General features: G+C 39.0%; 2 protein-coding genes and 1 pseudogene across 2 annotated transcripts; 1 reads left to right on the top strand and 2 right to left on the bottom strand.

The window, feature by feature from the left end:
- LOC121396584 overlaps positions 1-5,877 on the bottom strand; it is a 12,826-nt pseudogene extending 6,949 nt beyond the window's left edge.
- Positions 5,878-29,849: 23,972 nt separating this feature from the next.
- LOC121396055 (uncharacterized transmembrane protein DDB_G0289901-like) lies at positions 29,850-40,936 on the top strand. The gene is made up of 7 exons (XM_041570649.1): positions 29,850-29,929; positions 32,611-32,721; positions 33,624-33,773; positions 35,056-35,196; positions 36,342-36,473; positions 36,605-36,757; positions 38,376-40,936. The coding sequence occupies exons 1-7, from the start codon at positions 29,881-29,883 to the stop codon at positions 40,934-40,936; spliced, it is 3,297 nt and encodes a 1,098-aa protein (XP_041426583.1). The 5' UTR covers positions 29,850-29,880.
- An 11,719-nt stretch (positions 40,937-52,655) lies between these two features.
- On the bottom strand, positions 52,656-64,257 carry LOC121396583 (phospholipase A2 inhibitor subunit gamma B-like). The gene is made up of 6 exons (XM_041571675.1): positions 63,839-64,257; positions 62,755-62,895; positions 60,932-61,048; positions 59,010-59,159; positions 57,504-57,647; positions 52,656-53,434 (listed from the first exon to the last, which is right to left on the bottom strand). Exons 1-6 carry the CDS (start codon positions 63,963-63,965, stop codon positions 53,223-53,225), a joined length of 891 nt encoding a protein of 296 aa, XP_041427609.1. The 5' UTR covers positions 63,966-64,257; the 3' UTR covers positions 52,656-53,222.
- Positions 64,258-72,089: the final 7,832 nt, after the last annotated feature.

Raw genomic sequence — 72,089 nt, 5'->3', positions numbered from 1 at the left:
TTATCAAAAGATAAGATACTGCATCTTCCCACCTGAGTTTTAAGTAATGAACAAGCTATGACGACATTTTCAGCTTCAATCATGAGATGATAATGTCAGGATCAGCCGGGACTCGAACTCTGAACTTGCCATGTGAGCCACTGGAGGCTCTTGGGACTGGTCCTGACCTTGTTATTATTGTTCTCAAATCTGTCTGTTTCCTGTATGTCTCCTCCCTGTTCTCCTTCCACCTCGTTTCCCTCATGTGACTCCCATTCCCCATCACCTTCCTTTATAAACCCTGCCCTGAGCTTTACCTTGTTCCTGATTACCTTTTACCTTGACCCTGAGTGAGTACCTTGAAGTTCCTGTGTTCCCCATTGTTTCCTTACTTCTGTGGATTCCCTGATTACAACCTTGGCCTGACCCTGATTATCGCTTTGCCTGTTCCTGCCTTTTTGTGTCTGTATACTGGTTGACATTAAATATTCTAAATCATGTTTTCGCCTCCGATCATCTATGGGTGCACCCCTGGGCTTCGGCCATACCCACTCCCCATGGAGTGGCCAACTGCAGTTACAGTGGCTACTCGCTGTAAACCTTACAGATAAATGGATTGTGCCATATATAAAAATGCATTGATAGAGAGATCTGAATGCCCATCTATGTTCAAGTAACATACATTACAGAGTAAGTGTTGCCAATATCTCATGCACCCTATTGGTTCATCTCTCTTACCTGCATCTCAACGTAGGTGTGGGGGAGATTGTATTCTGGGGGCAGTTTTCGGTCATTATTGATCAAATGATCCAGTATTGCTGGGCTGAGAATAGGCTGAAAAACAATGCAGAAAATAGTCATGTGTGCCCTACTGCTACCAGGACAGGTACATATACGTCTTTATACGAGACGTTGGTGCAAATACTTGAAGTGGCCACTTATTATTACACATGTCCAAGGAAGCAAAATAAAGACAAAATAGATCCTCTAATGCCCTAGACATGAGTCCACCCTAAAACAAATGTGGCATACCCCTCAAATGGTTGGGAAAAAAATGCTAACACAAAAATCTTTAATAGTTTTGAAGGCAATACCGCTTTAAAATGTGAAAAAACGCCAGTGTTTTTTTTTGAACTTTTATGACATACAGGAGAATGATGTCACTGACAGAGGATTGAGGAGGATGGAGCTTCATCTTATCAGTTCTCCAGGTCTAGTGATAGAGGCAACGTTCTGTAAAATTCACCTGCGTATAGGGCGCAAAACTGTGCTATCAACAATCTCTTTACTGTCCTTTACGCCTGTTAGTAAATTGTCAGTGTCCCTGTGGATAAGATTTCTGGTGAATTTTCGCTAGCCACAGCCACTTCGCCCTTTAGTAAATCTACACCTATGTCTCTATACACAGAGCAACCACAAGCCAACTGTACGCCATCCACACAAGCTTTTAAACCCTAGAAGCCGTATATCAGACAAATTAAATTAACCTGCATAATATTCTCTTTTCACATTTAGGGTCCTCGTACCCCTATTATATTAGCATGTTTACCTGGGTATCAAGGAAGATGATTCTCTCCTGGCTAATGAAGAAGTCAATGCCACTAGTCTGGTTCCCAGCTCTTTCCCTCACCTCCTGGCTCTGCATCCGGAACACGTAAGACCTGGAAATCACAGTTAACGCAGCATCAGAAAGGCACTTGATATATCATATGTTTCATTATTCAGAATGTAAATATATGGAAAAAAAGTTAAGAAATTATTTCTAACAAATAAAAGTGCAGTAAGAGATCAACAATCCCAATGGGCATGTGAGTAACAAGGCAAGTGGTCGGTACCTTTGATCATCATCCGGAGAGTTTGCTGATAACAGGGACATCAAGGTGGACTTTCCTGTGCCTTGTAATCCTAGCACCCCAACTACAAGCACATCCGTCTGGTCCAGGAGGAACTAAAATAGTCATTGGTAAATCACTCCGTTTATACATGGACTAAGATTAAACATAGGCACTGGCATTTCAAGACTGGCCTATAGGTGATTAAATCAGTAGCAAACCTTGCAGATTTGATCAAAGCAATAGGAGTGCGATTATAAGTCTTGCAGAAAGAAACAACATTTTTCTCTCTACAGAGAGTACAGGTATATCTACTAGAATGCTAAGGACCTGAGGTTTTCAAGGTGAGAGGGTTCCTTCAGTACCTCTGAGATGGCCTATGATTAAGTGCTGGGTAAGCATGAAACGCGTTAGGCTCCATGGCGGTTAATGTTGTATTTTAGATGTTTCAATAAATTACATTTTTAATATAGCATGACTATAGAGGATTTTTTTGGACTTTATATGCATTACCTCTGTTTGGTCACTAGAGGTCTCTGCTTTATGCACTTAAGACTGCTTTTTAGTCCCAACTGCCAAAACATTTTTTTCGAGGGTTCCTTCAGTACCATGCTTTAAAATCAGTTTTGGGGGGGGGGGGGGGTTATGAAATAAAAGTTTGCCCAGGACCAGTAACCCAAAGCAACCAATCAGCAAGAAACATTTAATGGCCCCCTGTTTAAAAGCAAACATCTTATTGGTTGCCATTAGTTACTGCTTAGATGTTAAAAAATAGCCTTGGTTTGCCACCACCATTGCAGCATTGATTAGAACGTGAACATGCATGATTTAGGCAATTTAATTGAGGATTTGGCTTCCCTCATTGCCCTGAGTCTCCTTCTCAGAATTTCTATTGGGAGAGCAAATAGCAGACATAATCTGATCAACCCATGTCTTCCTACCTCAATAGCGCTGTCACACCAGTTCATGTATTCATCCACCAGTTTGATGCTGTGTTTCATCTTCTGAGGAGGCAGCAGCTTGGCCTGACCAACAACAGCTGTGATGAGAAAATGGGATCAGCGTGCGACACACTAAAATGCACCCAACAGTCCCGCTTTATTATGGGCAGTTATACTCAAACTTACAGTCAGCTCCTTCATACAGGCAGCAGATATCTATGCTGATCATATAGTTGTGACTGCCCTTAGCTCATAACTATGGGGGAAACTGGGCTTTGCATGGGACTGATCCATAAAGCCTCCTGTGCAACCTCGACTTTAAAATGTTTTGCCCTTTCAATGACATTGGGGTAACCCTGTGCCATGTTTTAATAAATCACAGTTAAGAACTAGGACTTACGATCCACACTGCCACCGGCACTTGCTGCAGCTCCCATGCCCCGGTTCTGTATTTGATACACTGGTTGGGTGGGTCGCTGTCCTTCTTTCTCTACCTTGGCTACTGCAGCAGCAGGGGGAACGGCGGCGCCCTCTGCAGGGGCTGTTGGTTTCCTTCTTCCCTGGCCTTCATCAGGACAATGGGCTTTTCTATAGGAGCCGGTGCCGCAGGGGTTGCTGCCTTTGCCTGAATGAAAGTAAAAAAGCACAGTATTAATTGCTCAGCAGGGGAGATTAGTATGGAAGCACAAGGCTAAACTGAGAGCTTCTTTAATCGCTGTGATGTTATAATCTTCAACTACAATTTAAAGCCACTTATTTGAATAAATGGCAGTTTGTTCACGTACCCTGTCGGAGGCTGGCTTGGCGAGGATAATAGGCGTTTTCTGAATTGTGTAGCCACAGCCTTCATCATTCCCCTCCTGAAATACATTAAAGGGTTTATAACATGTGTAAGGCCAGGGAATGAGTACAGTGCAGAGTAGAGTGCAAGGCCAGAGGAACAAGTAGACTCTAGAGTGTAAGGCCGGGCACAGGTACAGTGTAGAGTAGATTGTAAGGCCAGGGGAACAAGTAGAGTGCAGAGTAGAGTGTAAGGCCAGGGGAACGAGTAGAGTGTAAGGCCAGGGGAACTAGTAGAGTGTACGGCCAGGGGAAAGAGTAGAGTGAAGAGTAGAGTGTAAGGCCAGGGGAAAGAGTAGAGTACAGAGTAGAGTGTAAGGCCAGGGGAACTAGTAGAGTGCAGAGTAGAGTGTAAGGCCAGGGGAATGAGTAAAGTGCAGAGTAGAGTGTAAGGCCTGGGGAACTAGTAGAGTGAAGAGTAGAGTGTAAGGCCAGGGGAATGAGTAGAGTGCAGAGTAGAGTAAGGCCAGGGGAATGAGTAGAGTGCAGAGTAGAGTGTAAGGCCAGGGGAACTAGTAGAGTACAGAGTAGAGTGTAAGGCCAGGGGAACTAGTAGAGTACAGAGTAGAGTGTAACGCCAGGGGAAATAGTAGAGTACAGAGTAGAGTGTAAGGCCAGGGGAACTAGTAGAGTGCAGAGTAGAGTGTAACGCCAGGGGAAATAGTAGAGTACAGAGTAGAGTGTAAGGCCAGGGGAACTAGTAGAGTGCAGAGTAGAGTGTAAGGCCAGGGGAACTAGTAGAGTACAGAGTAGAGTGTAAGGCCAGGGGAACTAGTAGAGTACAGAGTAGAGTGTAAGGCCAGGGGAACTAGTAGAGTACAGAGTAGAGTGTAAGGCCAGGGGAACTAGTAGAGTGCAGAGTAGAGTGTAAGGCCAGGGGAACTAGTAGAGTACAGAGTAGAGTGTAAGGCCAGGGGAACTAGTAGAGTACAGAGTAGAGTGTAAGGCATGGGGAACTAGTAGAGTGCAGAGTAGAGTGTAAGGCCAGGGGAACTAGTAGAGTACAGAGTAGTGTGTAAGGCCAGGGGAACTAGTAGAGTACAGAGTAGAGTGTAAGGCCAGGGGAACTAGTAGAGTACAGAGTAGAGTGTAAGGCCAGGGGAACTAGTAGAGTGCAGAGTAGAGTGTAAGGCCAGGGGAATGAGTAGAGTACAGAGTAGAGTGTAAGGCATGGGGAACTAGTAGAGTGCAGAGTAGAGTGTAAGGCCAGGGGAACTAGTAGAGTACAGAGTAGTGTGTAAGGCCAGGGGAACTAGTAGAGTACAGAGTAGTGTGTAAGGCCAGGGGAACTAGTAGAGTACAGAGTAGAGTGTAAGGCCAGGGGAACGAGTAGAGTGCAGAGTAGAGTGTAAGGCCAGGGGAACGAGTAGAGTGCAGAGTAGAGTGTAAGGCCAGGGGAATGAGTAGAGTGCAGAGTAGAGTGTAAGGCCAGGGGAATGAGTAGAGTACAGAGTAGAGTGTAAGGCCAGGGGAACTAGTAGAGTGCAGAGTAGAGTGTAAGGCCAGGGGAACTAGTAGAGTGCAGAGTAGAGTGTAAGGCCAGGGGAACTAGTAGAGTGCAGAGTAGAGTGTAAGGCCAGGGGAACTAGTAGAGTGCAGAGTAGAGTGTAAGGCCAGGGGACCTAGTAGAGTGCAGAGTAGAGTGTAAGGCCAGGGGAACTAGTAGAGTGCAGAGTAGAGTGTAAGGCCAGGGGAACACAGGACAGTGGGGAGAGTCTATGGTTGAACATAAATCAGGTTTGTGCTGCACTTCATCATTGAGCCAATCACATGCTGGACTTGCCCATCTTTCCTGATCTCTGTCCCGGAGCACTGAGTCTTTCTCTCGTCCCGGCTCTGACAGGTTCAGGTTTCCCGCCGGTCCTTGGTCCATCCAGCGTCGCCTTCGGTTGCGGCCAGGGATAAACACATTGGGCTGACTGTGTCCTGAGTCGGACATGACGCTGCAATACAGGGAATAATGATGGTGGGAAAGATTAATATTGTGACTGCTGAGGAGAGCACGGACTTAACTCTTATTTGTATGGAGCGCTGGATACACCGTAACTCTACAGAATATATTTATATCTGTGTGTGTTGCAAATCCACTTATTATTCAGCAGCAGGAATAAAAGAAATAAGCAGAAGTACCGCTTTTACTGGGACGGACGCAATTTTCTGAACACAGCCCGCAATCCCGTCTCGCTCTTTCACTGTCTAACTCTCTACTTCCGCCGGCCGAGCCAAACGTCACAAATCTCATCTCGCGAGACTCGACGTCACGCAACACCCATACGAGGTTGATGACGTAGCACGTAGCCGGCTTAGCTGAATGGCGAGTAAAGGGGCAATGTGGAAGAGAATTAGCTGCTGGTCATACGGAAATCAGTGCCGCCTGCTCCGGTGTGAGGGTGTATGGTCCCCTCTTTTTTTAAATTAAATATCCCTGTTCCTCATACTTTTGTCAGGAAATCAAATAGATGAGAAACTGGGTTTTTATGGTGGTGTTTCATACCTCCCAACTGTCCCTTTTTCGGAGGGACAGTCCCTCTTTTGACAGCTCAACCCGCAGTCCCTCATTTGTACTGGAAAGTCCCTCTTTTCTCTGCACTGAACAGCCAGAAAAAGAAACAAAGTTTCTCACTTAATTGGCTTTTAGCAGAGAGCCCAGAACAGCTAACAGGTGCAAATAAGATACTTTGTAACAATTTTGAGACACAGAAACACAGTTTAGATAAGGAGAAATATTTTCAAACTTTCATAACCTGCCAAATTTTGTAACACAAACATGGTAATTAGGGGGTGTGGCCACAGAAAAGGGTGTGGTCAAAAAATTGCTGCGCTACGTGCGGAAAAAAAAATTTTGTCCCTCTTTTTACTTCCAAAATGTTGGGAGGTATGATTGGCAGTGGCGGCTTCACAAGGCCCTGGAGTTTTTGTTTAAAGGAACAGTTCAGTGTAAAAATAAAAACTGGGTAAATAAATAGGCTGTGCAGAATAAAAAATTTTCTAATATAGTTAGTTAGCCAAAAATGAAATGTATAAAGGCTGGAGTGACTGGATGTGTAACATAATAGCCAGAACACTACTTCCTGCTTTTCAGCTCTCTGACTGGGGGCAGCTGGGAAACTGACAATATGTCTAGCCCCATGTCAGATTTCAAAATTAAATATAAAAAATCAGTTTGCCTTTTTGAAAAACAGATTTCAGTGCAGAATTCTGCTGGAGCAGCACTATTAACTGACACATTTTGAAAAAAAAACATGTTTTCCCGTGACAGTATCCCTTTAAAGGAGAACTAAAGCTTAACTGAAGAAGTAGCTAGAATAGTTGTACATGATGTTTTGTGCTTCTGTACCAGCCCAAGGCAACCACATCCCTTTAGCAGTAAAGGTCTCCAAAGATGCCCCAGTAGCTCCCCATCTTCTTTTCTGCTGATTCACTGCACATGCTCTGTGCTGCTGCCACTTACTGAGCTTAGGGACCCACTCACAATATACAGTACACATAGAATAGAAATGTCACAATATAAGGCTGATTAGTAATTAATACACATAATTACTACATGGCAGCACAGAAACCAGTGCAATTAGCATCAGAATTGAATAATCAGCAAACCTGTAGCATCAGCTTATATTACAGCCAGGGAAGCTCATTTTCTGCTGGATAATTAGTGACGAGCCCTAAGCTTAGCTTCTCAACAGCCAATCAGAGCCCACTGAGCATGTGAGTGTCACAGACACTTTCCAAGATGGTGACCCCCTGTGACAAGTTTGAAGTCCTGGATCATTGCTGCTATTGACAAGCTCAAACTTTAGCCTCGTGCAATAAGTTCACTATATAAAATATGCCATTTTTAGCTACATTAAATTTTAGGGTTTAGTCCTCCTTTAAGATGTTTTCTTTTTATGTGACAAAGGAGTTTATAACTTTGTATATTACATTTCAAATAATGAAATATTGTAATGGCCAGTCTTCTGTGTTTTTTGAACTAGGGATGCGCTGAATCCACTAATTTGGATTCGCCCGAATCCTTTGTGAAAGATAAGGCCGAATACCAAGCCGAATCCAAACCCTAATTTGCATATGCAAATCAGTGAGGGAAAAATAAATTTTTTTACTTCCTTGTTTTGTGACAAAAAGTCACATGACTTAAAGCAGGCTGAATACCGAATTGAATCCTGGATTCGTTGCATCCCTATTTGGAATAATATTTGGAAGCAGTTGGTTTATACAAGTCTGATACTTTTACATGCTAGTGATGTTTATTTAATGAGCTTTCATATCCCGCACAGAGATAGCATTACTTCCTTGCAGTGCTGGAGTTTTAGGTTAAATTCCCGCAAGGGCCCTATCTGCCAGGTATACAGGTAGTGACCATAGTGAATGTGATAGGGACGTTAGAGTGTAACCTCCACTGGAGCAGAGACTGGGATAAAATACATATCTCTATAAAGTGCAGCAGAATATCTCAGTGCTATAGAAATAAAGGATAATAATAATAAGGCAGTTACTACTGCTCAAGTGAAACTGGATGATTTCCAGCTCTGCCCCAAACCACAGAGGCTCCAAAAAATGAGCGAGGCTGCTGTTGACCTACTTCATTCATGTTTCGGTGGCATGGTACTATGGGAATTTATGAGAATTTCTATTGCACCAAGGTGTTTTATGGCGGTGTAATTGTGATTCATGGCAGCAAGTTACTGGCACACACATTTTTATACTGCGATAAGATGATTACAGGTTAGAACATTACCTTGTTACCAGCCAGACAGTGATCAAGACTGGACCAGGTTCTTCTTAATTAAATCTGTTAAAGAAGAACTAATGCTTAAGAAATAGGCTAGAAATGCTACACCTAAGGTTTATATAGGAGACCAGGGCAGGGCCCTCGAGCAAAGACTGTCTGTGCCTCTGAAGATGCCCCAGTAGCTCCTTGGCTTTTACTGATTCCCAATCAATGTAAAAATCACAATACAAGGTTGATTAGTAATTTATTATTAATAATTTTTTACCAGGGATGCACTGAATCCACTATTTTGGATTCGTCCGAACCCCCGAATCCTTTGGGGAAATACTAGGGATGCACCGAATCCAGGATTCGGATCGGGATTTGGCTTTTTTCAGCAGGATTCGAACCGAATCCTAATTTGCATATGCAAATTAGGGGTGGGGAGGTAAATTGCGTGAATTTTTGACAGAAAACAAAGAAGTATAAAATGTTTTCCCCTTCCCGCCCCTAATTTGCAGCTAATTTGCATATGCAGCAGGATTCAGATTCTGCCGAATCCTTCTGCCCAGCCGAATCCAAATCCTGGCCGAATCCCGAACCGAATCCAGGATTCGGTGCATCCCGATTTTTTTACTTGTTATTTAAAGGGGAAATATCGAGAAAAAATTAACATTTTATATAAACTTCAGCATAACGAAATACGAAACTTTCTAAATACAATCAATTAATCATTCTGTATCGTTTCTGAAATAATCAAGTTTATCTTCACTATTCTTCTCTCAGCATTTGTTTCTCTTCGTTCTGAAATTGGGTGTTAGATAGATCCAATATATGTTATAGGGCGGCTTCTTTTGCCTAGAAGATGTATTAGAGCTCACTATTAAAATCACCAGACATCATGTCTAGTGATGGGTGAATTTGCGCTGTTTTGCGTCCCGAAAAATTTGCGATTTTCCCAAGAAACGGTTTTTGGATGCCGGCGTCCGTTTTTTTGTGCGCCGGTGAATCGTGCAAATTTGCTGCGAATTTGCGCCTGCCGAATAAATTCGCCCATTACTAATCATGTCTCTCTACATGCTGGATTTGTGCAAAAGGCAGTTATTTTGTTTGTAAAGGAATCAGTTATTTGAGTGAGCTCTAATACATCTACTAGGAAAGGAAACCCCCCTATAAGATATATTGGATCTAACTGTCAATAAATATCTGACACACAACTGCTGCATGAAGACAGAATGAAGGGAAACAGATGCTGAGAGAGGAATAGTGAATATAAACTTGATTATTTCAAACAATGCAGAATTTTTAATTGATTGTATTTAGAAAGTTTCTTACTTCCGTATGATGAAGCTTATATGAAATTTTCATTTTTGCAATAGTTCCCCTTTAAATAGGGTACTGAGTACCACCTCTTTTGCTGAAGCTGAGATGTTCTTGTCACGACCGGCACCCAATACCAGAACAAGTGCCAAGCACCCTGGTCTCGGCTCGGCTTCACCAGTAGTGTGACCACCGTTGGGCTTCGGGAGGAGCCCTCGGCTTAATTGGGGGCCACCTGGACTTAACGAGGGGTGCAAGGCGAGATGTTCTGGCTGGCAAAGGGGCATGGCTGTTAGCAGAGTCTTTTGGGCCGAAGGTCACGGTACAAATGGAGCAGGCAAGAGAATCGTCAGACAGGCAGAGTCGAGGCAGGCGGATATCAGAATCGTCAGGCAGGCAAGGGTCAAACCGGGTTGTCAATCAAGGGGTTAAGCAGGAAGAGTTGTCGTAGGCAGGCAAAGGTCAGGATACAGAATTCAGAATAGTCAGGATACAGGCAGGGTCAAACACGGATAAACAGGATACAGAATAACAGGAACAGATGCACAAGGCTCAGAAACCACTTAGAAACAAAGTTCTATCACGGGCACTGGCTGGGAGTATGAATGGGCCTTAAATACTTTCAAATTTCGCGCCAAAACGTGCGCCAATGCGCGCTGGCGTAATCACGCCAGCGCGCCTGTACCTTTAAGAGGTGCGCAGGCGCGCCTCGCGCGCCCTAAGAAACCAAGATGGCGCCGGCGCTGGAGGCAAGAGAAGGAGCGCGGCGGCGTGGCAGCCGTCCACGCCGCCGCACCACTAGACCACCAGATATTTTTATTACAGTTCTTTTCTCAGTGGATGTTTGTCACTCTGTGGGTGTCTTCTTGACATTCTACTAAAATGAACCAGAATATTCCTCTTTCATTTTTTAAGCATTCCTGGTTTTTTTAGGGGCAGTTACAGTAAATAAGTACAGTACCAAGGTTAATCTCTTGACCTGTTTGTAGAACTATTAGCCATTTCTGTTGTCTTTTTTTCTTTTTAAATTAATCTCTGGTCATCACAATTCCCTCTTTCAGTTGGACTGGACCCAACTAATATCCCAGTCTTTGGAATGTATGGAATCAACAAAGCAGGGGTCAATCAATCCTTCTATTAACGTGTATTGTTGAATTTATCCTTCTTGCCTTTCTACCAGGTGATTTATAAGGCTGCCTTTTCTCTCCCTCGGGTATGCTATACATGCTCTGCAATGACTATAATCTTCTTTTAAGAGTATATTATGAATTACAGAGAGCTTTTTTATTGTTAAAGCAAAATGGTGCAACATTGTCTTCTCTAGATACCTATAAAGTGTAGTTGTAACCATTGTGAGGCAGCTTACATGCATTGAAGCTTGCACAGGACAAACTCGAGGCACTCAGCTGACACATGGGGGGTTATTTATTAAAGTCCAAATGCCAAAAACTCGAAAAATTCGTGTTTGTTGACTATAAAAATAAGATTTTTTTTTTTTTATCTGGATTTATAATACCCCCAACGATGGAAAAAGTCAGAATCCGAAAATCCGGTATCTCAGACCTGCCGAGGTTGTGTATAAGCCAATGGGAGAAGTCCTGAAGATATAGTGAATAAAATATCCCCTCTTGTAAATTATAAGGATATTATAAGTTACTGAGGAGTTTCATGACCATATAAAAACACGAGGCTGAAGGGTGAAGGCTGTTTTTATACAGGTCATGGAACTCCGAGGTAACTTCTAAAATCCTTATATTTTGCAACAGGGGCTACTTTATTTATTATAATACACAAGTTTCAGTGAGTCATGTGAAAAAAACGACATCACTACTCACCGTTTATAACTGATGACATCACAACTCACCGTTTATAACTGATGACATCACTACTCACCGTTTATAACTGATGACATCACTACTCACCGTTTATAACTGATGACATCACTACTCACCGTTTATAACTTATGACATCACTACTCACCGTTTATAACTGATGACATCACTACTCACCGTTTATAACTGATGACATCACAACTCACCATTTATAACTGATGACATCACTACTCACCGTTTATAACTGATGACATCACTACTCACCGTTTATAAGGATATAATTTACAAGATACTCATGGCTTTTGTGATTTATATCCTGATCTGCACTGGGTTTCGTGCAAAAATCAGAAGATTTTGTGGTTTTCAGGGCAAAAATAAAAAATAATAAAAAAAATCAAATTTTTTCAGGCGGAAAATCAGAATGATTTTGTGTGATTTTCAAGGTTTTTTTTCCAGAACTGGAGTTTCTTGGGAAAATATATTGATAAATAAGGTGAAATAACCCGTGCGAATTTGGTCGGAGTATATTTCAGAAAATAATGAGATAAATTCGGATTTTGATAAATAAATCCCTTACAGGCACACTTAGGGGCACATTTACTAAGCTCGAGTGAAGGATTAGAATAAAAAATACTTAGAATTTCGAAGTATTTTTTTGGCTACTTCGACCATTGAATTGGCTACTTCGACTTCGAATCGAAGGATTCGAACTAAAAATTGTTCGACTATTTGACCATTCGATAGTCGAAGTACTGTCTCTTTAAAAAAAACTTCGACCACCTACTTCGCCACCTAAAACCTACCGAGCACCAATGTTAGCCTATGGGGAAGGTCCCCATAGGCTTTCCAGGCAATTTGGGATCGAAGGAAAATCCTTCGATCCATGGATTAAAATCCTTCGAATCGTTCGATTTGAAGGATTTAATCGTTCTACGATTTTTCCTTCGATCGTACGAATTGTGGTAAATCCTTCAACTTCGATATTCGAAGTCGAAGGATATAATTCCGATGGTCGAACGGAGGGTTAATTAACCCTCAATATTCGACCCATAGTAAATGTGCCCATTAATCTGGTAGGGCAAAGTTATAATACAAGCAGTATCCTGAACTTTCTAGATTTGCTGTTCTGTCTTTCAGAATATGGTTTTCCCTAAATCATTAGAGGCCGTGTTTCAGTGCAAATTGTTGATGATGATCAAAAGGACTTGATGTTTCTTGATGTTCTTTAATTCCATATTATTTATACAAACTACAGACTCAAGTAATAATTACAAGTAGTTAATTATTGCGGTGTTGAAACTGATGCCATTTAATTACAGAACATGGTATCCTGATTACGTTTTCATTACATCAACCATGACTTGGTGCTGCTTATATTTCTCCAACTTGTTTTGTGTCTTGTGTTGTGATTTAGTGCAGCAAAAATGTTTAATCTGAGGATGGGGAATCACGCTGGTATTGTGTGTGTGTGTACAAAGGGTAATAGCCCTCTTCAGATCTGTCTGACGTAGGTATTATATGTAGGGTTGCCACCTGTCCGGTTTTGACCCGGACAGCCCGGTATTTTGAGGGGCTGCCCGGGTCTATACTTCCTGCCCGGTTTTCCAAATAAGGAAAACCGGGCAGGATTCCCTTCATTGACACGGCGATCGGCCAATCGCTGATCACCGCATCATATCCCCGCCCACTGATGCCACGGGTCCGCCCACTGATGTCACGGGCCCGCCCCCTGCCCGGTCTCAGCCAGACATAAAGGTGGCAACCCTAATTATATGGCAGCACCCTCTGCAAGAGAAAGCTCAGCTGAATTATTACGTATTTGTAAACCTACATAGAATGGGAAGATCATTAGGCAGATAGTCCTGGACCCACCTTTATTAAAGGGGAACTATCGCAAAAATTAAAAGTTAATATAAGCTTCATCATACTGAAATAAGAAGTACAAACAATCAATAATTCTGTACCGTTTCTGAAATAATCAAGTTTATGTTCAATATTCCTCTCTCAGCATTTGTTTCTCCTCATTCTGTCTTCATTCAGGAAGTGGGTGTCAGATAAATGATCCAATATATTATATTATAGGGGGGATCCTTTTGCCTAGAAGATGTATTTCAGCTCACTCTATTAAAATCACCAGACATCATGGGACAGATTCACTAAAGGGCGAAGTGACTAACGCTGGTGAAAATTCGCCAGCGTTACCATTTTCAGGCACTTTGCCAATTTACTAACGGGTGCAGGCGTAACTTCGCTAGCGAAAGAAACAGACGCTAGCGCTTATTCACACTCTATCACCAGGCAAATTTTCACTCTGGCGAATGGACGTTGCTCTGTAAATTCACTAAGATGCGGATTTTACTGATCGTTACCTTTTTCACCAGACTTGCCTTGCCAGCTCAGACCAGACGAAGTACAATGGAGTGTATAGATATTCCTTAATTTTTAGTTGAAAGTTTTTCTAAGTACGAAAAAACGCTGGCGTCTTTTCCTTTTTTCAGAGAGATAGGCTGCAAATGTCTGTAGATTTTTTTTGGGGTAACCGGGTTCCCCCATACATTTTCTAACATATGGGAGATATACAGTGGGCTCATGTGTGGGGCATTATAACAACTCTATTGTCTTTATTAAGGTTCCCTGGACTTGTTTAGTGTAATGTATTTGCTGCAACATATACGTCCATTCAACTTTATAAATTCCCGCCGTATGTAAATTAGCCTGAGTGAAGACCTCTAACGAAGTTGCTGTAGGCATAATTGAACACTAGCACATCTTTGCTTTGATTGACGAAGTAACGCTACCGAAAATTTGCCTGCGTACGGCACACTGGACACAACCGCATTTTAGTAAATTAGCGTTGTCTGAGCGAATTTTCGCCTGGCGATGTGTGCAAAGCCGTCTCTCTAGTCTCTCTACATGATTTGTGCAGGATTTGTGCAAAAGGCAGTTATTTTGTTTGTACTGGAATCAGTTATTTGAGTGAGCTCTAATACATCTGGAAAGGAAGTCCCCCCTATAAGATATATTGGATCATTCATCTGACACCCAACTGCTGCATGAAGACAGAATAAAGGGAAACAGACGCCGAGAGAGGGATAGTGAAGATAAACTTGATTATTTCAGAAACGGTACAGAATATTTAATTGATTGTATTTACAAAGTTTCTTCTTTCAATATGAGAAAGTTTATGTTAAATTTTCATTTTCGCGATAGTTTCCCGTGGAGTAGTAAAGATGATCATTGAATTTAAAGAGTTAACTGTAGATCATATGTTAAAATCCAATTTAGCTGATTTTAGAAAGGCTGGTTGGGTCAAAATGGCCTGCCCAGTTTTCCAAATGAGGAAAACCACGCACCCTCTTTGAAACTGACACAGCGATTGGCCAATTGCAGATCACCACATCATAACTCTGCACTTGTGATGTAACAGACCCTCCCCCCATGGAAAACAGTCCATGGAATCACTGTCTTTCCCTGTGATGTCATCACCCGCCCCCCTACCTGTAGTTAATGTTTGGGAAAGATGGCAACACAACTACCTCTGTTGCTATAAGCTGCAGTGCTGTCTTGGGTTTGAGGTAGGGATCTTTGTCTTAGGGGGCAGATTCATTAAGGTTCAAATTAAAAATTAGAATTAGAATTTTTTATGGTCAAAACTGTCAAATTAGATTAGGGAATTATAACTCGATTCAAGTTTTTAAAAAAATTCTAATTTAATTTGAAATTTATCATACTCTGGCTCTTCAAGAATTCAAATTCGACTGTTCTCTACCTAAAACCTGCGAATTACTGTATAAGTCAATCGGAGAGGTCCAGGGATCAATTCGGAGTTGTTCATAGCCTTCCTGACATTCAAGTTTTTTCGTAGAAAAAATTTAAATCGAGTTTGGTCGAATTCGATTCAAATTCGAGTCAGAAAAATTTGTCTGAGTTTTACATATACAATAATAACTAGCCGAATATTCGAATTTCAAATCAAATTGAATTCACGTGAGTTAAAAAAAACTCACATGAAATCAAAATTCAATCCTTGATAAGTGTGCCTCCCTGTATCCTTTAAAGGAGAACTAAACCCTAAAAATGAATAGGGCTAAAAATGCACCAGCCTAAAGTTTGAGCTTGTCAATAGCAGCAATGATCCAGGACTTTAAACTTGTCACAGGGGGTCACCATCTTGGAAAGTGTCTGTGACACTCACATGCTCAGTGGGCTCTGATTGGCTGTTGAGAAGCTAAGCTTAGGGCTCGTCACTAATTATCCAGCAGAAAATGAGCTTCCCTGGCTGTAATATAAGCTGATGCTACAGGTTTGCTGATTATTAAATTCTGATGCTAATTGCACTGGTTTCTGTGCTGCCATGTAGTAATTATCTGTATTAATTACTAATCAGCCTTATATTGTGACATTTCTATTCTATGTGTACTGTATATTGTGAGTGGCTCCCTAAGCTCAGTAAGTGACAGCAGCACAGAGCATGTGCAGTGAATCAGCAGAAAAGAAGATGGGGAGCTACTGGGGCATCTTTGGAGACACAAATCTTTACTGCTAAATGGCTGTGGTTGTCTTGGCTGGTACAGAAGCACAAAACATCATGTACAACATTTCTAGCTACTTCTTTAGTTTTCCTTGTCCTTTAAATCAAACTCCTTGCCTTTAGAAGAAGGCAAATGTGCTGGGGTTGCTCCCAATAAGCCTTTCCCCTTAACTATCAGCACATACTCCCTTCCAGCATCTCTTAGTAGAATTCTAAACACAATACAAGACCTGTGGTAGGTTGAAAAGGATATGGGAAAGACTAAAAAATGAAGCCACTAATAATTTAAAAAAAACGTGGGAAAACAAACCAAATAGTAACTCAGTATAAATTCAGCTGTTACTATTTCCAATAGGCAAATTCATACAGAGAGGGACAAATCTATTTATATCTGTTTACTGCATATACTCATCTTGAACGTATAGGGCACTGTCCTTGGAACTATGCGCTAATTCCTTAATTATATTGCTGGTTACCATTTCCATCATCAAATGGACATTTGGGTAAATTCCGTCATGCATAAACAATGTGCATACGCTCTTTTCTTTGTCTACAGTTTAAGTGCTGTTATCACAATCAGATTAGAATGTATTACTATAAATAACTTTAATAACTTTCTTGCGTTATGTAATGGAGGGCAGGTTGAATAAGGTTCAGCTATAAACCTGTTAAGAGGAAGAATGTGGCTTTCCATTACTTTTATATGGTCACAGAACAACCCCTCAGTGACTTCTAATATCCTTATCATTTACAGTAGGGGGTACATTATCCCTAATAATACATGAGTGATACTCAGAGATCCCTGTATAACTCAACCTGCAGCCTTGTGCCTTTATATGGTCACAGAACAACCCCTCAGTGACTTCTAATATCCTTATCATTTACAGTAGGGGGTACATTAACCCTTATAATACATGAGTGATACTCAGAGTTCCCTGTATAACTCAGCCTGCAGCCTTGTGTCTTTATATGGTCACAGAACAACCCCTCAGTGACTTCTAATATCCTTATCATTTACAGTAGGGGGTACATTATCCCTTATAATACATGAGTGATACTCAGCGTTCCCTGTATAACTCAGCCTGCAGCCTTGTGCCTTTATATGGTCACAGAACAACCCCTCAGTGACTTCTAATATCCTTATCATTTACAGTAGGGGGTACATTATCCCTTATAATACATGAGTGATACTGAAATGTTTTTTAGAATTTTTCGAGATTTATTATGCCTGAAGCTGCTAAAAGTCCGAATCCAAAAATACTCCATCTAAATCCTGCCTAATTCATGTAAAAGTCAATAGCAGTTCACACATTTTGGGAGTTTTGTGGTGTTTGACATTGGTTTTCCCTCGAAAATACTTCGAATGCAAAAATCACAAAAAATTCTTTATTTTTTTTAATAAAATCAGACTTTTAAAAAATACCACATTTTTTAGAATTTATTAAACCCTGAGGATGGAAAAGTCAGAATCTGAAAATCCGGCATCTCAGACCTGTCGAGGTCGCATATAAGTCAATGGGTGAACTCCACAATGATTTTTTGATGCGCGCTGGATTTCGTGCAATACCCCGAAGTTTTCAGGTGAAAATTCCAAAAAAATCATGAAATTCGTGAAAATTGGATGAGAAAATCTGAAACATTGTAAAAAACCAGATTTTGTCCCGCAAAGCATATTTTTGGGAAAATCTAATAATAAATAAGCGTAAAAAAACCCGAGCTGATTTGATCTGAGTTTGTAGCAGAAAATATTGAGATAAATTCGGACTTTGATAAATAACCCCTTTCTGATCCCCCATGTTTCTGCCATATTTGTGCAGCAGGAGTCCGTTAGCATTAGAAACTCTAAGGGGCCGATTCATCAAGGGTCGAATATCGGGGGTTAAATAACCCTCGATATTCGACTAGGAACTAAAATCCTTCGACTTCAAATATCGAAGTCGAAGGATTTAGCGCAGATAGTACGATCGAACGATTGAAGGATAATTCCTTCGATCGAACGATTAAATCCTTCAAATCAAACGATTCTAAGGATTTAATCGTTCGATTCGAAGGATTTAAATCCAACGATCGAAGGAATATCCTTCGATCAAAAAAACTTAGCCAAGCCTATGGGGACCTTCCCCATAGGCTAACATTGACTTCGGTAGCTTTTAGATGCCGAACTAGGGGGTCGAAGTTTTTTTTAAAGAGACAGTACTTCGACTATCGAATGGTCGAATAGTCAAACGATTTTTCAGTTCGAATCCTTCGATTCCAAGTCGTAGTCGAAGGTCGAAGTAGCCCATTCGATGGTCGAAGTAGCCCAAAAAAAACTTCGAAATTCGAAGTTTTTTTACTTCGAATCCTGCACTCAAGCTTGGTGAATCGGCCCCTAAGTGACAGATTGAGAAGGGCCATCAGGTTGATAAAAAAGTTTTAGAACTTCAAGTAACAATTACTTACAAAAGCAGACCTCTCATTAAAAAAAACTATGAACATGACCTATAGGGGGGACTTTATCAGGGATTGAAATATGTTTGGTTAGTGCAAAAACGTTCACAAAGACCATTCTCAATGCTAGCGACCATGTTTGCGTCCTTTTTGACAGATTACACACCTCAACGACTTTGCAAAGTTTGAGACCAAAAGTCTTTTGTGAACATTTGCAGTGTATGTAATAAAACTAAATTCGGGAGCAGGTGTTAACGCTAACCTTTGCTTAGCAATGTGATATTGGCCAACCAATGAGTTTACATTGTGAGCAGCGCTAATCATTTGCAAAAACGCCATTTTTGCTTGCAATTTTTTTATTGCATTCCCCCTTGAGAGGCTTATATATTAAAGGTTGGATTTTAGTGATTTTAGAGGTTTTTGAAAGTATTACTAAACTCACAAACTCTAAAACCATGACTGTCATTGTCATGTCATTGAATTTATTAAAAGTTCAGAATATAAAAATTAAGCTACCATAAAAAAGCGGCAAAAAAATAAGATTGTGTTTGAGAAGTCATGAAAGTGACAATTCTTTTATTGTCACAAACTCAAATTTTGAGATGTCTGCTCCTTTGGTGCCGATTCACTATGGGTCGAATATCGAGGGTTAATTAACCCTCGATATTCGACTAGGAATTAAAATCCTTCGACTTCGAATATCGAAGTCGAAGGATTTAGTGCAGATAGTTCGATCGAACGATCGAAGGATAATTCCTTCGATCGAACGATTAAATACTTCGAATCGAACGAAGGAATATCCTTCGATCAAGAAAATTTAGCCAAGCCTATGGGGACCTTCCCCATAGGCTAACATTGACTTCTGTAGCTTTTAGATGGCGAACTAGGGGGTCGAAGTTTTTTTTAAAGAGACAGTACTTCGACTATTGAATGGTCGAATAGTCGAACGATTTTTACTTCGAATCCTTCGATTCGAAGTCGTAGTCAAAGGTCGAAGTAGCCCATTCGATGGTCGAAGTAGCCCAAAAAAAACTTCGAAATTCGAAGTTTTTTTAACTTCGAATCCTTCACTCGAAGTTAGTGAATCGGCCCCTTTTTCTTCTCCATACTCACCTCTTCCATGTAATTGTAATGTGCAAAGGAAGGCCAAAAGGATTACCTGGAGCCTTGTAGCTGATAAGTACTGGGAAATACCCACATATGCTGACATAATTTTAGGGGTTCTTTGTGTAAAAAACCTAGGGGTTTCCCCTTCTTCCCTATTTATGGTTCTATTTGACTGGCCATGCCCTGAGTGGCCTAATGGCATACTCATTCTGGTTTACAGTATGTTAATGGAATGTGGTAGAAATAAATAAGAAGTAAAGTAAAGAAATATATATTTTGCTCCTAATATTTCTATTGGATCTGTAAACAAATTGATTTACATGAAAATATCAAGGCCATTTATTTAAATAAGTGCAACAAGGTATGAAGTCAGCACCTATCCCTTCCAATTCGCTTCAATCTGGTGCAAGTTCGTCCTCCAACTTGTTCACCGAATTATGTATCATAGACATCACCATTCGATGACTGATTATAGAGCTATGTATAGGGGAAAACCCACATATGCATAATAGTTTTAAGGTTTTTTTCTGTAAAAAAAAATCTAGGTAGTTTCCCTGCAATGAACTGTGCTATTTATTGGTTCCATGACCCCAGTGGCATTATGGTTTGTTCATTCTGACTACTACTAATGGGAAATGACAAAAAGAAATAAAAACAGAAATAACGTTTACACGAGTTAAATATATACGGTAAATTCACTTCCTAATATTTCTATTAGTACAACCTGAATGAAAGTATAAATAAGTGGGTTTCAAGAAGGTTGAAAGGAGAATGAAACCTCAGGGAAGCTCATTATTCTTTTAAAATTGCATTGGGTGAAATTAAATCAAATGAAAAAATTCACCCGCTAAAAACAAATTTGTTTTTGAGGTTGTTTTTTTTTAAACATTCAAATAAAAAAAAATAAATGAAAACAATTTGATTTTTGTTACCGTCAATATTTTTTCTACAATTTAACATAATTGACATTTTTCTAGTTGCGATGGCATTACAGTAATGGTGGCTAAAGCCTATATAATGACTTGGACGCCTATTAATTAAAACTCAAGATTGTGTTTTTTTTCCATGCTTTGGGAAAATCACGGCAAACAACCCCAACCTTGCATATTATTTCATTTCAGTTTTCCGAAATTAAAATTTTCATGATTTGTCGAATTTGAATGACAATATTCACCAGCAAAAACCTGGCATATAAAATGGGTGTATTTCTAACATTTTGGCTATTTCTTTACATTCTCTGGCTCTAGGCTTTCTATGTTATCTACATGTATGAAACCTATAATTAGCATTATTATTTTTCCTTTGATTTATAGGCTAATGCTCACTGCAATATCATTACAACTATCTGTGCTGCTTTAAATACCACTGTGTGATAAACAAGAGCTGTTAGAAAGGAATGATATGCATATACCTGGGATATTTCTAACAAGCAGATAGAGGTATATTCTGAGATGATATCATCATTGAAACATTTTAATCCATAAAAAATTCATTTGGCTGCTAACTGTTTTTGGGAAATGCAATAAAGGGATGTATTTCTCTATTTAGCATCATATGGTTACACAGGTTAAAATATGCATTAGCGATGAGAGAAGCTGTCCCATTATGCATTGTAGAAAATTTGCAAAATGGATAAAAAATTGCAAAACTTATGAAGTAGATGCCCATTTTTTCACTGCAGTTTTTGGTGCAAAATGCATTGAGGCCAATGGGCGTTTGCAGTATTTTTTTCTGCAAAAAATACGCTCAATGACATCAGCGGGTATTTACGCTTTTTTTTTTTTTACACAAAATACAATTGTCAAAGGTCGAAGTGAAAATTCTAATTTAAAAAATCTGAATTTCAAGCTAATTTTTGTGTACTTTGACTAGGAAATAGTCAAAATTCGATTTGAAAAAAAATCTTTAAAAATTCAACTTTGACCATTTGCAAACTAAAACCTGCCGAATTGTTGTTTTAGCCTATGGGGGACCTCCTAGAACGTGTTTGGAGTCAATTGATGGACTTTTAAAAATGTAAGTTTTTTGGGGGTAAAAACTTTGAATTGTACGATTCGAATGTGCTATTATTTTGATACGTACGATTCGAATTCGATCAAAACTAACCTATTCGATTGAAAACCGACCTATTTGCCCCTAGGTGTCTTTTCTTTTTTCCAGACAAAATGTATTCAAGACAGTGGGTGTTTTTTTATTTGGGGGCTGATCAAAGGTCGGACTAAACTCACAAACTCTAAGTGGGTTATTTACTAAACTCCAAATGCAAAAATCTTTTTACTTTTAAAAAGAACGCAAATTTTTCAGGAATTTATTAAACCCCCGAGGATAAAAAAGTCAGAATCAGAAAATCTTTGCGCTGGGTTTCGTGCAATACCCCAAAGTTTTCAGGTGAAAAATTCAATAAAAACCCTGAAAAATCTTGAAAATCAAATTTTTTCCCCGTAAAGCAAATTTTATAATAAATAAGTGTAAAAAACCCATGAGCGGATTTGATTGGAGTTTGTAGTAGAAAATCCCCTATAACTATCAATGTGAGATTTATTTAAAAATCTGAATAAAAAAGTGCGAACGCATTTAATACAGTATATATATTTGTTCCAAAACTTACATATTTAAGTTTTGCATTACAATTATTAATGTTATTGTGACTTGCACAACAGCAGTATAAAAAAGGATATTGTTCTGAAGTTTTAAATTTCTATCTAATGTTTATTGAGCACCTGTGAGGTTTTAGATCCTGCAAATTCCTGGCTGTACTTCTTATATTATTTTGTTTGGACTTTAACAATGCCTGCCCCAACTCTACTTCACTTTTCTGATTAAGGATCCACCTAATCTCTCATGGCCGACTAGACCTGAGAGCACTACATTTTAAGCTGTAAAGAAATACAAAGAATGACTAGAACTAGTTACAGGCCGGTGTTTTCAAGGAACAACCAAACATTATGTGGGGTTATTTATTGAACTCTATTGAAAAATTAGCACATTTTTCAGAATTTATTAAACCCAGAGGATGGAAAAATCAGAAAATCCGGCATCTCAGGCCTGTTGAGGTTGCATAAAAGTCAATGGGAGAAGTTCCAATGATTTTTTGTTGTGTCCTGGGTTTCGTGCAATACCCCGAAGTTTTCTGAGGTTTCAGGCAAAAACCTGAGTTTTCGGGTGAAAAATCCCGAAAAATCATGGAAATCAGATGAAAAATCCCAAAAAAATCGTGAAAATCAGATGAAAAATCTGAAAAAATCGAATTTTCGAGAAAATGTAATAATAAATAAGCATAAAAAAATCAGAGCGGATTTGATCAGAGTTTTTAGCAGAAAATATTGAGTTCGGACTTTGATAAATAACCCCCTAAAATTCACAAATGGCTGCACAGTAAGAATGCTATGTATACTCTAGGTCAAGCCAAGATTTTATATGGCGATGAATGATTCCTTTTGAAAACAGATTGTTCCAGTAAAATAAAAATACTTTAATATGTATCAATTAAATGCATATATAAATTTTTTGTTTGGAGCCGCGCCTGCATGCCTACTAAAAGATTCCTTATTAAAGCATGCACTACAATAAAGCCAAGGAATAAGTCATGCTAGTAATCAGGGAGAAGTATTCTTTTTTGTGAACAGCAAAGCATTCAGGAGAGGTTAGGCAAATCAATATATCTGTGAAGATATGTCAAATATGCTTATAAGAATTACAGAGGTGTTTGGGAATATAAGCATAGGAAGTAGATTAATGACAATGGAACTAAGTGCTTATAGAGAGTTAGAGGAGGCTAGAAAATGACTTGTAGGGAATGACAGCAACTTTTGACGGTAGATGGGAAATATTGGCAGGAACAATGGCGTGGATGAGAATAAATACTGTAGATAAGGCATTTAATTGTGTCTACACAGAATGCCCCAAAAATAACAAAATTCAATCAAAATACACAGTCCGTCAAATAAGTTGGGTGAACTAGAAATGAGATTGAAGAACAGGACAATATGGTGGGTAGTAGAGAGACATTAATGATTGACACGCATGATGGTTATGAAAGATAGTTCAGTTTTTGGGAATGAACTACAAACTTTGCTCTGATGAAGAAATCATCAGCAGAAAACTGCACCGGCCTGGGGTTACACCAGTGAGCACCGCGGATCGATCCTGTTCCGGCTTCTTCTTTCTTCTCATGGCTGCGCATGCACAGTAGAGCAAAAAGCTGAACTTAAGCTAAAAAGTCACTAGTTCTACTGCGCATGCATCTGCTCTGGGAAATTTGAAGATGATCGTTCCATGGTGCTCACTGGAAGAACCCCGGGTCGGTGCAGTTCTCTGCTGATAGGAACACCAGCCTGGGGTTTCAGGTAAGTAAATATAATGACTTGGGGGTGCCTAACATTCGGAACTCTAAAGTGGAAGTAGACTTTCCTCGTACTTTAAGTGCAAACAACTTGAAAACGTCAGCATTGAAAAGCTAGTGAGTTAATGTAATAGTCAATAAAAGTTGTTTTAACATATTTTAAGATACTTTATAATTTGAGTTTCAATTTGAGTTTCAAGATTAATTTTGGCAGACTTATTGAAAATGATGGGTAGAACGATTCTTCACTGCTTTTTATTGAATATTTAAAATTTGATTTCAATAAATGCGCAAAAAGCCCTTTAAATTCAAACGTAGACTGATTTCATACAATGATCTTTTTTTTTAAACTAAGGTTAGTTAATACAATTACATATTTAAATTTCACAACATTAAGGGGGTTATTTACTAAATTCCGAATGCAAAAAGTCACGAAAAATTCGTGATTTTTTTTTTATAAAATCTGTTTCGGAATTTATTAAACCCTGAGGGTGGAAAAGTCTGAATCTGAAAATCCGGCATCTCAGACCTGTTGAGGTTGCATATAAGTCAATGGGAAAAGTCCCAATGATTTATTTGATATGCGATGTGTTTCGTGCAATACCCCGAAGTTTCTTCCCCTGAAACAATTTTTCAAAGAATTTATCTCAATATTTTCTGCTACAAACTCTGATCAAATCCGCTCAGGTCTTTTTACGCTTATTTATTATTACATTTTCCCAAAAATTTGCTTTGCGGGAAAAAAAATCAGATTTTCGCAGGTTTTTTTTTTTTTTGAATCAAAAAAGAAAAAAGAAAAAACCAAAGCTGATCCCTTAATTTCCATATTCAAATCTGGAAAAAAATTGTATTACATAATGAAACTCGCACACTCAAACTCTTGTCTTGGTTATACATTAGTCAACTATTCTTTAAAAAATATACACCCTCTGAAGGGGGATATTTCTTACCTGACACAACAAGATCTTGTTACAACTGAAAGATATCATGATGTGATGGGTTCTGTACAATAATCCAAAAAATTTGTGGATTCCAGGTGATAATCCAGTTTTTGGGAAAAATTTGGATTTTATCAAGTCTTTTCTGACACCAGATTTTTCCGATTAAATTTAAATACGGTATAAATGTGCATAAGCATTTGGTGGAAGTAGTTTTAAGAAAATAGTGAGAGGTTTTTGGATTTTAGTAAATGACCCCTAAGAGTATGAGTCATGAGAATTTGAAGGTTATAAATTATAAGAATGGCTGAGCTGAATGAATATGTCTCTCGTCTCCAACGTAACAAGGTGTCAAGGAACTCTCAACCCAATTGGCGGCCAATTTTTATTCCTTTTAAACTCAAAGACAAGCTGTCAACCTATATTTCTTTGATTAAAACAACTAGTAATAGTTTATAAATATTATTTAAAGAATCAATACAATGCATGTTATGCCATAACGGAGGTTTAAGATTAACTCTAATCTATCCTAATTAGCTTTAACCATTTTCACCAAGAGGAAAGTAAGGAAAATAATCCCTTCTGAAACATAAACCTCAAAGGGATACAAATGTAAAGCATTTATAATCCCAACCAGATCTCCATTTAATTATTTTATGCAAATATTCTCACCTTCCAAATACTTTTATAGTCAGTTCTTGTATTGAATGTATTGAATACACCACTACAAAGAAATGCTGGAGTTTTAGGAGTGAGGTGCTCCTAAAACAAGAGCTTAATCATATTAACAAGAGCTTAATCATGTGCCATTAATTGTCTCAGGAAGTTTGGAGTCCATAAATGTATGAGAGAAAGGTAGGAAAGAAATTATAGGCTATTTTGAAAAATATTAGAGCACATCTACCTATACTGTATACATGCATTTAATAAAGACTGTATTTTAATTCATGTTAATATTTGCTTTTGTGTTCATAGAATTTCTCTGCTCAGACTATGACCATACATAGAGGAGGAAACAGAGGCAAGCGTTGTAACTTAAAACCTTGGTATATCACCAGACCCAAATCATAAAAGAGAAAAAACAGCTCCCAAATCTGTCAAAATTCTGATTATGACTGGAATTTTTTTGTCTTTGGGAGTAATAACAATAATTTATCAAGTTTTCTGGATAAAGAATTTAGACCAGGGATAACAAAGTAAAAGAAAAATAACTGCACATTCAACTGAAGAATAAATACAAAAGTAAAATGAAATTGGGATAGATTTCCTTTAAGACACTCAAGCGAAACGTGGGTGACTAGTGGCAATTTATTGTGAAGTAGAAGGTGTCTCTATCGGGAGAATGAAACATTGAGGTGTTGTTGTTGTGTTGCACTGTGTTTTGTGTAGACAGGTTCAGGAGTGTTGCACATTTATGTGTAGGAGTAAATTGAGGTACATGTGTCCAAGTGCAATTTCAATTGGAAGAGGCGTGGGAAATATATTCATAAAATCCTTACATATATTTTGCATTTCAGCAGGCCCAAAATCAAATTAATATTGTTATTGGAGACACAGGAATGCGTTTGGTAACAAATGAACAATTGATTTAATGAATCATCGCTACTAGAATGCATATAAAGTGCGTGCATATGTTAAGTCCTTCTTTGTATCCTCACATGTAGTGAGGCCCTGTTAGAGCAGACCCACTTCATACAAAATAAAAGGGTGCGGAAGCAACAGCAGGAAGGAGTAGAAGTTCACATCTCTGGTTTATATAAGATAAATCATAGAACATCTATTGGCTGAAATTTGGCATTGAAAATTAACTAAAAGAGATGATAAATGAGCAATGCATGCTGTTTAACTCTGGTGGCATCTCAGGACCTTGAAATATGTTTTACATACTACTCAGCATAGTCACCAAACCAGAGCCAGAAAATATATACTGTATATACTTTTCAGTATCTGGGACAACTAATATCCAGGAAATATAAGATTTCATATGAGATAGAAACAATAAAAGCACTGAGGGCCTCAAAAGCACATCCCTTATTGATTTGCATGTGGGATCTGGCTGCCCTCTCTGCCTAATACTGGATTGGAAATTTGGCACTAGGTGCAGAGTGCAACTTTGGTGGCCACAAGTCTTGTTCTTACTTTCTTTCATAGGGCAGGTGGTAAATGCAGGGTTCCATCGGGGCCTGCAACTGCCGGTGCTCCATAATACGTGTCTGAAGGATGTGCAGGGTACAGAGACATCAAGCAACCCCATGCTTGAAGATGACAACGATCCTCTCCAGGCATTTCTGACACTTTGGGCCAGATTCAATTCAGTGAGAAAAAGGTTTATCACATGAAAATTCATGGATGAGATTCAGTTTGAGATGCAGTCCAATTCAGAAAAAAAGTATCTCATGGTTTTATCATGTGAAATTTCTATTTGAAGTCTATGGGGAAAGTTGAACTGATTTAGGAGAATGGCTTCTTCAACTCAAATTGAATCTTGTCCATTAGTTTTCACGTGATAAACCATGAAAAATCTGTTTCAAAAAAAGAATTTCTTTTCCAAAACCCTAGGACTAGATCATTATCACCCTCATGACATGGGGTAGGTTAAAGTCCTACCCCAGGTTAAAGTCCCAGAAGTTAGAGGACAGGTAGGGAGGATGGCCGCCATATTTTATGAAGGTTCCATCACTGCCAGTAACCAGAGTCAGGGAAGATACTTTGCTTTCTATTTACCATTTATTATAGCTTCAGGGTCCGGGATAATTCTTTGTATATTATTGGAAATTGAAAATTTACTTTATGCAGTATTATCCCAGACAGCTTCCAGGTTCAACCCAGATAAACTAGTCTCAATTACTAAACTACTAACTAATAAATGTTATTGTCATTGTGCTCAGAGCTATTTAGGCATATTGTATATCATCACCACAATTTCCTGTACAAACAGCTGATCGTTTGCTGCCTGAGGATGGTAAATTCTGAGCTTCAGAATTGTTAAATTTTTTCCCATTTCAGCTGTGCACATACTCAGACTACTCCCACTGGAAATATCATACACCGTATGTATTGGAATGATTCATTTACAGGGTAATCCAACTTAATTCATCCCTTCAAAAACCTGCAACACCTCTAATAAATGCAAGAGGATGGGCTCAGCTGACTGGCAATTTATTGCATATAAATAAGATACAGCCTGCGCAGCAATTCTAGCTGGATTATCTAGAAGTTTCATTGCTATAGTTAAGAGAGACGTGGTGCTCCAGAATAATTTGTAAATGACTCACCAAATAGTAAATGTGGTCCGGGTGCTCCAGCCTCAGACCCCCACCTTTAGGGAGCAGTATAGCACACGATAAGTAGAAGCAGATCCAACCAGCACTCAAACGGATCCACAGAACCAGAGAGGATTAGTTAAAAAAATATTTTTATTTATACAAAGTTAAAAAATATATGTATCATCTCCATCAGCCCTACGCGTTTCGCACCCATGGATCCTGTGGATCCATTCGAGTGCCGGTTGGCTCTGCTTCTACTTATCATATCTAGAAGTTTCCCAGTGTTTTCACATGAAAAACCCTTGAGGGATCAAAGTAGAATTGCATTATTTCATAATTAAGACAAATTTTGGGGGGTGGATATCCTGGAAAGAATTTTGGCTCTAAACATTGAACAAATATTTTCTAGTCTTGCTGACATCAACATTTGGCGGACCATTTATTAAAAGTAACAATTTAGTGGTATTAGTTGTTATATAATAAAATCTGAAAATTTCTCACTATTTTCGTAAAACCACCACCAAACTCCCATCCGCATTTTTACCATAATCGATTAACTTGAAAAAATCTGGTGTGGGAAAAGACTTAGAATCGTGCGATTTTGTTGGATTTGACACCCGAAAACTCCGGATTATTGCTCAAAAACCACAAATTAATTGTATAATTGTACAAAACCCAGCACATATCATGATACCTTCTAATTTTAAACAGGACATCTGCCATTGACTTCTGCATGAGGTTTGAGATGGAGTACTTTTTTGTTCTGACTTTTAGCAGCCTCGAGGTTTAACAAATCACTAAAAATTCTATTTTTTTCCTCTGGAAAAAAAAAAGTGTTTTCCCTTGAAAACTCCGACCAGAAAAAATCGGGCTTTAATAAATAACCCCCTAAAACTTTCTATTTATATAAAACCAAAAATGCCATGAAAAACCTCGAGGCTGCTAAAAGTCAGAACAAAAAAGTACTCCATCTCAAACCTGCCGAAACTTTCTATTTCTATAAAACCACAAACGCCATGAAAGTCATTACAAGATCCGAATATATAAAGTACAAATGGAAAGAAGTGCTGAAAAAAAAATACATCTATCCCTAAAACCTCTAGGAATTTTTCAGACAATTACAAGTAAAAAAAAAAATCTGAAAACCTCTAAAAGTTAAACAAAAAAAACAAAAAAAATACACCCTGAAGTTACTTGGAACATGATTGATGTCACAGTGTATTTAATGTTATTGTATAACTGCTTTGCATAACGCAATGTTGGTGATTAATGAAATTATGGTTGTTTCACTTTAATATAATATAAAGAGAATTGAGCAAGACAATAAATTTGCCATAGTACCATAGTATGCATTGAATAGACTATCCCAATGGAAGAGAATTCACGTTCCTTAACCTCTCACTCTATATTCATGTTCCATCATAGGGAATATATATATATATATATATATATATATATATATATATATATATATATATATATATATATATATATATATATATCTATATATATATATACATATACATATATATATATATATATATATATATATATATATATATATATATATATATATATATATATATTTATTTCAAACCAGACAGTTCAGTTTTTATTGCAAAACTTTAATTAATTGCAGGAATAATTTCAGTTTGCATTATTCATGAAGGACACAGGGGGTGAGGTGTTTGCTGGGGTGTGGAGTTTTAGGTGTATCTGTTATATGACGTAGGGAGAGGACCAGATGTATTTAGGCAACTCTCTGCATCTTGGGGAGAAGCTTTCAAGCTGCATTACAGGTGCCTCCACACATCATGGGAATAATCATTTTGCTGTTTGGGTTGTTAGTCCTGATGGATCCAGGTAAGTCATCATTGAAGAGAACCTGTTGTGTTGTAGATGAAGAATCTTTGCAGTTGTTGGACTGGAGAATACAGAATAACAGGCACTGATATTATGGGGTTTCTACTGGACCCATGTTAACAATTAGTGCCCAAAATATTTACTGTGATTGATTGTAGGGGCAAATTGGCTGCATAATGAGCATTGGTGACTTGAGTCTCAAGTATATAAAGATTACGTTGGGTGCAACCGCCTTATCAAAAGTGATAGGTCATTTGTTGTTGGCTTTTTGTTTTGAAGTTATTGCATTACTGACCAGAAGAGCTTACACATTTTGTGGAAGATGTTTATAGCAAAAACAATAAAGGATAGCTGTTAAAATCAGAACAGTGCAATGCAAATGCAATCTACTACTGAGACATATTCAACATTAGGAACACAAGGATCTGTCGGGGGAGGCTTAGGTTAAACCACCGTTCTCTCTGTGTTGAATATTGCATAGCAGTTTCCTTGTGTTTATGTTACAGGCACATAGCTTGATGCATTCTCTATAATGGGGGTCCCCAACCTTTCTTACATATGAGCCACATTCAAATGTATAAAAGAGTCGGGGAGCAATGCAAACATTAAAATTGTTCTTGGGTGGTACAAAATAAAAGCTGTGATTGCCTATTTTGTAGTCCCTGTGTGGTTTGGCAGGCGGCAGAAGTCTTTGTTTGGCAGTACACTTGGTTTTTATGCAACCAAAATTTACCTCCAAGCCTGGAATTCAAAAATAAGCACCTGTTTTGAGCAACATCCAAGGGGTTGGTGAGTAACATGTTGCTCCTGAGCTACTGGTTGGGGATCACTGATCTAAAAGCAAACCATTAGCTTATTCTCTTGCAACCATAATGCATCCCCTGATTATACCATTGAGAAATAGTTTAGGTAGGAAAAGATAATGAGAAAAAGAAATAAAGAAAGTTCCTCCTAGAATACAAGCACGGTTGTTTTTTCTGCTTCTGCTGTTTGCTTGGTTCTCTCCAGTGAATTATAGCCTTTACAGAATTTGAAAAGTGATTCTGGGTTTGGTGTAAATAAAGGGCTGGGTATGGGAATTTTTATGAAATAAGAAGAGACGCTTTATTCCAATTCATTTTGCCAAATGAAAAAGGCTTTAAGGCAAAAGAAAGTGGTAATTATCTTATCACTTGCTCACAACATAATTATTGTTATGCATAGGTGTATATTGGGCAGAGCTGGCGTTTAACACTAAAATATCGGCTTAGTACAGCATAACCACACCTTATAAAGAATAAATACAGGTGATGGGATGATCACTACCATCTTCAAGTAGGCACTGCTTTTAGCTGCAATTACATTTACACATACTGTAACTTCAAAATTATTATTTTTATTTATTCTGCCTAAAATTAGTCCAAAAGCTTTCTCGAAATGTAATTAGTATTCTGTTCTGAATATCTCCTCTGAAAACGATTCTCATTCTTCGCTTTTGATTTAAAAATATTTTTCCCTAAAGTTGCCTATTCCCAGCTGGGTAATTCTATTCATGCCTAAAGTAGGGATATTGAAAGTTAATGGATTCAAGCTTCCCTTTGTAGTTTTGAACTCATATTTTAATGCCATGTCAGTAGGCTGCTAATGATCTACTCGGGGCATTTCTAAGACCTTACTTTGTGTTCTCATATAGGTGGGTTATTTATTAAAGTCTGAATGGTATAAACTCGAAAAAATCTAGTTTTTTTACTATAAAATCGGAATTTTTATTGGAAAGACAAACTCGATTTTTTTTGAGATTTATTATACCCTGAGGATGCAAAATCCAAATCTGAAAATAGTCCATCTTCAACCTGTCGAGGTCCTGTAGAAGTCAGGGCAGAGGTCCTATTTGCAATTTGAAGATATTATTGTCTGTGCTGGGTTTCATATAATAATGCGAACATTTCGGGCTTTTCTGTCGATTTCATGAAAAATTCTGACTTTTTGATCGCCAAATCTGAAAAAATTTATTTATTTCGTGCGACAATTTGAAAAAGTTGCGTTTTTCGTGCAACAATCCGAAAAAGTCACGGTTTTTGTTTTTTGTAGTTTTTTTTAATGATAAATAAGGGTAAATCATGGATTCTAGTTTGTTCAGATTTTTTTATTTATTAATATATAAATAGTAAAATTCGGATTTTAATAAATAACCCCCTTATCTTCCTAATGACAAGGGGTTAGTCGATGTCTCCACTTACCTCCATTTATTAACAAAAAAGTTATGACTATAAAAAATATACTGCTACAATCCAAGGTCTAACTTGGAAAAAAGAAAAGGATTGACTCCAAATCTTATAATAAATGTTCTTCAAGCTTGGATCATCATCATCATCATGTAATTTAGTCCCCCTAGATTGGTTAACTTCAATGACAATGAACCATGTTTTAAAAAAAGACTTTGGGACAGTGGTGGAACTACCAGGGGTGCAGGGGGTGCGAGCGGGCCAGGGCCCGCACCCCCTCTAGTTACGTTACTGGTCTGGGAAACTGCTTAAAGTTTATGTTAAAGGCTTGTCATGAGTCCTACTTGCAGAAGTACATTTAAAAAAAAAAACATTCCCATCATTTTCCTTATCAGGGTCATCAGTGTCTTCTCCTTCCCTTATTATACACTTTCATTTGAAATTTTTTTAAATAATCAATCACTTTTCTTCATTCAGGCAACGCTCTTAGCTGCTACAACTGTATGGGTGAGAAAGGATGTAAAGGAAAAGTGACCTGCCATGGGGAAAATGCCACCTGTAGCACATCAGTCCTCACAATATCTTCCTGTAAGTTTGCCACTTCCCTGTCACTATCTTTTTGTTTAATTTCACTGTTAATTTTCCTTATACAATATATTTAGAGTTTATTAAATAAACACACACAAATGTGTTATTCTTTTAGGGGGTGATTTATCAAGGTTCACATTAGAATTTTTGCCACAATTTGAATTTTTTTGCACAATTTTTTTTTAAAAAAATGTCTGGTATTTATTAAGCAAAAAAAAACTCGAATTGGAAGTTGTCCTAGGCAAAATTCTATCCTTTTTTTAAAATTCAAGTTTTAATTCGAATTTGTATACTCACAATTCGTGTTTCTAAGCCTATAAACTCAAAAAATTTAGGTATTTGAGTTTTTAAGGCCATTACATAAAAACAATCTAGTTTTTTTCATGATATGTATTCAACTGAATTTTTGCATTCAAATTTTTTCTTAAATAAGCAAAAATTTTAGTTTTTTTCATTGTGACTTTATTTGAAGTAAAAAAAAAACCCTAACCAATAACATACTAAATAGCGATATAATTATGGTTAATTGAGTTTACATTCCTTCACAACATTGGGGAATTATTCAAAACTGGCAAAATCTTTGGAAAATATTATCGCTGCAAAGGTTTTCAGACAAATCTGGCTTCTCTGTGTACATTAGTCCTTCCCCTTAGAATAAAATGCAATACCTTGTATCAGATATTTCTGTAGACTAGTTGAGGTCAGTATCTGATCTGAAGGAGTCAATGGCAGAAGGATATAGGTAAATAAACAATAGCTGCTTTGTCTGCATAAACCAATCTCTTGCAAACATAATAACTTTGTAATCTGTATGATGGATTTAATGGTATACTTTGTGAATTGTTTTAAAAAATAATCAGTATAATAACTCTAATATATGTTTTTTTTTCTCTTTTCTGCAGTTCCCCTTTCCTATAGAAGTGTCTCTAAATCCTGCCTTAATACACCAATACCCTCGAGAGCATCTTTTTTTTCCCCAAGTCGAACAGTGAGATTTTCCCTGCAGGAGACGACATGCAGCTCTGACCTCTGCAACAATCAGACCAAATTCGGTAATCCTTGATTTTTTACTCATTTTTACGTGTCTTCAGGTGAGGGAGCCTCTCGTGGGTAATTTTTGATAAACACTGATTTCAGCAAAACAAAATGATGTAGTTTAAAAATATTTACTTGTAAAAAATATAATGGGGATATGTGTGATGATATTTTGCATCATTTCCTTTTTTTGCTGATGTCATCTGAGTCCATTGGTCAAGAATTAATAGCAGCACAACAGGGAAATTTAGCGCATCTCAAAACTTATTTTTTCTAAAGAAACATCTTTCTATGTGACCAATCACCATGATGATATAGTTCAATGATTTTCAGATTCTTTCCAAGGTCAATATCAGTAGTTGATTAGTAAACTATCATTTGTTGGAATTCAAAAACGGAACTAGAGGGGGGCGGGCCCTGGTGCAGGACGCGCAGCCGGGCCCCCGCCCCCCTCCGTACACCCGGAACTGGCCGCCGAACTTGGGATGGGCGGACTGCCGGGGGGCCCTGAGGGGGTGCGGGCCCTGGCCCGCTTGCACCCCCTGCTCCCCAGGTAGTTCCGCCCCTGTTGGAATTAATTTTTTAAATCTCCTCTCCCATAGCCCTGTAGGGTCATTTACTACAGTGTCGGACTGGCCCACCAGGATATCAGGAAAACTCCCGGTGGGCCTCTTGTTTCTAACCATTTGGTCTATTTCATGGTCATTCCCTATTTCTTTTTGGGAACAAAGAGGCTTAATAATGGAAGAATAAAGTATGTAGAGAAAAGAGACTAGGAGAATAATGAGGTTGAGTGAGGAGAGTTGATATAATAGTTTTGATAGTAGGCCCTCTGGCTAATATTTTCTGGTGGGCCCCTGGCATCCCCGTCCAACACTGATTTACTATACCCCCCAGTGTAAGGGCACTATGAGGTGCAAAGCTGCCCCCTAAGTGTTCATTCAGACCTGATCTCTGTACCTTGCACTGGATAAAAAATTTGGTGCAAGTTTTGAGCACTGTAGCATTGGCTTACCCAAGGCTGTCGTTAACATTGGCCATAGGGCCCGTCCTCACACATTGTGAATGACCCATTAAATCTTCCATGCCTTCTCTCAAGCCTGCTTTCCTTACTTTATCTCCTTCATACCCTTACCACCTTCTGAAAATATCCCTATAAAGATTGGCAGTTTATGGACTGTTCACTGATTGAAAAAGGATGTCCAATCAGAGTGCTGCCAGTAACCATGTTGCAGAATCCTGATTGGTGTTGCAGAAATGACACTTGCTTAAAGAGTAACGCTTGTATTTTATTTTCAGATTTCGTGGAACGAATAAATAATCTCAACTGCTTTAGCTGCATCTCGCCTGGGAAGAACTGTGACAGTGATATGATGCGGGAGCTGTCGTGCCGCGGAGAGCAGAAACAGTGTGTGGATATGAGAATTAAAGGGACATTGGGTAAGGAAATATTAATACACACACATCACAATAAAGACCATCAGATTAATAAATTGTATGGCATGAGAGCATGTTTTAGATTCATAATTACAAATGAAGCCACCATAACTTGTGCATCAGGTTTACATGCTTCAAATGTTACTCCATTCTTTTCAGTGAGATACCCTGACTATTTGCTTAGTAGGCACATAATTCATGAAAGTCCCAATTTTCGGTTTTTGGGGATATTAATGGGTTCAAATTCCTCCAGATCTGGGAACTTACCTAGCATAGTGGGGCATGTTTATTAAACCTTCAATTTTAACTGTTTGAGTTATAAACTCACATTTTTAGAGGAAAAAAAACTTGATTTTTTTTGAGATTTATTATGCTCTAAATCTGTTAAAAATCTGAATTTGAAAATATTTCAGCTAAAACCTGTCGAAGTCATGTAGAAGTCAATGGCAGATGGTCCCGTTTTATCAGGATTCCTTTTCTTAGATGTGGTCCTCCCTTTAGTAAATAACCCCTTTAGATCACATGCAGCACTCGCTTAGCAGCTCCCACACTCGCTGTGCAGTCAGAAACTTATTGAAGTATCAAAACCCAATATATTTTACATTCTGTTCAAGAGCAGACCAATAATAAGTTACACTTTGGCCAACACTCTACTCTCCAGTAATAACCATTCCCCCAAAGAATAAACATGGTATTTTGTCCAAATAATCAAATATAAGTATAAATGTTAAGAGAGTTAAATAATGGCCTACAATATACAAGAGAAGACCAGGTACCATTACTCTTCTATCACGTTTCTATGTCCATCAGTGCTCAACAGGATGAATTGAAGATCGAACAAAGAGAAAATACCTATGAGTTCATAACAGAACAGAGGAAGACTATGGTTTACAGTAGACAAAAGAAGGAGAGCAGCTCCCAGTATGGAGTTTGTCCTGGAGACAGTCTGCTGTGCTTTAGTCTTGTCTCTTGTATTTAAAGAGCAAGTACTGAGGAGCAATTACTCCACCCAGGACCAACTTGTGAAATGCTTTCTTTACCCTCAACCCAAAGCCTAAAAATTGAGCCCCTCTGTAAGTACTGAGGATTGAGCATATACTGTAAATACCGAAACTGTAAGTAACTAATGATATTTCTTATTGTAACAGGTGACATTTCAGACACCAATCTTAAGGGATGTGGCAATTTCCCAGCGTGTAAAAGTGACCTTCGCTTCTCTAACCAAAATACTTCTCTGTCAGTACAGTGCTGTGGAGACAACTTTTGTAACAGTCAGACAGGTAAGGGGGATATTGCTCAATATAAATTATTATTGTATGGCCTCTTGATCATCAATGATCATGTCGCCACAGCTATTGTATATTTAATACAAAATGAATACACACATTTAAGTACTTGCCTTTATTTCCAGATTACCCTAATCAAGATAAATTGCCCAATGGAAAAGAATGTTATAGCTGTCAGACAGACAATGGCAAAAAGTGTTCCGCAGACAATTCCCAGAAGATCAAGTGCTATGGAGATCTCACTTCCTGCATGGAAATAGCAGGCGTGAGTGTGCAAGGTAATTTGTTTTCTCTAGAAAAATGTTGATGGGGAAGATGAAGGGGGGCATAATAGAGGGATGATATCAACTTTGCAGAACCAGAATAACTTGCCAAGTCCCCAATAAGAGCATTTCTGAAGGTGGTGAAGCACTAAAATAGGCCAAGGTTTCCAGAGACTATTATGCACTGTTACTATAGACACCATCTCTCCCTACTATACCTGCTATCCCACAGTCACACTCCCTTCCCAGAGACTATTATCCACTGTTACTATAGGCACCATCTCTCCCTACTATACCTGCTATCCCACAGTTACACTCCCTTCCCAGAGACTATTATCCACTGTTACTATAGTCACCATCTCTCCCTACTATACCTGCTATCCCACAGTCACACTCCCTTCCCAGAGACTATTATCCACTGTTACTATAGGCACCATCTCTCCCTACTATACCTGCTATCCCACAGTCACACTCCCTTCCCAGAGACTATTATCCACTGTTACTATAGGCACCATCTCTCCCTACTATACCTGCTATCCCACAGTCACACTCCCTTCCCAGAGACTATTATCCACTGTTACTATAGACACCATCTCTCCCTACTATACCTGCTATCCCACAGTCACACTCCCTTCCCAGAGACTATTATCCACTGTTACTATAGGCACCATCTCTCCCTACTATACCTGCTATCCCACAGTTACACTCCCTTCCCAGAGACTATTATCCACTGTTACTATAGTCACCATCTCTCCCTACTATACCTGCTATCCCACAGTCACACTCCCTTCCCAGAGACTATTATCCACTGTTACTATAGGCATCATCTCTCCCTACTATACCTGCTATCCCACAGTCACACTCCCTTCCCAGAGACAATTATCAGCTGTTACTATAGGCACCATCTCTCCCTACTATACCTGCTATCCCTCAGTCACACTCCCTTCCCAGAGACTATTATCCACTGTTACTATAGACACCATCTCTCCCTACTATACCTGCTATCCCACAGTCACACTCCCTTCCCAGAGACTATTATCACTCTGCTACTATCTGCACCATCTCTCCCTAAAATACCTGCTATTCCAGTCACACTCCCTTCCCAGAGACTATTATCCACTGTTACTATAGGAGCCATCTCTACCCAACAATATACCTGCTATCCTACAGTCACACTCCCTTCCCAGAGACTATTATCCACTGTTACTATAGGCACTATCTCTCCCTACTATACCTGCTATCCCACAGTCACACTCCCTTCCCAGAGACTATTACCCACTGTTACTATAGGCACCATCTCTCCCTACTATACCTGCTATCCCACAGTCACACTCCCTTCCCAGAGACTATTATCCAACTGTTACTATAGGCACCATCTCTCCCTACTATACCTGCTATCCCACAGTCACACTCCCTTCCCAGAGACTATTATCCCACTGTTACTATAGGCACCATCTCTCCCTACTATACCTGCTATCCCACAGTCACACTCCCTTCCCAGAGACTATTATCCCACTGTTACTATAGGCACCATCTCTCCCTACTATACCTGTTATCCCATTGCCATACAACATTGGTATAAATGGTTCTGGTATCATGATCAGCGGTCTCTGACTTCTCCATTTCTATCTAGGTGGGACACCGAACGTTATGATTTTAAAAGGATGTGCCAACCCTGCTCTGTGCAAAAGCTCAGCCCTGCCCCTCCTACAAAAGTTAAACAACGCCTCTATACAATGCTGCAATGGAACTCTTTGTAACAACAAATTTACAGAAAACAATTTCCTTATTGATGGATATCCTCCTATTAAAACTGCACCAACGAGTAACCCTCTCAACACACCAACAGCTACTTCACCAGTTATGAATATTAATAGTAGTAGTGTGAACAATAGCATTACTTCTACTAGTTCCCCTAAAACGAATCCAGGGGTTTTCAGCAATAATTCAGGTCCTGTTAGCAACAGTACATTACATAACACAAGCCTAACCACCCAAAACAATACAAGTGTCCAAAGCAGCCCCTTGCCTACAGTTAATAATGGACTGGTCTACAATGGTACTGTCAACGGCACAAACAATGCTTTGCCAGGAGGCAACAATGGATCTTCTGTGAATGGGAGTAGTAATGTAGGCAATGCCAGTGTCTCTACTGTGTCCTCACCCCCATTACTTAACCCTGGTGGGGGTAACGGCAGCATCTGTAACAGTAGCTCATGTAGTCTGATTGTGCCTGTACCAGTCAATAGCAGTGCATCTGGCGCTGGTAACATGTCATCTGGAGCCAACAATGTAGGGAATGGAAGTAATAATACAATCAATTTAGGCAGTTCTAGTCCCTCCAATACATCATCCTCTTTATCTAACAGTGGGGCGGTCAATAACAGTGCTGCTAATATCCGAGGCAGCAACGGCACTGCAAGTGGCCTAAATCAATCTGGACCAGTAATCACTGGTATTGGGGGCATTCTTACTGGAACCAATGCTTCAGCTAATGGGAGTAGTACTACTGGTAATGTCAATGGTTCTTATGTGCCCATCGGATCACCTTTGCCAAATCTCCCAATCATTAATGGCACTGCCTTTAACAACAGTGTAAATGGCTCTAATCCCGGTATCGGTAATGTTGGGGGAGTTGTTACTGGAGGCAGCCCTTCAGCTAATGGAAGTAGTACTACTGGTAATGTTAATGGTTCATATGTGCCCATCGGATCATCTTTGCCAAATAAGCCCATCTTTAATGGCACTACCTCTAACAACAGCACTGCCAACAGTCTAAATGGCTCTAGTTCAGGTACTGGTAATGCTGGGGGAGTTGTTAATGGAGCCAGCCCTTCAGCTAATGGGAGTAGTACTACTGGTAATGTCAATGGTTCTTATGTGCCAATCGGATCACCTTTGCCAAATCTCCCCATCATTAATGGCACTGCCTTTAACAACAGTGTAAATGGCTCTAATACTGGTATCGGTAATGTTGAGGGAGTTCTTACTGGAGCCAGCCCTTCAGCTAATGGTAGTAGTACTACTGGTAATGTCAATGGTTCTTATGTGCCCATCGGATCACCTTTGCCAAATCTCCCCATCATTAATGACACTGTCCTTAACAACAGTGTAAATGGCTCTAATGCTGGTATCGGTAATGTTGGGGGAGTTCTTACTGGAGCCAGCCCTTCAGCTAATGGAAGTAGTACTACTGGTAATGTCAATGGTTCTTATGTGCCCATCGGATCACCTTTGCCAAATTTCTCCATAATTAATGGCACTGCCTTTAACAACAGTGTAAATGGCTCTAATACTGGTATCGGTAATGTTGGGAGAGTTGTAACTGGAGCCAGCCCTTCAGCTAATGGAACTAGTACTACTGGTAATGTTAATAGTTCATATGTGCCCATCGGATCACCTTTGCCAAATCTCCCCATAATTAATGGCACTGCCTTTAACAACAGTGTAAATGGCTCTAATACTGGTATCGGTAATGTTGGGGGAGTTCTTACTGGAGCCAGTCCTTCAGCTAATGGAAGTAGTATTGCTGGTAATGTTAATAGTTCATATGTGCCCATCGGATCATCTTTGCCAAATAAGCCCATCATAAATGGCACTACCTCTAACAGCAGCACTGCCAACAGTTTAAATGGCTCTAGTTCAGGTACTGGTAATGCTGGGGCAGTTGTTACTGGAGCCAGCCCTTCAGCTAATGGAAGTAGTACTACTGGTAATGTCAGTGGTTCTAATGGGACATCTTTGCCAGTTAACACCATCATTAACGGCACTAGTAACAGCAGTGGCATAAATGGCTCTGGCATCGTAGGTAGTGTATCAAATCCAGTTCAGTCTCCCCCTGGGTCGAGCAATGGCAGTAGCCCTGGTTTATCTTCAATGGACAATTCTACAAGTACAAATGTTAATGATGGAGCTGGTAATGGCAGCAGTGTGAATGGCTCCAGCAATGGCAGTAGCCCTGGTTCTTCTTCAACGGGCAATTCTACAAATACGAATGTTGACAGTCCTTGGAACCGTAATGCAAGTACATCTTCAGAGGGTCTCACTACTGGAGATTCCTCTAATGTCAACACATCTCATATTCCCAAAATCGATGGCAATGACCAGACAACACCCGACAAAGGTGATACATTTACTACCAATTTATTTATCCTTCTGACCGCCATGCTGCTTAATGTATTGAACGGCTTGTGAAGAACCTTTTGCCTCTGAACCCTAATGTACAGTATTAGCGATGTGACCTGGCTCTGTAGGCCCTATCATGTTTTAAGTTATTGATGACCGATTTTTAAATAAAATGACCTCTTACAATAAATGGTTACATGTACTGGAATTATTTTTCAAAAACATTTCAGTGGTGTTGGGGTGCATTTGCTTGATGGAGTTTTGGTCTTTTTTCAACCCTATCTCTGTTCATTGTGTCTGATTCTGCTTTTAGAAAGAGCCAGCACTTCACCAACTAACTGCTTTCAGCGAAGCTATTGTTTCTCCTACTCAATGTAACTGGAGGAGACACAGTGGAACTTGGATTTTTACTAATGAGTACTAGGAGAATCCCCCGATACCTTGATACACTCTATGGGGGCTATTTATTAAAATCCGATTTTTTATTCTGGTTGGACTTTTCGGAGGAAAAAAGTTTTTTTCTTCATGATTTATTAAACTCCAATGGTGTAAAAATTCTGAATAAAAAAGTACTCCAACTCAGAACTGCTGAGTTCATGTAGAAGTCAATGGCAGATGTCCCGATGACAGGCATCAAATCAGACATCATAAGATTCAGATTTTTTTTCATGATTTTATTGAGTCTTCCCGGTCGGAGTGGTTTTCAGAAAATAGTGAGAAAATTTCAGGTTTTGATAAATAACCCCTTATATGTCCTAAACTTTGTCCCTAAATAGCCCAAATTAGGGTGGCAACTTTCCATGGGTTATAGAATAAATAACAACATTTTTATCTATACAAAAACTGTGAAACCGTGTTAGCCAGTTAGCTAGTAGGCTGACAACAGCCTGTGTCCATAGCCGAGGATTTAGGGGATTATTTATTAAAGTCCGAATTCAAAAAAACTTGAAAAATGTGAGGTTTTTCAACTAAAAGATATGAATTGTTAGTGGAAAAAAACTCATATTTTTCAAGATTTATTATACCCTGAGGATGGAAAAAGTCAGAATCTGAAAATACTCCAGCTCAGACCTGCTGAAGTTGTATATAACTCAATGGGAGAGGTCCTTATCCTATTTGGAAGTTTCTGTCGTCTGTGCTGGAATTACCCCAAAAATCGGACTATTTCGGACTTTTTATTCTCTTCTTCAGGGCGACTAATCTCCCTGATCTGCCTTCCGCCAACTAGAATCTAAATCACCAACGGGATGGCACTAGGAGCGCTTTGTTTTCCGAAGTCGCCCGAAGTTTCCCCGTGAGGCAACTTCGGGCAACTTTGGAAAGCGAAGTGCACCGATTGCCATCCTGCTGGCGATTTACATTCTAGCCAGTGGGAGGCAGTTCGGGGAGATTAGTCACCCTGAAGAAGAGGAGATTTGTCGCTAGGCGACTAATCTCCCCGAAACTGAGTATGTGTCTCTGCCCTAAAGGTTTTTTATAATCCTCTCTGCCTTGTCTGGGTGTGGCTCCACTAGTACAAGTGATTCTGTTCTCTGTTAGGGAGCTGCTTTCCGGTTACCTTCCCATTGTTCTATTGATGGGCTACTGGTGGAGAAAGGGAGGGGGTGATATCACTCCAACTTGCAGTACAGCAGTAAAGAGTGACTGAAGTTTTTCAGAATACAAATAGAGGGGAGCAAAATTTTTCAAAACAATGCCCATAGTTGCATGTCAACGAAAATTGTTGCCATTAACTTACGGTAAATGAATTTGGTGAATTTTATGTCCGTTTTGCGAATTTTGGCTGGTCAGATTCGCCAATCACTAAGCACAAATTACATGACTGAGGGTACCTGAGAAACTAAAAACATGTCTAGGCCCAAGCAAGATGTCAAAATTAAATACAGAAAAATCTGTTTCCTCAGTTCTAGATTCTCGTTTTCATGGCTCACTAGTTAGAAAAGCTAAGCAATAGCCTATAGCCTCTGACTAACTCTAAATAGTTGGTACATAAATATACAAACATATTTGTTTGAGCACAAGCATCAGGCGAGCAAATAATATCATCGGGCAGCCCTGTGTGATACAAATCTGTGCATTCCCTCTCTAAGACTTCCAAAAGATTAAAAACCCAAATGATTAAGACCAGTAATTATAGTCCCCTTCCGCTCATCCCATATTTAACTTTATACATAACGTTATACCAAATGTAATTATATCATGCTGTAATGGTGTTATCTAGTGGTGAGACATTGTACTTTGGTAACTCCTCAACAGTTCTCAGTATTTATTGGGGCAAATTCACTAAGCGCCGAACGCTAGCGTCAATTCGCTAGCGTTGGGCATTTTGGTTACTTCGCAAATTCACTATGAATGCTGGCGTAAATTTGCTAGTGTTACTTTGCACCCTTACGCCAGGCGAATTTTCGCTACGGATGTAACTACGCAAATTCACTAACGCGTGTAGTGTACTGAACACTACCTTTTACGCTAGACTTCCTTCGCCACCTCAGACCAGGCGAAGCGCAATAGAGTAGATAGGGATTGCTTCAAAAAAAAAGTTCAAATTTTTTCTAAGTCCCAAAAAACGCTGGCGTTTTTTCTATATCATGGGTGGATAGGCTGAAAAAGATCGAAACATTTTTTGGGGCTCCCCTCCTTCCCCCCTACATTTCCTAACTCATGGCAACTTAACTATACAGTGGGCACATGTGTAGGGCAAAAAAAAAATAGAATTTGGCGCCATATGCAAATTAACCATCGCTAGCGTAACTTCGCTTCGCTTAGCGAATCAACGCTAGCGCAACTTTGCCACCTTACGCTACCCCTGTGCGCAACTTCAGATTTTAGTGAATTTGCGGAGCGCTGGCGAAACTACGCCTGGCGAAGTGTGGCAAAGTGCGGCGAAGTTACGCCTGGCGCAACTACGAATCTTAGTGAATTTGCCCCATTGAGTGAAACCTTTACGGTGCCAGACACATTGCTTTGTGAGTTTCAAAATGTACCAATACCACAGGCAAGAAATGTATATATTATTCTCTATATTATCTCAGATGGTCTGTGTCCTGTTTTCTGGTTGGGCAGCTGAGTTTGTGCATTTCTATATATTAATAGAGAAATACACAATGCAGAAATGTTTTTACACAGATACTCTGTACTATATCCAATTGCAGCTACACATTCCTTACCATACCTTATTCGTCAGAAAATGTAAACTGTTACTTGACTTTACTCATCCCAGCATACTTTAGCATGCCTTGCTGCTCTCTGGTCCTAGGTTTGATTCTAGCCAGGGCACTATCTGCAATGAACTTGTTTGTTCTTTCCATGTCTTCATGAGTTTCCTCTGGGTTCTTTGGATTCCTCCTTCACTACAAATACTTACAGGCAGGTTAATGGGCTCCTTAAGATATTAACCTTAGGGGCAGATTTATCAAGGGAGGGAATTTTCGTATAAAAAAATTCAAAATTCAAAGTAATTTTTTGGATACTTGACCATCGAATAGGATACTATGACTTCGAATTTACTTAAAATCGTTCGACTATTCGACCATTCGATAATCGAAGTACTGTCTCTTTAAAAAAACTTCGACTTCAATACTTCGCCATCTTAAACCTGCCGAAGTGCTATGTTAGCCTATGGGGACCAGCCAGAGCATATTTTTTTAGTTTTTGGGTTTCGAAGGAAAAATGTACGATAAAATCGTTTTTTTTTTAAGTATGATCATACTACGATCGGAATACGATCGTACAATGAATAAAATCCTCTGACTTCTAATTCGAATGTCTATTCGATGGTCGAATTTCGAAGTGTTTTCCGCTTCGAAATTCGACCCTTGATAAATCTGCCCCATAGTATTAAGAAATAATGTGCGTCCAGCAGCTTATCTCTTTGCCGACCCTATGCCCTCTAGAGGCTGACACTTTCCTTTTGCGATTAAAATATACACAGCTCCAACACTGGCTAAAGAAGCGGTTGAGTTCTTGGCCTCGCAATTTGTCATCTTCTCCTTTTGAAATGTTATGTTCTCAAGATTCACCAGTGCAGCATGCAATATCTGTGTTATACAATTTACCTGATCCTGGATTGGATAATGTGTTACCTAAATATACGGTTAAGTGGGAAAATGAGTTGCAAACACTATTTACGAGGCAGCAGTGGGAAAATAGTTTTTTGTTGACACATAAATTCTCCATTGCGTGTAAAACTCAGGAAACTAATTATAAAATATTATCCAGGTGGTACAGATGTCCTGATATTCTGCATGCAATTTACCCTACTGTTTCAAATCTTTGTTGGAGGTGCAATAGGGAGACTGGTTCTCCTACACATATTTGGTGGTCTTGCACTAGCCTACAGCCGTTTTGGGCCTCTGTATTTCATATAATGGGTAAATTAACCGGATTAGATTGGCAGCCAACACCGGCTGTGGGTTTGTTGTCTATCCTACCAGGTTCTGCTACGAAATATAAAAAATCGTTAATTGGTTTTTGCTTAGGTGCAGCTAGATCTGTTATCCCCCGCCACTGGAAATCTGTTACTCCCCCGACCATAGCTGAATGGATCTGTGAAATGGGTAATATCATGCGGATGGAGGAGTTACTCAGTTATTTCCACATGACGCAAGAGGCCTTTGTAGGTACATGGTCTCCTTGGGTAGGGATGTAGCGAACGTCGGAAAAAAAGTTTGCGAACATATTCGCGAACTTGCGCAAAAATGCGAGCGGTTCGCGAACCCCATAGACTTCAATGGGAAGGCGAACTTTAACATCTAGAAAAGACATTTCTGGCCAGAAAAATGATTTTAAAGTTGTTTAAAGGGTGCAACGACCTGGACAGTGGCATGCCAGAGGGGGATCAAGGGCAAAAATGTATCTGAAAAATCTGCCTGTGTGTGCTTGGAAGAGATAGTGTAGGGGGAGAGCTGTTAGTGATTTCAGGGACAGATGATAGTAAGTTTGCTGGCTAGTAATCTGCTTGATACTGCTCTGTATTGGAGGGACAGAAGTCTGCAGGGATTTGAGGGACATTTTAGCTTAGGTAGCTTTGCTGGCTAGTAATCTACTGTTCTCTTTAAACAACTGCCATACGTTGACCTTGTAGGCATTGTTTGCCCAGTTTTTTTGGACGCAGCCACTGAAGCACAGTTGCCAGAAAAAATATGCCATATAAATGCTGAAAATAGTAATTTCTCGCCATACGTTGACCTTGTAGACATTGTTTGCCCAGTTTTTTTGGACGCAGCCACTGAAGCACAGTTGCCAGAAAAAATATGCCATATAAATGCTGAAAATAGTCATTTTTTGCCATACGTTGACCTTGTAGGCATTGTTTGCCCAGTTTTTTTGGTCGCAGCCACTGAAGCACAGTTGCCAGAAAAAATATGCCATATAAATGCTGAAAATAGTCATTTTTTGCCATATACGTTGAGTCAACGTATGGCAAAAAATGACTATTTTCAGCATTTATATGGCATATTTTTTCTGGCCTCTGTGCTTCAGTGGCTGCGGCCAAAAAAACTGGGCAAACAATGCCTACAAGGTCAACGTCGTTGACCTTGTAGGCATTGTTTGCCCAGTTTTTTTCGCCGCAGCCACTGAAGCACAGAGGCCAGAAAAAATATGCCATATAAATGCTGAAAATAGTCATTTTTTTGGTCGCAGCCACTGAAGCACAGTTGACAGAAAAATTATGCCATATAAATGCAGAAAATATGCATTTTTTGGTTGCAGCCACTGAAGCACAGAGGCCAGAAAAATTATGCCATATAAATGCAGAAAATATGCATTTTTTTGGACGCAGCCACTGAAGCACAGTTGCCAGAAAAAATATGCCACATAAATGCTGAAAATAGTCATTTTTTGCCATATACGTTGAGTCAACGTATGGCAAAAAATGACTATTTTCAGCATTTATATGGCATATTTTTTCTGGCCTCTGTGCTTCAGTGGCTGCGGCCAAAAAAACTGGGCAAATAATGCCTAAAAGGTCAATTTATACACTAATACAGCGATGGATACGGATTACGTAAAATATATTATGGCTGCTTGAAAAAAGTCACTCCGGTGTTTTTTCTGGAGACGGTAATATTATGGATATTTAGACAGAATGTGAACAAGGTCACACAGCTAGATGGCAGTTGGTTGAATAACACACTGGGCAAAAAATGCCAACAGGGCAAATAATGCCTAAAAGGTCAACTTATACACTACTACAGCGGTAGTAAAATAAAAAAAGTAAAATAAAAAAAAAATGAATATTAAAAAAAAAAAATTAAAGTTGGTGCTGCTGAACTACTAGGAGCAGCAGATTAGCACACCAGTCCCACTCCCCAACACTGCTAGACTAATAGCACTGGGCTCTTATAGTAGTAGTAGTAGTAGTAGTAAAACAACAAAAAAATAAATAAAAGCAGTCCTTACAAGGACTACTGTTATTGCAGCAGTCAGCAGATGAGATCAGAAGCAGGACAGCTGCCCACTGCAGCTACATACAGAGCACTGCAGTAGAAGGTAGATTACTAGCCAGCAAAGCTACCTAAGCTTAAATGTCCCTCAAACCCCTGCAGACTTCTGTCCCTCCAATAACAGAGCAGTATCAAAACGATTACTAGCCAGCAAACTTTCAACTGTCCCTGAAATCACTAACAGGCAGCAGCTCTCTCCCTACACTATCTCTTCAGCACACACAGGCAGAGTGAAAAAACGCTGCAGGGCTTCGGTTTTTATAGGGAAGGGGAGTGGTCCAGGGGAGAGCTTCCTGATTGGCTGCCATGTACCTGCTGGTCTGGGGTGAGAGGGCAAAAAAAAGCGCCAACAATGGCGAACCCAAAATGGCGAACGTCGCGCGACGTTCGCGAACTTCCGGCGAGCGCGAACACCCGATGTTCGCGCGAACAAGTTCGCCGGCGAACAGTTCGCGACATCTCTATCCTTGGGTACTTTACCTGGAGCAAAATCGCTGAAAATAGCCACACATGGACTAGGAGCTTGCTTGATTTTATGGACTATCTTATTTTGTGTCTACTTTGCTATTCTGTTTGTCGATAGCATCTTGTTGATGGATGGGCGAGTGACCAAGTGACTTTTCCTTCTCCCTTTCTTTTTCTCTTCTTTCATTCTTTCCTTTCTCCATTTTTTCTTTTTTCTTTTGTTATTATGTCTTTTGGTTTGATTGATGGCTTATTACAGAAGCTTATTCGTACTGACGGAAATGTGCTCTCACTGGAATTTGCTTTAGACTTGCTGAACCTGATGTATGTATTGTTTCCTCATGTGTTATCATACTGCATTTCCTTGTACTTATATGCTCTGCAATGATTTCTTTGCTTTTTTGAAAATAAAGAATATACAAAAAAAAAAAGAAATAATGTGCGTGTATGACAGAAATATAGGGGCAAATTCACTAAAGGGCAAATTTTTGCTTGTGAAGGCTTTGCCACAATTCACCAGGCGTAAATTTGCTACCACTACGCTAATTCACTAAAATACAAAGTTGCGTCTCTGCTGCCGAAAGCTGGCTGTCAGGGGGCCTATCGGCTCCCAGTGGGAAAAGTCCGGACCAAGGAGAAAGCTCGGGTAAAAGTCCAAGTTCATCGGTATCAAACAGGTCAAGTAAAAGAGTAGTCAAATCCAGGCAAAGATTCAAAAGGCAGGCAGCAAGAATCAGAAACAGGGTCAAAGCAGAAGTCAGGATTCAGAAATTTAGAAATTTAGGGAACCCAGGAACACAAATCAGAAAATCCTATATTCGGGCATTGAACCTGTGACCTCTGTGCCTTTTTAATTTAAAATTTTCCCGTCAGACGGGTGACGTCATTGTGCCAGCGATGAGACGCTGGCGCCGCTACATAAGTGGTGGCCATGGGCACCGCCATCTTGGGAGCAGCGCCAACTGAGACGGGAGCGCCATCGGGCGCTTCTGACACTGGTGAAGTTTCACTCACATTAATTCATCAGCGCGAGCATTTTTTAATTTAGAATGTAAAAAACTCCATTGAGTGCATGTACTTTATTGGTGCACAGGAGTTTGCACAGGCTCTTTATATTGTGATCATTGTACTGAACAATTAGATGAACCCATTTGTATTGGTCTGCTTGTTTAGTGACCTCTACAACCAGATGATCAAGCCAAATATTACACGTTCTAATACATGGGCAGATAGACCGGATTTTCAGATCCTCCTAGTTGATAATGTTACATATATCTTAGATCTTAACCGTGGATTGTCTGAGTAATGGAAAAACATGTCTCTACTTTCATGTTCTTTACTACTTGATAGGGAAAAGCCCAGTGACTTACATAGTAACATAGTAAGTTAGGTTGCAAAAAGACACACGTCCATCAAATTCAACCTTTTAACTTTTTTTAACCTGCCTAACTACCAGTTGATCCAGAGGAAGGCAAAAAAAAACATCTGAAGCCTCTCCAATTTGCCTTCCTGACTCCAAAATGGCAATGGGACCAGTCCCTGGATCAACTTGTACTATGAGCTATCTCCCATATCCCTGTATTCCCTCACTTGCTAAACACCTTCCAACCCCTTCTTATACCTATCTAATGTATCAGCCTGTACCACTGATTCACTTCTCAGCTCTCCCTGTAACACCCCTTTCCCTCCTCTAATCTCATTGGCTCCCTCCTGTCTGCTGGGAGGAGCTAATGGTGAATAAAGCATCCGACCCTTCCTTGTACCTATCTAATGTATCAGCCTGTACCACTGATTCAGGGAAACAATTCCACATCTTCACAGCTCTCACTGTAACAAACCCCTTCCCAATATTTAGCTGGAACCTCTTTTCTTCTAATCGGAATGGGTGACCTTGTGTCAGCTGGAAAGACCTACTGGTAAATAAAGCATTAGGGAGATTATTATATGATCCCCTTATATATTTATACATAGTTATCATATCACCCCTTAAGCGCCTCTTCTCCAATGTGAACATCCCCAACTTGGCCAGTCTTTCCTCATAGCTAAGATTTTCCCTTTACCAGCTTAGTTGCCCTTCTCTGTCCCCTCTCTAATACAATAATGTCCTGTTTGAGTGATGGAGACCAAAACTGTACGGCATATTCTAGATGGGGCCTTACCAGTGCTCTATACAGTGGGACCCCCTCCTCCCGTGACTCTATGCCCCTTTTAATACAAGTCAAGACCTTATTTGCCCTTGATGCTGCTGACTGGCATTGTTTGCTACAGACAAGTTTATTATCTACAAGGACTCCAAGGTCCTTTTCCATAATGGATTTGCCTAGTGCAGTCCCATTAAGTATAAGTGGATATTTTTACATCCCAGGTGCATGACTTTACATTTATCAATAGTGATGGGTGAATTTATTCACCAGGCGCGAATTTGCGCGTTTCGCCGCCAGCGAAAATTTGCGGCAAAAATTTGCAGGCGTCAAAAAAAAATTTTCTGAAAAAACGGACGCCAGCGTCAAAAACGGGCGCCGGCGTTCGGAAAAAACGGGCGCCGTTTCGCGAATTTTTCGCCGTTTCGCGAATTTTTCGCCGTTTCGCGAATTTCGCGTGAAATTCGCAAATTTTTCGGCGAAGCGAAACGGCGCAAATTCGCCCATCACTATTTATCAACATTGAATCTCATTTGCCACTTAGCTGCCCAGATTGCCAGTTAGTCAAGATCCTGCTGCAAGTGCCACATCCTGGATGGAATTAATTGGGCTGATAGTTTTGTGTCATCTGCAAACACTGATACATTACTTACAATACCCTCCCCTAAGTCATTACTGAACAAGTTAAATAAAAGTAGACCCAATACCGAGCCCTGAGGGACCCCACTAAGAACCTTACTCCAAGTAGAGACTATACCATTAACAACCCCCCTCTGTACCCTACAACTTCCCAGTAACAGAGCAGCAGACTGTGTTTGAGTAGCTGCACTAAGAAGTCACAACAGCCGCTAGTCATTAGGTATCTAAACTGTGAATTGCAGAAATGGAATAAAAGCATTACACTGCCATTATATTTTTCATTTTTGCAACGTGTTTATTGTTTTTCATGAATAAGTCAATAATGGAGCCGTACATAAACAAAATTCCAAAATATTGAATGCAGAAGAATACAAATACAATAACAAATGATGATCTTCATGAACAAACCTAGAGCAATAAAGATCCAACATAAATCTTAAAATATAAATCGGAACAAAATAAAAATTACATCAGAGCAAAGAAAAAATACACGAAAGAAATAAAAACATTAAAGCACTTAGAACATTAAATGGGAAATAACTAGATAATTTCCAGGAAATATTTTGACTTTCAATTCCCTTGTTCAGATGACCTGATGAATCCCAATTTAGTCAGCAATTCCTTTTTGGGTTTATCAAATAAATCTACATATCTGGACCATTAACAATAAAAAGAATAGGAGGACTTTTCTTTCTCAAAATTATATTTAAAAGCTTCTTGCGAGCATAACTGGCTTAGAGAAAAAAAATCTTCCTTTAAGGTAGGGACTTCCTTCTGTATCCAATAAAGAGATATACATTTCCTTGTAGCATTCATGAAAAGGTGTAATAAATTCAAAATCTCCTTTTTCTAATTTCAAGGCTGAGTTGTCAAAAAAGCTATCACCCTCAATTAAATCTAATAAAGCAAAGGGTGGATATAGTTTGTTTTTTCTCTCTAAACTAAGAGAGAGAAACCTTTCCAATTTTTCCCATCATTGAAAGATTAAAGGGCAGGACCAGAAGTAATGAAACAGGTCTACATTCTCAGCCTCACATTTTGGGCAATAAGAGCTAGGGGCCCATTTACTTAGTTCGAGTGAAGGAATAGATGAAAAACAGTTCGAATTTCGAATGTTTTTTTTGGCTACTTCGACCATCGAATGGGCTACTTCGACTACGACCTTCGACTTCGGATCGAACGATTCAAACTAAAAATCGTTCGACTATTCGACCATTCGATAGTTGAAGTACTGTCTCTTTAAAAAATTCTTCGACCCCCTAGTTCGCCACCTAACAATTTTCTGATCGAAGGAATATCCTTTGATCGATGGATTAAAATCGTTCGATCATTCAATCATAGGAATAGCACAAAATACTTCGACTTCGATATTCGAAGTCGAAGGATTTTACTTTGACGGTCGAATATCGAGGGTTAATTAACCCTCAATATTCGACCCTAGGTAAATCTGCCGCCTAGTATTAAGATTATCGACTTTTTTATAACCCTTATGGATTAACTTTAAGGGGGTTATTTATTAAAGTCCAAATTTACCTCTAAATTTTCTATGACAAACTCCGATCAAATCTGTTCAGGTTTTTTATGCTTTGCGGGGAAAAAATCAGATTTTCATGATATTTTCTGATTTTTCTATCTTATTTCCACGTTTTTTCCGGAATTTTCACCTGAAAGCTCCAAAAACTTTGGGGTATTGCACGAAACCCAGTGCACATCAAAAAATCATTGGGACTTCTCCCATTGACTTATATGCAACCTCGACAGGTCTGAGATGCAAGATTTTCAGATTCTGACTTTTCCATCCTCGGGGTTTAATAAATTCTGAAAAATTCGTGATTTTTTAAAAGTCTGATTTTATAAAAAAAAAAATCACAAATTTTTCGTGATTTTTGCATTCGGAGTTTAGTAAATAACCCCCTTAACATTAAGGGGATTATTCACTAAAACTTGACCAAACTCCCATCCACAATTTTACCTTATTTATCAATAAAATAACTCTAAAAATGTGGTGCAAGACTCTATAAAATCATGAAAAAAATTCGGATTGTACAAATTTTCAAATTTGACTTCCAAAAACTGGCAATTGTTTGGATTATCATACAAAACCCAGCACAGATCATGATATTTTCCAGTTGTCAAATGGACATCTGCCATTGACTTCTACATGATGAGTATTTTCGGATCCTAACTGTTAGCAGCCTTGGAGCATAATAAATCTTGAATATTATTTAAGTTTTTTTCCATGAAAAATTTGTTTTCCCTTTAAAAAACCCAACCAAAAAAATTGGGTTTTCATAAATAACTCCCTAAAAGTACACTTATGGGTTTTGTTGGATCTTGATTCAGTTTTGCCTTAATCTTTTATCCCATTTCATCTAATTACAAATTAACTTTTATCTGATAAGTGCAGAATAATTAAAACAAAGACCCCTAAAAGTAGACTTGCAGGTTATGTTGGATCTTGATTTCACTGCATCTAATTACAAATGAACTTTCCTAAATACCAATACAAATGAACTTTTATCTGTTATGTGCAGAGTAATTAAAAACAAAGATCCAATTGGTTGCTGGTTTTGGTACTGGAGAGAATTTTATCTTTGATAGAAGAAAATAAAAGGTTTTAAGGATAAATGCAAACTATATACGTTTCTATGTTTTCATAAAATTTCACAGAAGTGAGGAGAGTTTTATGAAACTATATAACATAAAGGATAATATCAATAAACTGTGTGCTTGGATGCAGACTATGGTTGCACTGCTACATATAACATTTATCATTATGGTTTGATCAAACATTTCTGAATATACTCTGGAAGAACCAGCTTCACAGATCTCTTTACTGGAGCAGCCAAACATTGTCTCGACGGATGCAGAGTACTCTGGTTAAAGAGAGAAAGACAGAAAATTAACTTAAAGGGCATGTAAAGGCAAAAAAATAAAATCCCATTTTTACTTGCTTTAATGAAAAAGAAACCTATCTCCAATATACTTTAATTAAAAAATGTGTACCGTTTTTATAAGAAACCTGACTGTATGCAGTGAAATTCTCTCTTCATTTACTGCTGTGGATAGGAATTGTCAGACGGTCCCTAACTGCTGAGCAGGGAAACAATCATACTTATGAACAGCAGGGGGAGCCCCCACCTTACTTCCCAGCCATGCAGAATTCAAGCAGCTTTGTTTATGACGATCCCTAAGCAGCCCAGACCACACTGAGCATGTGCACAATCTTAGTCTTGCAAAGATGTTTAACAAAGTTACAAGATGGTGACCCCCTGTTGCCAACTTTGAAAGCATAAATTATTTGTTTGATTAGGCTTGTGCTGCAGTAAGTTCATGTTTATATTTAGTATATAAAATACAGCATTTCTAGCCTTATTCTATTCTACACTTTACATGCCCTTTAAGGGGCATCTTTATCTTAACATCAAATTTTGGCATTATCTACACAATCATAATTTAAGACAATTTGACTTTTTTATTATTAAAGTTCTGAAGCTCTCATGATTAACAGGAGTATATAAGTATGAACTAAAGACAAGAAAACTCAAAATCTCCCTCTTAACTTAAACACCCAGCATTGCAATAGCTATTTTTAAAATGTTAAAAATTCACCAAATTCTTCTGTAAATTAAATTCTATTGTCATTTTAATTTTACAATGGATTTACTTTTTCTATATTATTTAAAACATATTGCATAAACAATTATTTTGCACAAAGGGTCTTATTTGATTTTTAATTGTTTTATGGAATTGTTTTATTGAATTAATTAACTTTGAGGGGGTTATTTAGTTAAGTCCGATTTTTTCTGATTGGACTTTTAAAAGGGATTTTATTTTCTTATTGTGATTTATTAAACCCCGATAGTGTTAAAAGTCTGAATTAAAAATGTACTCTAACTCAGACCTGCTGAGTTCATATAGAAGTCAGTGGAAGATGTCCCGTTGATATCCTGATCTTTCCTGGTTTTAGGAAAAAGTTGCTGTGTTCGGGCATCAAATCCAAAAAAGTTGCAGTATTCGGACGTCAAATCCGAAAAAGTCCCTGTAATACAGGCGTCAAATCTAAAAAATTCACAGTATTCAGGGTTTTTTTGACAATTTTATCAAATTTATTGATAAATAGGGGAAAAATCAATGAGGATTTGGTCGAACTAGAAAATTGTGAGAACTTTTCGGATTTTGATTAATAACCCCCTAAGTTCAGAAGCTCCCTAGAGTGAAATTGAATGTGTTATCTTGTTAATAGGACCTTACAGACACAAGCAACAAAAGAGTGGTTTGAAATACGGATTAATGAAAAATAGAAGAGTGTTTCAAAATTTACCTCTTCAGAATCATTAAACATACACGTGGGAAAAAAGTCACAATAATATTTGCAAGCTTATAGTAAAATGAACAGCACCATCGCTCTACACTAGTAGTTATACCCCAATATGTGCTCCGGATGAGACTTTAATTCTCAGGTAGCCCTCGCAACGGCGTGGATGCAGAAGTCATTGATTACGTGCTAGTGGTTTTTGAACATTTAACCATAGAACAGATTTGTTGAAGAACATGGAAATCCATGCAGGAGTTTAAACAGATGTAAGCAGGAACAAAGAACAGTAGTGGATAGGCATATACCATTGGTCAGTAAAAGTTCCTGCAGGAATGAGAGCATAAACAGCATATACGAAGGTACACCCAGCTTTCAGCCTTTTCCCTAAATGGAGCAAACTTAGTCCCTACTCTGGGCAGTTGGTACTCTGGATCAAAATCCGACTCCTTGGTGGAGCCTCAGCTGTTCGGCTAAAGGCCTAACTATCTATCACTCCTTGAGTGAACTATGAAAGTGAGCTAGCCTATCCTTACTAGACCTGACCTGTCTAGGTCCCACTTCAGCCTTTCTGCCTGCTCAGGTAAGGGGATTAACAAAATGGACCCTGAGCACTGTGTGCTCAGTTTTTTTTTATAACCTTTATTTATTTTTCCAAAAACGTATGCAGTAACAAGTAATAAAGCATTCAATGTTTTCAATATAATCATCATTATGGGAATGGGAATGTTAGTATGGGATGATAACGCATTGCAATATTGCATTTTTCTTGCCAGTACTAATATCTATTACATTTGATGTTGTAATCATTTCTCCTATTGGTCTTTCACGATTTTATGAACATACTCCATGGAGCCCAAATTTTCATATATTTCTCTACTGTGTCTGCCAATAAAGCTGTTAGGTACAACAAGATTCTGTGTCTGGTTGATTTTTTCTACTATGCTCAGCTTTTTAAATTAAAACAATAACCCGGCTCCACCTAGTGGCTAAACCTGGGATAATTAGGTGCATACTTTGACCCAGGAAAGGGAGTCTAGCTCCTGCATTGTTTTTTTTTTATTATTAATTGCAATACAGGATAATATCAGTACTAAGAAAAGCAAAATTACTTTTTGTTTTATAAATGAATACTACATTGTGAGAATTCCAAATATTAGCAATGATCAGTGATGTAATAGCAAATGTCTATAATAATATGAAATGTTTCTGTATGATGTCTTTTCTTTTTGCTTTAATATGATAACTTTTTTTTCAATATACAGGTATTGGACCTATTATCCGGAATCATCGGGACCTGGCGCTTTCAGGATAATGGGTCTTTCCGTAATTTGGATCTTCACACCTTAAGACTACTAGAAAATCGTGTAAACATTAAATAAACCCAATAGGCTGGTTTTACTTCCAATAAGGATTAATTAGATCTTAGTTGGGATCAAGTACATGCAACTGTTTTCTTACTACAGAGAAAAAGGAAATCATTTTTAAAATTTTGGATTATTTGATTATAATGGAGTCTATGGGAGACGGCCTTTCTGTAATTCGGAACTTTCTGGATAACGGGTTTCCAGATAACAGATCCCATACCTGTATTATTATAACACACTCAGTACTTGGCCACTGAATATTTTTATTCAGATATTTACCCAGATTATTAATACATTATTCATTTCATTTATATCTTAAAATAGTAGTAGTTTATTTCAGCCTAATTTTAAAAATATTAATTTTTTTTGTAATAAATTTGTTACAATACTGCCTCGTAGATTGTTGAAAACTATTTGTTGATTATTTGCCAATTTCATCAAGTGCCCTCATTTCAAGTCAAGTGTTAACACTGCATAGCCTGATGTCCATGGCCTAACAAACTCAATCTTTATGGATTGGAATTGTTATATGACAATCAGTAAATATGAGTTGTTTGAGAAACGAATCTTAAACTTTCATAGTTGGCATGTAAATTAAAAGATATGATTGTTACTGTTCTTTACCAAAAAAAAGCCATGTACGAAAACAGTTTGTCTAACTAGAGTACTTAGTTATGTATGTGTAGAGGGGCATACATATTTTTTTTTCTATTTGGTGCAATAATCAAAGATGCTACAAGAAAAGGGGCAGGAGGAAGAGAGCCCTGGACTTTGTGGGCCATAAATATGCCCTGCAAAGGTGAAAGCATCTCATGAAAGTTCCCATGTCTAAATTCCCAAGAGGTCAACACTAGCGATGGGCGAATTTTTCCCGCGAAATTCGCAAAACTGCGAAAAATTCAAAGAAAGTTTGTGAAATTTGAAAATTGGTGCCTGTGTCAATTCTGACGCCGGCGTTAAAGTCAATGGGCGTCTGAATAGTGTGAACACAATGCAATTTTGATGCGAGCGACTTTTGGGATGCACGTCCAAAAATTTTTGACGCCAGTGAATTTTCGCTGGGGTCTTGCAAATTTATTCACCGATGGCGAAACGCGGAAATTCGTCACTGATTTGCGCCAGCCGAATTTATTCACCCATCACTAGTCAAACTAGTCACAAACAAATTTTAGGGGTAGGGCCATATACACACTGTATATTATACATTTTCTTAAATTTTTCTTATAGATATAACTGGCAAGTGAACACAGATGGTTATAATACCTTGTAATGTTGTTTTTGCATAACTGATACAGTGGCTTTCATTTCCAACACACTGGATTACATCTCTTCCTAAGCAACGAGCAGAGTTTCCAATGTAGCAAGAAGGACAGGTCAATCCATTTGGCTCTCTACTTATAGAGGAAGCTGAAGAAAAGTAAAGACAGACATGTGTCATCCAAATGACATACTTGGGGCATAGTAGTCAAGGTGAAATATAGTTGCCACAGCTCTCAATTTACATCTATGTGATTTTTGAAGGCATACCGTATATACTCGAGTATAAGCCGACCCGAGTATAAGCCGGGGTACCTAGTTTTACCTACAAAAACTGGGAAAACTTATTGACTCAAGTATAAGCCTAGACACAACTACAGCCCTGTCTCCCAGCAGCGCACATTCCGCCAAAGTGACCCCCCCAGTGATCAACCGGACTTCTTTGCAAAGTTGATGGTGACAGAGAATTGCCAAACGGATTACTGTGTGCATTGTCCCACTGTCCCACTACCATGTGCAGAGGGCGCTGTGTGATATTGCAGTCACTGTTAATCTTTCGTATAACCAACAGAGGGCGCTGTGTGATATTGCCATCACTGTTAATCCTTCATATAACCAACAGAGGGCGCTGTGTGATATTGCAGTCACTGTTATTCTTTCATATAACCAACAGAGGGCGTACTGTTATTCTTTCATATAACCAACAGAGGGCGCTGTGTGATATTGCAGTCTCTCCCCAAGCGAACTGTTGGTATAGGAATGATTAAAAGTGACTGCAATCTCAGCTACTGCCCACTGACTCGAGTATAAGCCGAGGTAGACTTTTTCAACACATTTTAGATGCTGAAAAACTCGGCTTATACTTGAGTATATACGGTAATTATGGAGCACAATGATCTGAGAGCCAACGACAAGTAAGGGCATGACTAGGCTCGGAGTTATTAGTCTCAGAGTTATTAGTTAAAAAGAACAGTTGGTAAGGTGAGTGGATAAGTGAGTAGGCCTCGTGTTCTCGGGGAGATGGATAATCTTAGAATGGCCCTTGGAGGATATAGGACACTGTTTACTGCTGTTTAATGTTTGTACTACAAACGGTACTGTTACCACAGGTTGTGTTTGACTTATTTATACACTTCTTTATGTTAAATATCTTTGTTAATAATCAACTGCAGCCTTCACTCCCCAAAAATTGTAGTTGGTGCGTATTTACTTGGGGGGAGGGGCACTGTAGAATTGACACTAGTCATGAAAGGGAAAACTCTTTTACCCACTGATTAATATGAACCTTAAAGCCCTATACAGATGATTGGTGACATTCCCCTCTGCTGGAGTATGAATTGCTCTGTTTTCACACTTGGATAAATATGTCCCTTAGTCAAGTCTACCATTGAAAGATTTCGTTTTGGAAACAAGCATGATCATTTGCAGTTGTTATTCAATGCCTTATTTCATGATGTGTACAACAAAACCTGTATTGAATAGACTTTTCATATGTTTCACGTATATACTTACGTATGGTACGCTGTGGGGGAATGCAACTATCTTCATCACAGCAGGATGTACTGAGAAATAATATTTTACCATTGCTGCGCATGATACCTGTCCTTTTGCACTCACTGGAGTAACCACATCTGTATGTTAGCTCCTTTTTTCTTTTAATACCTAGAAATTAAATAATTATTACAAATAAGAGCATCTTAAAGGGGACCCGTCACCCAAAAAAATTATTCGAAATCCTATTTTATCACATTAGACAAGTAAAATGAACTTTAATGACACTATATAAATGATTTGAATCTTGTTTCCTTCAGTCTGGGAATTCATAATGAAAGCAAGCAGGCAGCAGCCATTTTGTGGACACTGTTATCAAGGCAAGTTTTGTATCATCTCAGAATCTTGTTTGTGCACCAGAATGGGGGACCTGATGTCCATCCCCATGTCCTGGCTACACAATTAAATGGTGAAGAGAACTGGGGGAATGTGGGGAGAGCAGTGACATGTAGGAAGTGCTGAATGGAAAGTGAAAGTAACTGCCTAAGGCATAGAGGAGGGGCAGGCGATAGTTGATTGACAGCTGAGATTTATAAATGAGCTATGAACGCTTCACTAAAACATAAAACATTGGATTTCATGTTTAATTTGAAAATATCAAAATCTGACTTTTTCTAATTTTTTTAAATAAAAAAGTCAGACCAAACTAGAATCCACAATTTGACCATATCTATTGTTAAAGAAAACACAATTTAATTGGGGAAAAAATCTAGCGAAAACCCGAATCCTATGTTTTTTTTCTGAGGTTTTTCCCGAATCACTCAATTTGAGGAGTGAATATATGGGGCCCCCCAGGTGATGGTATGGCAGTTAGGGAACTGGAGTGTGTAGCACTAGGTTAGTGGGAACCTAGTAGAGCTGTCATGAGACAGCTGAAGAGAAGCTCAGACACTGTATGCTGGGCACGACAGAGATAAAGGGAGAGATCTAGTTAAGTAGAGGAGACTGTCATTGGCTAATAGCACTCTGCTAGTGTACTCCAATATGACAGGGATATCTGGGGCTTCTGATTAGGAGAGAAAGAATGAGTTGTGTGAGGAAGAGAGATGATCTTCAGTATTTTATTGTATAACTGATAAACTCTTGTCAACAATTGCTGCTCCAGTCTCCCTCTGTGAGTAGCCGTGGAATAAATTCTGCCTTGGTTTATCACATTGACATACAGTAAAACATGCCTAATCCTTGTAGCCAAGGCCTATCTAATTCCACTTCTCATATTGGGAGTGTACCAGTTATACATACCTTACATATGTCAGGAAATGTCATATCTGGTGGGCAGGGAATTAATCACCAAGCAGAAGCATGTGCTCTGGGTACCAAGACCTGATTGGCTTCCAGTGCACATTCGTTTTCTGGATAACAAGTCCTGGGAGCTTTAACACTATATTAGGTGTGACCATCAACAGTGATGGGTGAATTTATCTTCACTTTGCTATGAATTTCGCGAATTTCCTGCAAAATTTGTGAAACGGGTGAAAAATGAGTTAATCGTCACTGGCGTCCAAATTGTTGCCAGCGTCGATTCCGTTGCCGGCATTGATTCAGTTGCTGGCGTCAAAATAACTTTGACACTGGTGAATTTTCGCTGGAGAATTTTCGCTGCAAACTCGCGAATTTATTCGCAGGCGGCGAAGCGCGGAATTTCACTGCGAATTTGTGCCTGGCGAATAAATTCACCCATCACTAACCATCAACCTTCATTCTCAGCTTAGGTACTGGACAAGTGGGAAGCTAGAGAGAAGCGTTAGAGCTGGTTCAGGAGGTGGCCTTCCCCCTGGTAGGTGGAGCTTTTGTTTCAGGATCAAATAAAAGAAATATGATTATACTATAAGAAGTTTCTAATCATTGACTTACTGCTTCACTTACAGTAACTGGCAACATACCTGTGATAGAAACAGTCAATTCTGAGAGACAGGTGTCATATTCAGGCTTACAAAGATTTGGGTAGCAATGTTCATATTTTGGGTTCTGACATTCGTAACAAAAGAGGAATCTGTTTACTTAAAAAAAGATGATAAGGGTTAAAACTGACATAACAACATTTTCACTCTGTTTTATAGAAAACTTTGAAATCTTCTCTATAGCTGGTTGAGCCTACAGTGATCGATAGTGATCTATAGGGATCATGTATCGCTGCGGTAACTGCTAACATGGAAGGAATGGAGCAGGATGGAGACCCTGATCCCCAACCTCCAAATCTCCTACATGTCCCATCACTTTCTTTTCAGAGAGAAGGCATGGGAGGGTATGTGATAAGAATTGAGAAGTAGTGATGGGCGAATCTTTCCCATTTTGCTTTTCCGAAAAATTAGGGAATTTCACGCAAAATTCGCAAAACAGCGAGAAAATTCATGAAAAAATTGTGAAATCGGAAAGTTCACGACAAAATCGTGAAATTCAAATGTTTTCACTAAAAATTGTGAAATTCGAAGGTTTTCACTAAAAAATCTTGAAATTTTAAGGATTTCACAAAAAAAATCGTGAAATTTGAAGGTTTTCACAAAAAAAAACGTGAAAATCCAACATTTTCACTAAAAAATCTTGAAAATCGGAAATGGACGCGAATTTTTTTGCCAGCGTCGAAACGCGGAAATTTGCAGCGAATTCATGCCAGGTGAATTTATTCGCCCATCACTATTGAAAAGGAAAGGACACAGAAGCAGAAACAGAAGGTATTTACTTCCGTTGTGCCATATACATAGCACTGCTTTAATACCACAACAAGAGGTGATGGGGGGAATTTTCGCCAGTGAATGCTCCGCTACACTTCGTGGCACTTCACCAGGCGTAAATTTGTTAACACTACACTAATTAACTGAAATACAAAGTTGTGTCTCGGCAGTCGAACGCTGGCGAACTTTCTTTAATTTGTCAGTGCAAGCATTTCAATGGCGAAATTTCGCTAGCGTTGGTTTCTGCCTAGTGAAACTTCGTTAGTACTCTTACGCTTAGATCAATTTGAATAGGGCAGGTACATACAGGTGACATATACGTCTTTATTAGAGATGTTGGTGCAAATGCTTGAAGTGGCCACTTATTATTACAAATATCCAAGGAAGTGCAAAACTACTCGCGCAATGGTCTCTTTCGCTAGCGAATTGTCCTCTACGCCTGTTCGTAAATTGGCAATGTCCCTGCGGATTACATTTCTGATCAATTTTCGCTAGCGATGGCCACTTCGCCCTTTAGTAACAGGCACCACCTAATAGTTCAGAGACATAAATCCAAACTTACAAATAGCCTGTTTCGATCTTGTCAGATCTCATCAGTAGTGAAGGGGCGAATTTGACCCATTTCGTTTCGCCAAAAATTCACCGATTGGCTATGGGCAACAAAATGTTTTTGACGCACAACTAATTTTTTCACCCAGAGTCTATGGGGGGGAATGTGATATGTTTTATGTTTTTATGTGATATGTTTTACTAGTGCAAAAAACCTGCGCAAAGATGTTTGCGAATCTTAGTGATCACGTTAAACCTAAACCTTTGCTTAGCGAAAATACCCAATGTAATATTTTCCAGCGATTGATTTTACATTGCGAGTAATGCTAAACATTCGCAAATTAGAGAGAAAAATAGAAGAGTTAAAACAGGAGTCACACCTCGCCATGAATACATGCAAATAGCTAACAGCTAAAACTAATGGCAATAACAGTAACATTGTTCTACAGGAGACGAATGAAGACGAGGAATGGCGTCTTTCTTACCCACTGGCAAACTTGTCTTGTCTTCATTTACAATGCAATCTATATCATGGATATCATATGTCAGGTATTTCAAACGCAGTGCGTCAAACCCTCCACAAAAATTCCTTGTGGAACAGCCACTTGACAGATCCTCTTGATAGGCTGATAAAACAAATTGTTGTAGGAGAGTTAGTAATGATATTAATTAGTGAGTAGAGAGTTAGTAATGAGTTAGTAATGATATTGCCTTCCTACCAGTACTTTAGAAAAATAGAGAGTGAGTGAAAGGTAGGGGCCCATTCACTAAGTTCGAGGGAAGGAATAGAGGAAAAAAAACTTCGAATTTCGAAGTGTTTTTTTGGCTACTTCGACCATCGAATGGGCTACTTCGACCTTCGACTTCGACTCGAACGATTCGAACTAAAAATCGTTCGACTATTCGACCATTCGATAGTCGAAGTACTGTCTCTTTAGGAAAAAATTCGACCCCCTAGTTCGCCACCTAAAAGCTACCGAAGTCAATGTTAGCCTATGGGGAAGGTCCCCATAGGCTTTCCAAGTTTTTTCTGATCGAAGGATAATCCTTCGATCGATGGATTAAAATCCTTCGAATTGTTCGATTCGAAGGATTTAATCGTTCGGTCGAACGATTATTCCTTCTAAACGAATTGCGCAAAATCCTTCGACTTCGATATTCGAAGTCGAAGGATTTTAATTCGCCAGTCGAATATCGAGGGTTAATTAACCCTCGATATTCGACCCTTAATACATCTGCCCCTTAGTGTGTGTGTGTCTTTTTATACATAAATGGTTATAGATAGGGTTGCCACTTACTGACTGTATTTCAGCCTTGAGAAATCCAGACACAAATTGGGCCAATCATTTCCCAAATGTCATATCCCTGCCCTATGATATCATACCCCTCCCTCAACCTGATTGGTCCACCTCCTGACCTCATCACTCCACTCCTTTGTCAGTTTTTCCTACTGGCAAAAGTGACAACCTTAATAATGGAGTGTGAAGAAGAATACAACTAGTGTCATTCCTACAACTAGAATTAACAATGACAGCCAATGGGAACATCAGCTATGTTCAGAATAATTACCTTGTAATATAAGACAGCTGTTTTCTTCCCCCGTGCACTGCATTGCATAATTATATTCACAGCTAGTATGATATATTGTATAGCAGGCAGGACAAACCTTTCCAATGGGAACATTACTTTGCGGCATTACTGCAGTGATGGAAAAGAGCAAATATCATTCAATAATACATAAATAATGTTGATGTGAAACAAAGGTCAGGATAAAACAACATTTTCTATTTCAGGCACTCTATATCTTACCCTTTTTTTTATAACTAGTGCCATGCTGAACTTTCTGAGCTGTAAATTGTTCCATTGTGACATCATTGGGGGGGGCATATAATATTTGTAACAGGAATGGCATTCACACTCATGTCATGTTTAAGTCAATTAGAATTGTGATGAAGAGGAAAACCCCATAGTCCTGACAAAGGAACAGACCTCCGCTGAGTTTCATCACAAGTCGGTGTCTTTTAAAATTGCCTTAACGCATTAAATGCATGTGACTGCCGTTCCTGTTCAGATTCAGGACTTTTAGATAAATAGAGCGTTTCTTCTGATTACACAGAATACACAGAATATATGTGTCTGTAATGTGCTTGTGTATACAGACAGAAAGATATTTTACTCTACATGCCCCCCAAAACTCTAAGGGGGTTATTTATCCAAGTCCAAATTTATCTCAATATTTTCTGAAAAAAACTCTGACCAAATCCGCATGGGTTTTTTGGGCTTATTTATTAATACAGTTTCCTGAAAAATGTTGTTTGCGGGAAAAAAATCAGATTTTCACAATTTTTTTAGGATTTTTCTCACGAAAACTCAGAATTTTGCCCGAAAGCTCCGAAAACTTTCGGGTATTGCCAAAAACCCAGCGCACATCAAAAAAACATTGGGACTTCTCCCATTAACTTATATGCAACCTCGACAGGTCTGAGATGCTGGATTTTCAGATTATGACTTTTCCTATCCTCAGGGTTTAATAAATTCCCAAAAAATTGTGATTTTTTTAAAAGTCAGATTTTATAAAAAAAAAATCACAAATTTTTCATAATTTTTGCATTTGGAGTTTAGTAAATAACCCCCTTAGTATACTTGAGAGAAGTATTCATTTTATAACTTCCAATGGCAGTAATGTGATACTAAGGGGCCGATTCATGAAGCTCGAGTGAAGGATTGGAATTGAAAAAACTTCGAATTTCGAAGTGTTTTTTGGGCTACTTCGACCATCGAATTGGCTACTTCGACCTTCAACTACGACTTCGAATAGAATGATTCGAACTAAAAATCGTTCGACTATTCGACCAATCGATAGTCGAAGTACTGTCTCTTTAAAAAAAACTTCGACCCCCTACTTCTGCAGCTAAAAGCTACCGAAGTCAATGTTAGCCTATGAGGAAGGTCCCCATAGGCTTGCCTATGTTTTTTTGATCGAAGGATATTCCTTCGATCGTTGGATTAAAATCCTTCGAATCGTTCGATTCGAAGGATTTAATCGTTCGATCGAACGAATAATCCTTCGATCGTTCGATCGTAGGATTTGCGCTAAATCCTTCGACTTCGATATTCGAATATCGAGGGTTAATTAACCCTCGATATTCGACCCTTCATACATCTGCCCCCAACACTCCTGCTATAATTTGAATATATGTTTTGTGGATGTTTTATTACTTATGCACCCTTGCCCCTTTTGAGCTGACATATGAGGATGATGGAACAGAGTTTGGGGAAGTCAAGATGAAGAGCTGGAGAAAAAATGAAAATTCAATGACAAAAGGAAGGAAATGGCACAGACATCAGGAATGTTATTTGGAGGAGGGTGAGAGCAAGGACAAAAGTAAAAATGCACAGAAACCAGGGGGCCACTTGGAGGAGAGGGAAAGTGCATAGACATGTGGAAATGATGAGGTTGGTTGAAGAGATAGAGAAAGCTGCCAGAGGTAGCAGGGAATGCACAGAAATGGTGGAGCGTGCAGGGATAAATAAAGCTACCAGAAGTAGAGGAAGGACACAAGTAAATATGGAAAAAAGAATATTACCTGGTGGTCCAGTGGGGGTGTAACGGGGACGCCCGTCGCATCTACTCTCGTCTCGCTCCGAACCTTGAATGACAGACACTCCAGTGCTGCATCTGACGTTATTGCAGTTGGCGAGAAATTCAAATATTGAGAGGTGCCATGTCTCTTTTCACCTTGCCCAACGTAAGGTCATTTCTATAGTTCCTGGGCGCGTTTTCTAAGTCTTTTGAACCTGTTCTTGCCCCTGCCTGTCCTTGACCCTGTCTAGTTAAGCCGACTGTCCTGACCTTTGCCTGTTATCTGACTAGTCTCCTTGATCCTGTTTATGTACAATGATATTAGTGTGTTTGACCCGGCCTGTGACCCTGACTACTCTCTCTCGTCTCCTGATCTTCTACTGTTTCTGACCTGGCCTGGCCATTGACTATGCTTCTTGTTTCCCATTCTACTATTACACGTTCGGTTCCCTAGCCTGCTCAGAACTCTCTCATTGGTTCTCCCGCAATAAGACCTGACGGCATCTGAGTAGCGGAGGGCTCCTCCCGATGCTAAAGGTATAAGGGTGAGCCGAGACCAGGTCGTTGGAGTTAGTTCTGAGTTTGGGATCCCCTGTGTTACAAGAGGGCATTGAGATGTGGGACTGAGAGTTAGAGGACATGGAGGTTGGGGAAGTCATGAGGCAGAGGGGGATCGTATAGAGAGATGAAAAGTGGAAGAGGTGAAGGTACAATGATTAGGGAAACTGCATGGAGAAGGGTAGAGTTCACAGGGATACAAGGAATATGGAGAGACGTCAGGAAGAAGCCTTTTGGTAGGAGGGAAGAGCACATATCTGTGTTAAGTATTTTAGAACCTAATTGTTCCACCACCAGTAAGATAAACACTATATATGGCTATATACTGTTTATCAACAGTCTCATTTTTAGTATTTTGTTTTTTGAACAAATAAACTCACTTTCTCTAAAATGATGAAAGCCAAACAATTGATTAAAATATCCGATTTAAAAAAAAAAAAAAACGAACGAGAAAAAGCACTGAATTATCTTAAAACAATACAGATACCTCTAAAACCTCTAAAAATTCAAATTTTAGACTATTCGTAGCAGGAAAAAAATAAGATAACCTCTAAAAGCCTGAATTGATTAAAAAAAAAAGTCCAAAAGGATCAGCACAACTCCCACTGACTTCTACAGGATCTTGAAAACGTTCGTGTTTTTTCCACTTTATAAATCTCAATCTTTAATAGTTTTTAAGGAATATAGGAAACCACCCATTTTTAGAGGTTCATCAAAAATTTGAAAACTAGTAAATAATAATAGTTAGTAAATAGGCATCACTGTGAATGTGCTGCAGCTGTTGAAGGCACTTTGTATGTTCAGGGCTGGATACCCCCTAATTGTCCACCGGTCCCCCCTCCCTCCCACAGAATCACGGACATGTGAATCCTTCTGAACCCTAAAAATAATCATGGCCAAAAATGGCATATTTTATATAGTGAACTTATTGCACGAGGCTAAAGTTTGAGCTTGTCAATAGCAGCAATGATCCAGGACTTCAAACTTGTCACAGGGGGTCACCATCTTGGAAAGTGTCTGTGACACTCACATGCTCAGTGGGCTCTGATTGGCTGTTGAGAAGCTAAGCTTAGGGCTCGTCACTAATTATCCAGCAGAAAATGAGCTTCCCTGGCTGTAATATAAGCTGATGCTACAGGTTTGCTGATTATTAAATTCTGATGATAATTGCCCTGGTTTCTGTGCTGCCATGTAGTAATTATGTGTATTAATTACTAATCAGCCTTATATTGTGACATTTCTATTCTATGTGTACTGTATATTGTGAGTGGGTCCCTAAGCTCAGTAAGTGACAGCAGCACAGAGCATGTGCAGTGAATCAGCAGAAAAGAAGATGGGGAGCTACTGGGGCATCTTTGGAGACACAGATCTTTACTGCTAAAGGGCTGTGGTTTCCTTGGGCTGGTACAGAAGCACAAAACATAATGTACAATATTTCTAACTACTTCTTCAGTTAGCTTTAGTTCTCCTTTAAGAGTAATAATGCGTAAGCTTGCAGTGTTCTGCAATTACATTATGGTTAAGTCAGTGGAATATACATTGCCCTATTCTACTCGGCCACAACTCTTCTGTACAACCACAGTAGGTCTGGGTAGAACAGAGATCCCATATATTGATGCAGAAGACATGGGGCAGATAATAATAATTATAATAATAATAATAATAATAATAATAATAATGATGTCTGTGTTGTTTTTTCTGGTGCAACAGTCTGATTTTTTTTCTGGCAAAACTGCACGAAGAAATTCTAGCGAGTTGATTCGCGAAAATGTTGCAGCTGGCGAAACTGCAAATTTCACTGAAAAAATTGTGCTCATCCGTAATTCAGAGTATAGCGATACACTAGAGACCAATGTGCTGCAGAGGAATCAGTGATTTGGTACTTACATTCAGGTGTAGGAGGGATACAATCGCTTGTGTTGCAGCAGGTTGTGCTAAATGCTATTTCATGCCACAAAGTTGTCGATCTCTCTCTGATATTACAATTCTCTGGCTTGCCACAATGCCTGCTAAAATGTTTTTGAGGATCTGTATTTTCTATCAAAAGGGAAATCAATTAACACGATTGAGTTCATTTTACAATTGCAATATTTTTCCCCTCAATTCTAATTTCAATTTTTTTAAAGGATAAGTAAACCTTTAAAATAAGTGAATGTGCAATTGATGAAGATGCTTTTCTAAGCACTTTTGTCATTTACATTCATTATTTGTTTTCTAATATTTCCAAGATATTATTAAGGTATACATCTACTGTTAATATGAATGAATTTTGTTACAACAGCGCCACCTGCTGGTCAGTTTCCCACCAGTCTGACCACCAAGTAGTCAAGGAAGTTGTCAGGAGAAAGAGCTCTGATGTTCTTCTGCTTAGGAAAGATTTGAGAAAGGTTTCTAGTTTTTTTCCTAAGCAGAAGAACATCAGAGCAGCCTCTTTCTCTCTCCTGACAACTTCCATGACTACTTGCTGGTCAGACTGGTGGGAAACTGACCAGCAGGTGGCGCTGTTGTAACAAAATTCATTCATATTAACAGTACATGTATCCCTTAATATCTTGGAAATATTAGAAAACAAATAATGAATGTAAATGACAAAAGTGCTTAGAATAGCCCCCTCATCAATTTTACATTCACTTATTTTAAAGGTTTACTTATCCTCTAAAGAAATGTTTTACCACCAAAAGGATACATACAAATCAGATTAAGACCTGCCATGCAGTCATGAATGGACTTACATATTTAAAATTGGAGTAGGTCTGCACACATTCATCGATTTACACCAAACCAAACCCTTAATTATAAAAACCCCTACCCTATATACAGTAGACCCCTCTCCCTGCTCCCCCCCAGTCTAGATGTTTCCTTCTGTAAATGCCCATAACTCTTTACTCACCTCTCTTTACAGATTCAGCGCAGCGGAGCTCACGGGTAGGCTTTGGCAAATTTGACACGTTTCGTTTTGCCAAAAATTCACCGCCAGCGAAATGCTGAATTTTTTTGACACGCATCAGTTTTTTTTTGCCGCTCTACATCATACAAGTCTAATGGTGTCATTTCCCTACTCACGGGCGACATTTTCTTCTCTTCTCTTGGGTCTTCTTTGGGAAGCAAGTGACGTATTGGCGCATGCGCAGTTGGAGCAGTCTTCGGGTTTGTGACAACTGTGCATGCGCCGAAATTGAAGGAAATTGCTGAAGCACCGGAAGAAGACCCGAAGATTGCAGAAGAGTCAGAAAATGGCGCCTGTGAGCGCCACTGTGCCGAATCTGCAAAGAGAGGTAAGTTAAGTGTTAGGGGCATTTACCCAAGGAAACAGCTAGGCTGGGGGGGGGGAGCAGGGAGAGTAGCGTTTTTTCTAATTAAAGGAGATCTAAACTGTAAAGATAAATGTGACTTAAAATGTCATATTTTATGTAGTGAACTTATTGCACGAGGCTAAAGTTTGAGCTTGTCAATAGCAGCAATGATCCAGGACTTCAAACTTGTCACAGGGGGTCACCATCTTGGAAAGTGTCTGTGACACTCACATGCTCAGTGGGCTCTGATTGGCTGTTGAGAAGCTAAGCTTAGGGCTCGTCACTAATTATCCAGCAGAAAATGAGCTTCCCTGGCTGTAATATAAGCTGATGCTACAGGTTTGCTGATTATTCAATTCTGATGCTAATTGCACTGGTTTCTCTGCTGCGATTCAAATTTGAAAAAAAAATTGAAAATTCAAATATCAAAATTTATCATGTTCTATCTCTTTAAAAATTCGACTTCGACCATTCGCCATTTAAATCCTGCCAAATTGCTGTTTTAGCCTATGGGGGACCTCTTAGAACCTATCTGGAGTCAATTCGTGGACTGTGAAAAAAAGTTCTTTTTGGGAAAAACAAACACGCTATTACTTGTGGATGTGTATGATTCGAATTCAGCCGAATACAGACCTATTTGATCGAAAACTGACCTATTCGGGCAAAAAACACTTTGACTGCATTTCGGTTGGTCTTTTTGAATTCGAATTTCGATGTTTTTCAAATTCGAAATTCGTCACTTGATAAATATGCCCTTAAGAGTAGCTCCGCTCAAATCCACTTGGGTTTTTTATTCTTATTTATTATTACATTTTCCCGAAGATTTGCTCTCCTGAAAAAGTCAGTTTTTCAAAAAAAGTTTTGGATTTTTCACCCGAAAACTCAGATTTCTTATGCTTTTTGCCCGAAAACCCTGAAAACTTCGGGATACTGAACAACTTCTCCCAGATTCTGACTTTTTGTCAAAATAAAATCGTGGCAAAAAACGAATCATAGGAATTTTTTGGATTTTCCACCCGAAAGCTCTGATTTTTTAGGATTTTTTTCTGAAAACCACGACATCTTCAGATTATTGCACAAAACCCAGCGCAGAACAAAAAATCTTTGGGACTTCTCCCATTGACTTATATGCAACCTCTCCCATTGACTTATATGCTTCATTGGACGGAAGCAAAAATGATAAGGGTCAAGATTTACTGAAAATTTCCTCGACTGCTTCGTTTACAATTATATGCAACCTCGACAGGTCTGAGATGCCAGATTTTCTGATTCTGACTTTCCCCATCCTCTGAGTATAATAAAACTAGAGAAATTTGTTTCTTTTTTCAATAAAAATTCAAATTTTATACTAAATTTTTTATCATTTTTTGGGTTTTTTAGTTTAGTAAATAACCCCCCAAGCTTGCCCAGGTGCAGTAACCCATAGCAACCAAAATCTGAAAGGCTAAAACGAAGTAACCTTTATCAGAAAGATCTATATAAATATACCAGTAAACCCTCAAAGTAATGCTGCTCTGAGTCCTCTGTCCAAAGAAACACCACATTTCTTTCCTTCTATTGTGTACTCATGGGCTTCTGTATCAGGCTTCCTGTTTTCAGCTTAAACCTCCAGGGCTAGGGCTTGAGCATGCTCAGTTTGCTCCTTTTCCCCCTCCCTGCTGTAATCTGTGCCCAGAGCTATAAGCAGGGAAAGACTCAGGCAGGAAGTGATGTCACACCAAGCTAATATGGCAGCTGCTATCCTAAACAAACAGAGAAAGCTTCTAGAGCTTTTTACTCAGGTATGTTAAAGCATTCTGCAGAATAAATATAGCATTCTAGCTTGCACTATTGCAGCTAATCTATTGGCAATAAAATGTCTCCGTAGCTTTCCTTCTCCTTTAAATGAGGGGAAATTGTGACCTTTTTGGGCTGTATTTTCAGAATATTGGGAAACATCTGCTCTCTATCAGAATCCATCAAAAAAGACAAAGAGAGCCTGATGATGACACTCACATCATTTTGAGGATATTCAGGTGAAACTTATGAGAATCCAAATGCCAACCATAGGACGAGAGCTGAGAAACCAGAGGTGTAGTAGTCAATAAAAATCAGTATTCAGAACGAAAGGCTGAAGAAAAGCTAAGCAGTAGCCAAGACCTTTCACTGTGCAACATAAATATGTAGCGGCCAGATTAACCTGAAAATAAATTTGTTCATCAGTAGTGACGTTCTGTTTCCTGAAAATTAAAAAGAACCAGCTGACCTCATTCTCATAAATAAAAGGCAAAACTGCATTCATGACGATAAATGCATAACATAGTTCAAAAGGAATCATTAAGGGGGTTATTTACTAAACTCCGAATGCAAAAATCACGAAAAAAAATTCGGAATTTATTAAACCCAG

This window comes from Xenopus laevis, chromosome 7S (assembly GCF_017654675.1).
Source record: "Xenopus laevis strain J_2021 chromosome 7S, Xenopus_laevis_v10.1, whole genome shotgun sequence".
Classification (NCBI taxonomy): Eukaryota; Metazoa; Chordata; class Amphibia; order Anura; family Pipidae; genus Xenopus; species Xenopus laevis.
Note: the sequence above shows the minus strand (reverse complement) of the source record. Positions and strands in the feature narration are given on the sequence as shown.

Excerpts from the sequence above, each read along its gene's own strand:
- LOC121396055 (XM_041570649.1), top strand. The coding sequence starts at position 29,881 with ATGGGAATAATCATTTTGCTGTTTGGGTTGTTAGTCCTGATGGATCCA. Across the intron at positions 32,722-33,623 it reads AGTCCTCACAATATCTTCCT|TTCCCCTTTCCTATAGAAGT; the intron begins GTAAGTTTGCCA and ends TCTTTTCTGCAG. Across the intron at positions 35,197-36,341 it reads GAGAATTAAAGGGACATTGG|GTGACATTTCAGACACCAAT; the intron begins GTAAGGAAATAT and ends TTATTGTAACAG.
- LOC121396583 (XM_041571675.1), bottom strand. The coding sequence starts at position 63,965 with ATGCCGCAAAGTAATGTTCCCATTGGAAAGGTTTGTCCTGCCTGCTAT. Across the intron at positions 62,896-63,838 it reads CAGCTGTCTTATATTACAAG|CCTATCAAGAGGATCTGTCA; the intron begins GTAATTATTCTG and ends TTGTTTTATCAG. Across the intron at positions 61,049-62,754 it reads CAAGACAAGTTTGCCAGTGG|TAAACAGATTCCTCTTTTGT; the intron begins GTAAGAAAGACG and ends TCTTTTTTTAAG.